At 42.9% G+C, this 71,090-nt stretch overlaps 1 protein-coding gene and 1 long non-coding RNA gene across 3 annotated transcripts; one reads left to right on the forward strand and one right to left on the reverse strand.

The window, feature by feature from the left end:
* Window positions 1–6,826: 6,826 nt before the first annotated feature.
* ZNF366 (zinc finger protein 366) lies at window positions 6,827–39,742 on the reverse strand. 2 transcript variants are annotated; one of them, XM_079995483.1, is made up of 6 exons: window positions 39,584–39,742; window positions 21,012–21,080; window positions 18,881–20,202; window positions 17,732–17,923; window positions 9,211–9,385; window positions 6,827–7,738 (listed from the first exon to the last, which is right to left on the reverse strand). In XM_079995483.1, the coding sequence occupies exons 3-6, from the start codon at window positions 20,189–20,191 to the stop codon at window positions 7,221–7,223; spliced, it is 2,196 nt and encodes a 731-aa protein (XP_079851609.1). In that variant the 5' UTR covers window positions 20,192–20,202; window positions 21,012–21,080; window positions 39,584–39,742; the 3' UTR covers window positions 6,827–7,220. The 2 variants fall into 2 exon arrangements, with proteins under 2 accessions (XP_079851609.1, XP_079851610.1); XM_079995484.1 differs by lacking the exon at window positions 39,584–39,742 and adding an exon at window positions 31,416–31,434.
* Window positions 31,672–34,206, forward strand: LOC307226897. Its single transcript, XR_013843669.1, has 2 exons — window positions 31,672–31,971; window positions 33,690–34,206. It is a non-coding gene; the product is annotated as an uncharacterized lncRNA (long non-coding RNA).
* Window positions 39,743–71,090: the final 31,348 nt, after the last annotated feature.

Raw genomic sequence — 71,090 nt, forward strand, 5'->3', positions numbered from 1 at the left:
CGGCTTAGGCATGCTGGCCACATGACCAGGAAGCTGTACACCAGCTCTCTCGGCCAATAAAGCAAGATGAGCACCGCAACCCCAGAGTCGGTCACGACTGGACCTAATGGTCAGGGATCCCTTTACCTTTACCTTTACCCATGTGCTATCTGAAACCCAAGGGGCGCATTGGTTGCCAGAGGAGACATAAATTGGCATTATTTTCAGCTCTCATACCGCACTAATAACCCTTAAGCCCTTGGTCCGCTGACCAACAAATGAGGCCAGAACCTGCTTCCCTTCGTCTCTCCAGTCCCCCATACTACTTGGATTGAGAACCAAGGGCTCTCTTTGGCAGGGTATTTCTTGACAAATCTGAAGAGGCGCCTTAAAAATAATTCTTACAGGGAAATCTATTGCCTTTCAATAAATATTTAGGAACAAGAATCAGAGCAGGCTGCATTCAAGTTGCTTAAGCTTCAGGCATCAACAGTTAGACCCTGGCTTGGGTATGATCGTGCACAACCCTATATGTTTCTACTCAGAAGTAATTCTCACTGTGCTCAGTGGGGCTTACTTCCAGCTAAGTGAGCATAGGGTTGCTTCCCTCCCAGTTAGTGCCCGCATTTACTTTACATAGCAATACATCTGCCTAGGAATGTGGATGGAGCCTGGGTGGAGTTATTTTTCAAAACAGAACCCAAGATGTACGTGAGCACTAAGACTGTTGATGTTGGCAGCTGGATACTTGTATGTTTGCAACGCGCAGCTGGAGATCTCTGCTGGTCCATTTCCAGCTATGAGAAGGTGTTTGATCATGGTCTCAAAGAATAACCATACAGATAAATTATAAACTGAAAAGAAAAACTCTTCCTTGGGACTGAGTGTTTTCATCCCATCATTGTTACAAGCTAGAAGTCTAAGGCGTGAAAAATGTTTGCACCCATTATTTTGTTCAGGCAAAGATCCAACAAGCTCCTGAGGCTCTGCACATAAGTAATAAGCTAGCTACAGCAGAGGGTAGTATCCTCCTCCACTGCCTTATGTAGCAGTACTGGAGAAGCATCTGTGTCAGTACTTCCCACCCTACCCCAGATGGATCTCACTAGCCCTCACTATGCTGGCTAGCTGGGTCTGATAAGAGTCCAGCAGTAATTGGAAGTCCACAAGCTGGTCACCCTTGATATACGTGTTTGCAGTGGAGAACAATTGCTACTCTTCAAACCCACACTGAGACCATGCATACATGCGCACAGCACAGCTGTGTGGAAGCTACGGAGACCTGGCTCTAGTCAGTGAGGGACAGGCTGTGATCTCCTGTGTATGCCACCTTGAATTCCATGAGAAAATGTAGCATTTAAAACTGGTGTTATTTAATTAATTAACCAGCGGGATTTACCGTTATATGCCGCTTAATCATCAATTAATTTGTAATTAATATTTTTCATCCATGGAGCAAAGGCAGGTAGTGCTGGTTGCATATCACACTAGGAGTAACCCATTTGTCCCATACGGGGGATTGAACATGCAGCCTTGGCATCATCAACACCATGCTCTATCCAACTGAACTAGCCAGAGGGGACACATTTCCCAAAAGTGTGGATGAAAGAAGAAGACACTGATTTACATTGCATTTGCATTTGTTGATCTATATGGCCATCTGCTATAAACAGCAATGCATCATGGAAAAAGACTGGCCAGGTGATCTGAACAACTGTCCTGCCTGATGTCTCCCTCTATCATTCTGTAAAATAAATCTCCCAGTGTTAAATAATGTTTCTGTGAAAAGTAGTTGAGAAAGAGGGGCTGTGCTTCTCTATCCTTTTCTCTACACTCATTATCCTAGAGATCTCACACAGCCCAGTTCTGTACATGTGGTGTGTTCATGAGGATCTTTCTATAGCAGGGGGTTAGATTTCAGGCCATTTCTATCAGTCCTTTATGGGACTAACTTAGGTCTGTTAATTTCAGCGTGTCTACTCTGTGTAGAACTTAGCTGGACACAACCCTATGATTCAAGGTGGACCCAGTTCAAGTGTCCACAAAAATGACATTAGTGAATCATGAGAAAAGGGGATCAAGTGCCTTTTCCCCTCAAAATTTGTTGTTGCCTTTAACAAAGAGGAAACACCGAGAGCCACTGATACTGAGCCACATGGGACTGCGCTGGTCACTCCCAGCTATCAAAGACACAGAGCTTCCTCCACATGCTGAATGAGTTTACAGTGTTCACAAAACATACAATCAAAGCCTTCCCCCATTCATGTTGTTCCCTGAAATGAACTATGCGCAGAGCTACAATGGCTAACCTTTGCCTCACAAATGTGGAGAGGCTGAGTGTGTTTCGTCACGTGTGTTCAGATCATTGTTTAGATCAGAACCGTTTTCTTTTCACGGCGGATTTTTCAGAGCCCCAGCCAGGCTTTGTTGCTCTGAAGAGATATAAGCAAGTACTTTAACTTTGACACTGTAAATTATCTCTGGACAGAACTTGGAGGGCAGGTTCCAATAAAAAGCCAGGGCTGCATCCTGGGAACATACATAATAACATAAGGAGAGCCTGCTGGATCAGGCCAGTTCATGGGTGGCACCAGAGTGGGGGGCATGTGGCCAGCCAAACAACTATTTTTCTGGTGCCAGTGACCATCTAGTCCAAATTCCTGTTCCCACAGTGGCCAGCAAGATATCTACGAGAAGTTTGCACAACATAAGCACAAAGCACTGTCCAATCCTGAGGTTTCTAGCCAATGCTATTCAGAAACATACTCCCTCCAACATTAGATGATCAACATCAACATCAGTGTTAGTAGCTACTGATAGCTGTATCCTCCAAGAACTTGTCTAATTCTCTTTTAAAGCCAACGATGTCGGTAGCCATCACTGCCTCTTCATACCCTCCAACATAATGTGGCCCAAATTCGGGACACCATCTTCCAGATCTGAAATCCTGAGTGGGTCATGCGACCTGCTGAGATTGTGGACCTGGGAAAAGTGCTTTTTGGGGGGCATAGCACCCAAACATGCATGTTTGGGGGCCCAGTGCAAGATTGCAGACTCAGGGCAATATCTCAGGCTGAAATCACATGAGAGCAAGGCATCCAAAATGGCTGCCATGTGCTCACAAGGGGAGGGAAATGGGATTTCCTGTTTTTTTCTGGGGCAGTTGATAGGTATTCCTCTTTTGCAGGTGAGGCCTGGTGAACAGGCACTTCTCATGCCCATTAAGCTATTTGGCCCCATGGAAGTCAATGGACAGATACAGCCCTCTGGCATCTCTATTTGGTGCACCTTCTGCCTTTGCAGGTTTCAGTAGACAAGCAGAGCTGCCAGAGCCCCACATTAGCTACTTGGCTTTGGATCAATGGGGCCTCGTAGTCACCAGCTTCTTAGTCAGTGTTGAAGGATGGCTTTCTCCTAGGACAGAGATAGTGAATGTAGTGCCCTCCAAACGTTGTGGACTCCAACTCACACCATCCCTGACCATTGGCTATGCTGACTAGAGCTAATAGGACTAGTATTTCAGAACATCTGAGGGGCACAATGTTAGCTACCCCTGCCATAGGTTAAGACCTGGAAACAGATGATGAAGCTTATGTCCCCTAATCAGGCCTCCACTTCCTGTTTCTTCTGAGGAAACAGTGAGTACTTTCTGAGGAAAGTGAGTACCTCTTTAATGAGAGACTCATTATACCCCCCTCACACCAAGTGTTCCTTGGGATGTTTGGCCAGAGCATTAACTACAAGTAAATCTACTCACAGGGGAAAAGAGCTGAGTATGCTATGGGAAGTAGCTTGCAGCCAGTGGTTCCAGCTTGGCATCTCACAAAAGGGCTGCCAACTTATTTGGCCGGCCTATGCTCCTGTGTGTTCCTGTGTTCGCTAATATAGTGCACTATGTACGTTACTTTCTTTAATATTTTCATTTTTTGTGAACACTTTCCTCTCATATAACCATTTTTGTAACCACCACTGCATCACATTATTCAGATAAGTGCGAATTTTGAAGGTTGGCTGTGTTTTGATTCACATATTGTTTGGGAAAGTACGAATTTGATAGATTCCGCTTTTAATGTGTGCTGAATGGAATTTCTCCGACACCCCTAAAGGCAATTAATGCAGAAATAATCCCTGCTCTTGTAAGGAGCAACACAAACATTTAGCAGAGCAAGGAGAGCCAAACTTGAGTTTCCCCTTCTTTCACTCAGGATAAGGTACACAGGGAGATATCCGCAAAGCTTGTGTTATTCTCACTCACCCTTTCCCTTCCAAAACTATATCGTTGGCATATATCGAGAGCCAGTGTGGTGTAGTGGTTAAGAGCGGTAGACTCGTAATCTGGTGAACCGGGTTCGCGTCTCCGCTCCTCCACATGCAGCTGCTGGGTGACCTTGGGCTAGTCACACTTCTTTGAAGTCTCTCAGCCCCACTCACCTCACAGAGTGTTTGTTGTGGGGAGGAAGGGAAAGGAGAATGTTAGCCGCTTTGAGACTCCTTAAAGGGAGTGAAAGGCGGGATATCAAATCAAAACTCTTCTTCTTCTTCTTCTTATTTGACATTTCCTAAATAGGAATAGAATTGTACAATCCATCACATTTACCTTATGAAGTTGAAGTGCACCATCGTTTTGATAGGTTCCTTCTCTTCCTCAGGCCTCACACTGGTTCCCCCATTGCGAGGTGTAAGCACTCTTACAGCTACAGGCCTATATAATTCTGTTCTTTGCAACTGCACACTGTCATGGAAGCTTTTTGCAAATCTATTTACTGATTTTGGGTGCTAGGTGTGTCAACCTGCTTCTTGGCTAGAGAGTATATACCCATAGGCTTAATTCCTGGTACCTGTACCAGTCTTCCCCTCAAAGCAGGGGGCCTATTTGCAACTGCATTTACTTGTGAACTTTGGAGAAGGGTTGTAGTTCAGTATTACAGCTTCTGCCTTGTTTGCAGAAGATGCCAGGTTCAGTCCCTGCCCCCTCCAGGTAGGGTTGGGAGAGACTCTGCCAGTCAGTGTAGATAGCATTGAAGAAGATGGAACAATGGTCTGACTGAATTTAAGGCAGATTCCTATGTTCATAATGTTCTTTGTTGACAAGGTTCTGACTTTTTGTGTGACAAAAACAGGGCCCTTACTGCAACCAAGTAACTATAACAGTTATGGTGTAGGCAGTTGATTTGCTGATTGTCCACCTATGCCCATCCTATATATTTGTAAATAAATTCAGATATTTTAAAAAAAATATCTGCCAAAAGAACACATAACCAGGTAAGTGCTGCTCCTGGAACATCTCCCAGTTGGGAAAGTAGCGAGCAGCATGTAACAGCATAACCATGAGAAACATGGACCAGTTGTTTTATCAGGACAGAGACAATTGAAATTTCTGGGAGGGCTTGATGCAAACTACCGCAGCACCTTTGATATATATTTATTTATTTGTTTGTTTTAAATTAACAAAATATATTTGACATGTAACATTTCAGATGAGCTACTGGCTATCAAGAAATATACTGGAATTTGGGTTGGATCCCACTTGTCAGGTGTTGTTTAAAACACACACACACAAAAATCAATGCACAGATACAAAAATACATACTGTTAATGCTGCTATTTCCTATTCAGCTAAGCAGATGCAATGTGTTATTGTACACCTGGCAAGACTTTATTAAATACTCTCCTTGGCATAATAAATACTATATTTTAAATTGCACTTTTCAGATTTGCATCGTCTACAGCAGGGATGAGGGACCGGTGGCTCTCCAGATGTTTGGAACTCCCACCTTATCTGAACTCAACTGGCCATCGGACATGAAGGCTGGGGCTGAGGGGACCTGGCTGCAGGTAACCCCCCCCCCCCCCCATGATCAGCAGCCAAATGGAGCAACACTATGGAAACAGGAAGATACAAAAAAAACTGGAACCAGCACAAAGGTCTCGAGAAGAGAAGAGAAGAGAAGAGGAGGGAAGGGAAGGGAAGGGAAGGGAAGGAAAGGGAAGGGAAGGGAAGGGAAGGGAAGGGAAGGGAAGGGAAGGGAAGAGAAGAGAAGAGGCGAGGCTGCAACAGACTGAGACAAATAACTTAGAAATAACATGTTGAGGAGAGCAGGGGAGCAAGGGACAAAATTATAACCAGAGTAAATTCATAATGAAATTAATTGGGACCTGCCTGATCTTTTATCCCATAATGGGATATCCTAAAAAATGTTGATATACTTCAAATAATCAGAAGTCTGCCTTTGTATTGCATAGCGGTTTACAGTGGACCCAGGTGATCTTTATTTTTTACCAGTCTCCAAGTGCATCTGAGCTCTCCTGAGTCAGCTGTTCTAAGGCCAAACCCATTTGTTAATTGATCATCATGTTACTGATACCCTTTGTTGTCCTAGCCACATCCTTTCATCATGAGCTATGATCAATATTTCCTTTGAGTTTTCCACTTGTCTGCTCTATTCTGCTGTACCTTGCAGAATCCTACTTAGCTTCCCAGAATCTCTGTGTTATGTACTGCCTGCTCTTAGGTAAAGCATTCTGAGTTTGCTGAGCACTTCAGATATTTCTCTAAGGCCATATCTACATTACTGACTTCTGCTGGTTTCACACCACCATGGCTTCCCATGAAGAATGCTAAACAGTACAGTAGTTCTGTAGCAGTGCTGCTGTGAGGGAATGCAAAGCCACTCACAGGTCTGCAAGCTGAAATGTCCATTGACCATAAAAACTTAAGAAGAATCTAGTCCAGCATCCTGTTTTCACAGTGGCCAACCAGATGCCCAAGGGACTTCCTCAAGCAGGAATTGAGTCCTGTAAGGTACACCTGACAGTTAAAACACCAGGAAGTTAGAGCAAAAATATAGAATAGCCAATATCTTTAAGTAAATAAAACAACAACAACAAAAGGTTACAGCACATCCAGGAGAACATTCAAATCATATGATGCCTCATATGCAGTCTATTCCACTATTCCAGGACTCGTTTATTTCACTCTGCGGCATGCATGGACCAGGTCAGAATGTTAGGGGAAATTATTGGAAAGAAGCTTATAGACTAGACTGCTATATATGACATCATTGTATCTATGACATTATTGTATAAAAATAGAGACAAGTGAATGACGGATGAAAATTGCCTTAAATTATTTATGCTTATTCTCTTTTTCATCATTTGCCAGTCTTGTTAGGTTACAGCTCATGGTAATGAAAACTATGAAGGAACTTCTCTTTCCCAGCGCTAGGTTTACATGTGTCCTTTTAGATACCCAGAAAAACAGTTTGCTTTTCCATTTTCCTTTCCAGCAGCTCCTTCAAACTCTTGTTTCTATGTTGAAAATACAAGTAGTCAGAGAGAGACTGAGTGAGTCTATTATTCTCAAAGTGGCTAAAGCCCATATGCCTCCCATCATTATTTGCAAAGTCTCTTTCTCCTCGGCTCTGGTTCCCGTTGTTTTCTTTCCTCTCCTCACATTTTGAATCCAGCATTTTCTCTTTCTCATCACAGTACGACTCTCTAAAGTCTTTCATCTTGAGTCCTGATTGGCTGGAAAGATCATGCTTGCTTTTGCTGTGGTACATGGCAGGGCTCTGCGGCTCCACACCATAGCAGTTGTCTTCATCTTCCTCATGACACGAGCTTCCTTTGGCACTTTCCCCATCAGAGTGAAATGAAAGTCCTTTCCCTTGGCTTTTTTGGGAAAGGTCAAAGGGTTCTTCCTGTTCCAGGCTCCTTGAGGCATCTGTTTGTGATGTTCTTATTCGTTCCCTTCCATGTCCTATAAGAGGGTTTTTTTAATTAAAAAAAAAGATTATTGTGTTAGCAAATATATCTGCAGCCCTACACCCACTTTATAATCAAAATAACTCAGAGCTGTGATTCTAGGATGAATATTTCAGCTTGTGTCCCTTTGTTTCTATCTGTTTATCTTGTAAATAATGGAAGGGGGGAGGTAAGGGGGCTTCCTGCTGATCTGCTTGGAGGAAACAGCATCTGTCCCAGCAGTACTCAGTACCAGCTTAGACCGCCATGGAAAAGGCCCAGTTTCATGACAAATGAAAGCACAGCAATGGTGTCATGGTTGCATTGGTTGTGGAACACCTTTACTTTTCTGTTCAACAAGCAATTCCCAAATGTGTTCTTTAAATTTGCAATGTGTACATCATACCAATGTGAAAAGGGAAAGTGGGATTTAGGGCTCCTGCCCATTAAAAAAAAATTAAGTCTTAATATTATGGATTATTAAGTCTGAAATCCCTGAAGCAGCCTAATTGTATGATTTGGGGGGAGGGGAAAATCAGTAATGTGATATTTGTAACCTGTTCTGCCATAGTTCTGCATGTTTAGGGAAGCTTTTAATGTTTAACAGACCATTGTATTTTAATACTTTGTTGGAAGCCACCCAGGGTGGCTGGGGAGACCCAGCCAGATGGGCGGGGTATAAATAAATTATTATTATTATTATTATTATTATTATTATTATTATGCTGGATTGGCTCCACTGCTGTGACTACACAGTCTCTGCCTTGTTGCCATGCTACCCCATCCAGATAAGCAGCAGCATATTGGGAGGGTGGCTCCAAGCACCATGCTGGCCACTCCTGAGTCCAACTCCTAAAGTTATTGGACAGCCTTAATCAGAATGTCCATTTAGACATCCACCTTGATTACACAGGTAGGCAAATCTACAAAGCAGACTGAGCTCTAACATTTGGGAGCCAATTTAGACCATTCAGTTTTATCAGTCAAATCCAGCTACCTCAGCCAAGCATTGCGGTGTGATGTCAATAATACTAGCAGCTTGATTTTATAGCTGCAGCAATTCACGGAGCCACAGCATAAATACAGTAGCATTCTTTGCATGGTGAGTGGGTGAAAATCCATGTTGCTTTCCTTCACATAAAATGCAAGATACATTTTTAAAAGTTTACAACGCAGTATTGGCATCAAGCCTGCTGTGGTCCTGAACCGAAGATATGACAATGCAGAGCCTGACTTGCAATAATATACTACAACACCAGACAACCCTTTAAGTGTCATCTCAACACCTGAAAAACCGGAGCAGGTTATTTGATAAACTCTGACCCTTAATTGCTTCCAGGTTGTGCAGTCTTCTTTTATCTGTGCAACAACAGGACACAATTGGGTCTGTTACACAGACACGCAAACTGCCTTTTAGATGCTACTGTATAAGTAGTCTGGAATTATTAAATCTAATTCAAAAATCAGCCCAGTTTGCTGGTCATTTACCTTGAGACCGAAATCCTCTTTCCATCACTCCGTGTTTGACTTTCATGTGTCTGGTGAGGTTCCCCTTCAAGGTGAATTTGCTGGGACAGTAGAGACATTTGAACGGCTTGCTGTCTGAATGCAAGTGCATGTGCCCCATTAAATTATGCATTCGATTAAATTCCTTTCCGCACAGCTGTCAAAAGACCAATGACAATCAATGTGATTTATTCTGCAGATATACAGGGATCATTTTATTTTCTTGAGATAGAGCTTCTTGCAGCTGAGACAGCTTCTTGAGAGTTCCACAGCTTATCATAGACTGTGCTTACAGGGGAAATCCGAATAGTTTCTTCTTCCTAAAAACCACTGGGAGAACAATCCCATCCCTCCCTTAAAGCTGGGTTTATGGATGAATAGGCTCCACATCAATGTAAGGCTATGTACATTTAAAACACTTTCAAAGCACATTTTCTCCCCTCAAAGAACTCTGAGTGCCGTAGTTTGTTAAGGGTTGCTGGCAGTTGTAAGTGTGAGGGATAGACTACAGGGCCCACAGTTCTCTGAGGGAAGGAATGTGTTTCAATTGTGCTTTAAATGTATAGTGTGTACACAGCCCAAGTCTAACACAAGGAACTGAGGTGGGGTGGGGTAGCATATAGATTTGATAAATGAATGTATAAAACTTGATTTAACCAGGCACCCAGTTTGTGGAAGTAATTCTATAACAGGCCAAAATTCAGCTATAGCTGCTGGATAGCTCCAGCCATAGCTTCTGGAAAGCAGGGCTGACCCTAACATGAGGCAGACTGAGTCAGCTGCCTCAGGTGCCAGGTGTCATGGGGTGAGGAGTGGTGGCAAGATGTTAGAGGGTCGAGCCCCTATTCATGTTAGCACTGTGAAATTAAGATTCGACTGCTGACCCAGTCATCTTCGGAATATGGAATGGGGCGCCATCTTGTCCTCTGTGTCCGGCAGCAAAATGCCTTGGGACATCCCTGAAGGAACTAAAGGCTTTCCATGCTCACTCGCTGAGGATGAGGCTGAAAGTTGCACAGGAGCTACTGGAAGTGCACCTAAGTACCTAAGATTTTAAAACCGCATCACAAAAAATGCAAAATATGAATATAACAAGCAAGTGTTTTAAAGCGAATGCTGCTAATCTAGCTATGGCTACTTGAGGGAAGACCTAGGTTTGTTGCAGTGCAGTCTTTTAAATGGCCTCTGGGGCTGTGGGGAATTTTGTAGATTCAATCAGATATACAGGCAGGGCTTAATCCTAAGAGCAGAGCTGCCTCTTTCCAGGAGATGGCATATGAAACTGAGATGAGTGTGGCCAGAATCAGGACCCCTATTGTCAGGGGAAAGAATGTCTGGAATGCTGCAGGGAAATAAAACAGATGAAGAGGAAGGTTATTTATTTCCTCTTCAGGCATCACGACGCCTCCATTTCTTCATTAATCCTAGATGTGGTCATGCTTCTGTATGTGGTGGTGACCCAGAGAAGCCCCACCCAAAGCCATTCTTTTGCCATCTATCAAGCATTTTTCTAGGAGTCCTTAACACTGTCTTTGCTCTCTTGGGTGTGCAGTTATTTGCCCTTGCTGTGAAGCAAAACTTTTGAATGTCATGGGAAGGAAGGGAGACGAAAAGATTATTGGCATGTTATTGCTTATACATTTATTACCCACTCTTCACCTTAGGTTCCAACATTATGGCAGAAAATCTCTCTGTGGATTGTTGGGCATAGGAAACTGAAATTTTTCATGTTCGTTTTAGTTAAATTGTTTTTGTTTTTTGGAGGAGGAAGCTAGTTTTTGTAAGGACTGGCAACAACTCCCACCAAGTCTTGCTGGAGAGAAAATGTGTTTGACAACATGCAGATGGCCGCCTCCTCTTCCTTGTTGGCAGGAGGGTTGGGTGGGGTTAAAAATGCACAGGAGCAATATAAGATTTTCATCAATTCAGATTATGTAGGTGATCCATGTGGTGAATGAGAAAAAAGGGTCACTTCTGCTTAAAGTTACACACATACACACACAGAGAGTGCACATTGACGCTGTAACATATACATACATGTATATCATATGTCTGTAGTCAGATAACTAAAATTACATGAACCAAAATGTAGCATCGGTTACGTGGCCAGAATTCATGTTACGAAACAAACATTGAAAATTTAAAAAACAGTTATGAAATCCTATGCAGGTGAAGCATGCAGAGATGAAAGGGCATAAAAACTAGGAAAGAGAAAGAGTTATGAAGCCTGATGGGCACCCATCATTTGCAAAAACGAAAAAAAAAATTGACAAAAGTGAGACAAAGCCACTTCTGCCCTTCAGAGGAGGTGGAGTTGCGGGCTTCACGGCCCCACCATGCGCACGACAGCTAGAACCTAGGCCCCGCACAACTGGGGGGATTCCTGGCTGCGTCACCTCCTGGCCAGCCAATCGGCTGGCTCTGGGGATGTGGCTTGCCTTATTTAAAACAACACTGTCATTTCATTGCTGTCTTTGATTTTCTTTACTACCACAAGATGTGAATGCACCACTGTGTGTGTAATTCATTGCCAGACACTGGATTGGGTGGCTTTAAATTTGTGGAGGACAGGTCTATCACAAACGAGTAATTATCATAGTTGCCATGTTCTAGTTTTTTTTGTTTAGGATTAGACAGCCAAATATGATGTATGTCCACACTGCGTAACTCAAGACACATTTACGGCTACGTTATTTGTGTCTGCCACCAGTGCTGATTGGTTATTTACCAGGAACTGAGGTTGAGCAGTACTATGTCAAATACGATTATGTAGTTAGGAATTAGGGGGTAGAAGTAGCTTTTATACCCAAGGGTGAGAGCCTGCTCTGCTATAGATCTGGGCTTTTCTCAGTTCAGAGATGGAGGTGAAGTATCAGATGATCCAATGGGTGTAAGGGCATGACTCAATTAGTGGGGAGAGTATCTTACATGTGTTTGCTTGGTTGCAATCATTTGTATGTGGATTGTAATATTCTTGGCATAGAAGTGGCTCATCTAAGGCTGGTTGGTTGGCAGACATAATGCATGAGGTAGCGAATGACTGAAGTGGTTCCATGGAATGGACAGCAAGTAAGATGGATGGAGTGGTTGTATGAACAATGTGTATTTTGTTGGTTGAAAGTTTACATTAAACTGCCTCGGAATGCTTTCTGACTTATATAGAGAAAGTTTGTTTCAATTTCCCCCCAGATAAATAATTTGACATGGGGTTTGTTGCACTTCTTATGCATATGTGTGTGTGTGTGTATTTTTATCTATTGTAAACCACATTGAAATAATCAGCTAGTAAGCATCTCTAAATGGAAATAATAATAATAATAATAATAATAATAATAATAATAATGGCTAAAACCCATAGAATACTTGCTGCATAATTCCATGCATAGCTAGGAAGTGCATACAATATTACAACCTTAATGTAAGATAGCTGCAGACTTGCTCAATGGATTTTTGGAACTTTTAGGAAACTGTAACAAAGGACTGCGGCTTTGCAAAATATAGAAGCACCTAACTTAGCACCAGGTTACAGTGATTGAATGTAATTCATTTTCAAGGTGCAAAGATCAAGTCTTTGGCAGCATTGACAGAAGGCGTGAGTCAATGGCAAAGGATTTTATAATATTATCATATGATTCAGAGCTGCTTCAGTGGCAGCCTTGTATTAGCAAAACAACAAGTAGGGATGAGCAAATTGGTCAATTTCAATTTCTTTCAGTTTCTCATCTTTCCAATCTTAATTTCCACATCAGTTTGTGCAACTTTTATATTAAAATACCTCCTCCTGAAAATTCATAAGCATATTGGCACAAATTTCTCCTAAGGTTAACATTTTCTACGTAATTTTGCCAAACGTGCACCTTTTCAAAAGCAATTTTCCCTAATAAAATGCATTTTGTGTTATTTTTTGGTACTATTTGTATTCAGCATGTGCAAATGAGCACACATTGCTTGGCCGGAAAACTGCACAGCAAAATCTGGGGAAGTGCAAATTTCAAAAAGTGACTGGGTTTCAGTTTGCACCTTGTTTTGTAAGGTGTGAATTGGGAAAGTTTGCCTTTTTAAGCATGAACTGGATCCAATTTCTTCCCCATCCTTTAGTAAAGGTAAAGGTAAAGGGACCCCTGACAGTTAAGTCCATTCGCGAATGACTCTGGGGTTGCAGCGCTCATCTCGCTTTACTGGCTGACGGAGCAGGCGTTTGTCTGCAGACAGTTTTTCCAGGTCATGTGGCCACCATGACTGAGCCACTTCTGGTGAAACCAGAGCAGCACATGGAAACACCGTTTACCTTCCCGCCGGTGTGGTACCTATTTATCTACTTGCACTTTGATGTGCTTTCGAACTGCTAGGTTGGCAGGAGCAGGGACCAAGCAATGGGAGCTCACCCCGTTGCGGGGATTCGAACTGCTGACCTTTAGATCGGCAAGCCCAAGGCTCAGTGGTTTAGACCACAGCACCATCTTTACTTGGAAGCAAAAGCTGTAAGGAGATTGTTTTAAAAAATAAAGAAATGAGACATCTAGATTGACTTGCCCCAAAAGACAGTGGGCAGCAGTGCTTCTGAGAGAGAAACAGCTCTGTGGCTGAGGAAACATGAGTGGCAAAGACTTTATTCTCCCCTCAAGCCACGTATGGCTTCTGTGTGGCCATGATTAGCTCTGTAGGAAAGACGGGTGTTTTCTTTTTCCCTGAGAAACAAGGCCAAGAAAATGCAGCCTGCCATGAGGCAGAAAGGCCACTGCTGTGTTGTCCTTCCTTTGTAGCCTTTTTTCTTTCTTTCCTTCTTTTTTTTTTTTCAAGAAGGTTTAATAAGAAGGGTGTTCCTTTCCTGAAAGTAAGAGAGAGAGAGAGCAGGAGAAAGACTGTAAACTGTCCAAAAGGGCCGTGAGAAAACAGGAAGCTCTGAAAAGTACAAGAGAAAGCAAGATGAAATCTATTTGCAGGCCATTCCCTGGGGACATGCAGGCCATTGTTAAGCAAGCGGTTCGTACAGCTATATCCTTCCTTCTGCTGAGGAGGAGCCTGTTGCCAAAAGAGCGGCTATCTGGTCATTGCCTTAACTCACTGAATGCCAGCCAAAGAGGCTTAATGGAGCCCAAACTCCTTAGGAGGTTCTTAAAGTGCAGGAGAGGAAGAGCCTCGAAAAGCTGATCAGTCTGATTCTCCACTCCCTTGTTTTCCTTCTGATTTATTTGTTTAGCCATTCCTTTATTTTATCACATTATAAGCTGCTTGTCTGGAACAGGACGCTCAGGATTTAACATGAACCCAGTGCTGGGAATACAAGTGACGTATTCATTTAGGCCCTGAGAAATGGGCGTGTTTTAGAGAAAAGGTGACATGATAGACATTCATAAAAAATATGCGCAAAAGATTTTCTCCTCTCAAAACGCTAGAACTCGTGGACATCCAATGAAGATGAATGCTTGAAGATTCAGGACAGATAAAAGAAAGTATTTCTTCCCAGGGCGCATGGTTAAACTGTGGAACTCACGCCTGCAGGAAGCAGAGACGACCTCCACTTTGGATGACTTAAGAGAAGGATTAGACAGATTCATGAGGAGAAGGCTATTGATTATTACTAGCCACGAAGACTATGTTTTTCCTCCATAGCTAAAGGTAAAGGGACCCCTGACCATTAGGTCCAGTCGTGGCCGACTCTGGGGTTGCGGAGCTCATCTCGCTTTATTGGCCGAGGGAGCCGGCGTACAGCTTCCAGGTCATGTGGCCAGCATGACTAAGCCGCTTCTGGCAAACCAGAACAGCGCACAGAAACGCCGTTTACCTTCCCACCAGAGCGGTACCTATTTATCTACTTGCACTTTGACGTGCTTTCGAACTGCTAGGCTGGCAGAAGCAGGGACCGAGCAATGGGAGCTCACTCCATCGCGGGGATTTGAACTGCCGACCTTCTGATCAGCAAGTCCTAGGCTCTGTGGTTTAACCCACAGCGCCACCCGCGTCCCTTTTTCCTCCATAGATCAAGGCATTAATGCTTCTGAATACCAGTTCCTGGAAACAACAGGAGGGGAGAGTGCTCTTATCCTAGGGTTCTGCTTCCAGGTTTCCCACAGGCATCTGGTTGTCCATTGTGAGAAGAAGGTGCTGGTCTAGAAGGGCCTGATCTGACAGGCTCTTCTCACATTCTTACGGTGCAGGGAAGGGGTGTTTGGGACACTTCAGATGTTGTTGGATTACAACTCTAATCCTTATTCATCACTGGCCATGCTGGCTGGGTCTAGGAATGTACAGATCTATTCAAATTCCAGTTTCTTTCAGTTTCTCAGTCTAAAATTCAGCTTGGCAGTTTCCTGCATAGGGTTGCATTTATTTATTTTAAGTCCTCAAAAAAATTCACCACCATTTAAGTGTGCATTTCCCTTAATATACGCATTTTCCCGTGCAATTTTGCCCAGCAAGTTTACATCATATAATGCATTTCTGTATGTTGTTTTCACAAGTATATGCATTTTTACACTTGCTTTCTCTTAATATATACTTTCCCTGCATAGACACTGCATTACTTCCCAAATGGCTCCAAACTGTGGATCATGCAGAAGTTGTGAGTGCCTCTTCCATCACATAACAGAAAGAACACATTCCAGCTGATCCCTGGAGCAATATACTCTATGCATATACACTGGTCTGGGTGGGACTGATGGGAGTTATAATCCAAAATATCTAGAAGGCACCTGGTTGGCAAAGGCTGCCGTAGCAAATAATATGGGCTGAAGCTGCCGTGTACCTTGATGGAACTGCCAACTAAGGGGGCAGCTGAGCAATGGAGATAAGGTGCAGGATTGCACCAGTGTGTTCTTCTCCTGCAGCAAAGCTTTGGCTAGTCTCATGAAGCAGCAGATACCCAATTCTGGGAGTTTAATTTTTATGACCCTGCAGTGCAGATTAAGTGGGAGTTTAACTAATTTCCTTTATCCTGTTTGAAATATGATAACACCCTATCCAATCTTGTTAATATACACCCAGCCTTAAGGTCTGAGCATCATTTGTATTGGGTTCTGATAAACAAAAACAAAAAAACCTTCCACACGCATGGATTGATTCATGTGTTTAGCCAGTATATCAAATTGTTAAGCATCCTTGACCTCCCTTTGGGATGAAATGTGCTATGCAAATGTCAGATATATTTATCATCAGCAGACGAGCAATTATACTAAGTGCTGTGAAAGTGCAATCTCGAGATGAGGAATAAAACTGAAAGGAAATAAAAAAAGGATCAAGTCCAACAGTTGAGCTTCAAAGCTTCCTCGTTTGAACGAAGGGCATGAGAAGCAAACAAGAACAAAACTAAGCCAGCGTTCCAAAAGTGGCAAAACATTACAAAGCAGCATGAAGATATTCTGTTGTTTGGTATACCCCATTCACATGCTCTTTGCCTAAATGTGGCATAATCTGACCATTGGGGAACGCTCCTAGTCCTGCCCCTGGCATCAAACATGCTTCCAGGCTCTGGTTCTAGATGTCCACATGTTAGCAGACTCTTCTGCACAAAAATAAAAAAAGAGCTTCCATGCAAACATCAGCAGTATTTGGGACATTATAACCTATCACATTGTCTGGGGAAAGTAAAAGTCTTCACCTGCCATCAAAAAGACAGTATGTACACCAGAACACACATTCAGCTGAAAACTGGCTGTCTTTTTGCTTTCTGTCTCTCTTAAACAGCATTCACACCAGCGACGTGGAACAAATTCTAAGGTTCTTTTAGTATTTATTGTCTGAAAACTCTATTAAGATTTAGGAATGGCCCATTTATGGTGATGAATAATACCATAGGTTATCTTAATTCTTAAGAGCTGTCAAGAATTAGTCTCTTCTCAAATATGCAAATGTCCCTCTTTTTAAGGGACTAAGTGTTCAATTAGGTTTAATAAAGCAGACTTGGGCATCACAAAAGGGTGGCAAAGCTATTGAATTTATTATTATGCCTTTACACACAGAGAAGCATCTTGGGCTCAGTAGTGGAAGGAAGGAAGGACATAGATATAATGAAATGAAAACAAAACACAATGTAGATTTCATATGGTTATTTGATAAGTTGTTTGGCTTTATGTGTTCCACTTTGTGAGTATATTTTCCTGAAAAGTGTGATAAGATACATAATCAATTCATTAATTAAACCCATATTTTCTGCTGAGGAGCCAAAATGGAGTCTCAGGTTATATTACTACTATTGTTTTTGTTATGTATTTTATGTTTTTATCTTGTGTTTTTGTGTTGTGAACCGCCTGAGATCTTTGGATGAAGGGCGGCGTACAAATAAATAAAAACAATACAATCGCTTGCCAGTTTTCACCTGGTTGAATTACTATGGAAGCTACGGAGATTCAGTCAAGATTTCTATCTGCAGACATTATATTATTTTACAACTTTGCTATTTACTGCACAAGGCGTTCCTATTTTTATTCGCCATGCCTTTTACTGGACTGCCTTCTACTTGGGTGCCATTCCGTTCAACTGGGTTGTCTGTCTTTGAAGGACTCACCTTACATTTGAAGGGCTTGACATCTGAGTGGACAATCATATGGGCTTTGAGCGTCTGTTTCTGCACGAAGCTCTTGAAGCACAAATGGCACTGGTAGGCTCTGATGTTGGTGTGAATTAATACGTGCCTCTTCATATTAGCGAGTAGCGTGAACTCTCGGCCACAGATCCCACACTTGTGCTCCTTCACACCCTTGAAAAACAGAACAGCAAGGAAACTGAAACTTATAGCTATTTTAAGACCTGCACAGCAATTCCCGATTTCTCACTTTAGTGGGAATAACCATCTGCCACATCCTTTCCTTGTCTTTTCATTAAATGTGTTGTTGCACTTCAACTCCCATCAGCCCCAGCTAGCATAGCCAATGGTCAGGATGGTAGGAGTTGTAGTTTGCCATCGCTGGTTCAAATGCAGGTACATTTAGCAGCTCACCCACCAGTTGGGAATTGTTAAGTATAATTGTTTAACTGACACTGAAATGGAGAATGCCTATGTGTGTGGCTGAAAGGGTTTAAGTGGAAAATTCCATCGAAGCTAAAGAAAAGCAAGAAGAGCCCTATGAGCTGCTTCACGAGTTGACAATTGCTCTCTGGTAGCTATGATGAGGTGCTTAAATTTAGATCACATGGGAGGCTATTGAATTGCAAATCCGCCATCTTGGAAGGGTGGTGGCTAGAATCTTTGTTCCCAGGCTCCGTGGAGTAAGGATGTGTAAATGGCTCTCCAGGAGCACACAGCCTCAGGCTGGAATGGAGGCTGGAATGGAGGAGAGGCAAAGTTTTGATCTCAATCCTGTTTAAAGCTATTTTTAAGAAGAGACTGAACCTATGCTTGAATAAGCATATATTTTATGGAACTGTTTGGATGTATCTTTGATGTTTTTATTCTGTTTTGAAGAAAGTTCTGCAAGTAAAGTTTTGAATAATATTGAATGGCTCTGGACGATGTTTCGCTCCAAAAAGAACCAGTTGTAGGGCGGTGGGTTTTTCTTGCTGTTTTATTTTCATGGTACAGAAGATAAATGTTGATAAAACAATTGTTACAACAGTAAACAACAAGTAACTTGTCCTGAGCCATCTTTTAGGCATCTGGCCGCTTCAAGCTGCACAATATTAATATCTGTGACAGGAATCACCGACACTGACTTACCTTATGCGTCAAGGAGTGCTGCTTGAGGTGATGGGGCTGAACAAACTCCATGCCACATTCGGTGCAGATGTACGGGCGGATGTCCTTGTGCTTCATCATGTGATTCTGCAGCTGACTTGGATACTGGAAGGTCTTATCACACTCTGTGCAGCTGTACTGTATAGGGCCTCGATGGGTGGTCAGGTGCCTCTTCAGCTGAGCCAAGGTTGGGAAGTCAAGGCCGCACTCAATGCAAATATTCTCCCGGCCGCTCTCATGCTTGGACTCGTGGGCTTTCAGCTCGCTGGGGTAGGCAAAACCTCTCCCGCAGATCCTGCAGCTGTAAGGCTTGACGTCGCTGTGCTGCATCATGTGTCTCTTCAGGTGGCTGGTTTGGGTGAAGGCCTTGTGGCACACTTGGCATTTGTGAGGCCGGGTGCCCTGGTGGGTGAGCATGTGGGTATGCAAGTGGCTCAGCTGCTTGAAAAGCTTGCCGCAGCGAGAGCAAGCGTGCGGCTTGATGCCACTATGCCCCAGAATGTGGGTGACCAGGTTGTATTTGGACGTGTAGGACTTGTCGCACATGGGGCACTGCCAGCGCTTTTGTTCCCCTCCCACATCAACGTAATAGCTGTCATCGATCTGAATGTTGACATCCACCCTCTCCACCTTTTGTTTACTTTCAGCTTGTTCCCCTAACTCCGTCCTCCGGGAGAAGGGAGGCTCCGGAGGCCTTTTCAGCGGGAAAGGGCTCCTGAAATGAAAATCTGGGGGCATAAGAAATGGAAACATCATAGAAGGGTGAACTTTAGGATAGTATGGATAGGGCACCTGCAGAAACGGGGCAGACCCGGGCCAGAGCACATTAGGCTTGATGGGTTCTTCCTTGATAGGCTGTGCTCCAAAATGTTCGAGAGTTCTGTAGAACTGAAAGCCAATGTTGCACAGGTCAATCATGTGGGCATTGTAGTTTGGCTGTGTGTGGTGGTGCTGGAATATTAAAGGGAGGTCAGGAGAACCTGCAGTGGGGATGTCTTCAGACCTGTGCGACGGGGAGGTGGGCTCTCCTGGTGAGAAAGCAGAGGGCATTTTCGTGGGCATGCTTTTACGCTTGCGAGATCCCCCTTCTAAGGAGCCCTGGAAGTTCTGCAGTTCTGCAGGGGAAGGGCCATATCCAAACTGGGCAAGCTGTGCTCTGAATTCTTCATTGAGGGGTGAAGCTACGTCTGACTTCACAACAGGGTCCAAGCAGTGGGGAAAGGGAAGGGTTTGTATGCCATCCATATTGCAGGGAGCTTCCTCTTTCTTCATCGCATTTAATTCCTCTTGCATACTCTAGCTTCCTTTAAATAAAAAGTAAACGTTTTTAAATTCACTCTTGTTCTTGTTCATTACACCATATTTAACTTTAATGACTGGGCCTTTTGGTGTTCAAGTAGAAGCCCCAGAGTTCCAATTTGAATGGTGGGAGCTCGCTCTAGAGTGCCCTGAACATGCACATATGTATTTCTTTCAAGCATTGAGCAGCACCCATATCCAGTCCAGTACACATCTGCACTAAGGGGGGGGGAGTTTTTCTGACCTTTTTCTTCCTGTTCTGCCCATGAGCCAAGAAGATGACAGTCCAGCCAGACCTTAAAATTCTAACTGGCTGGAATCCCAGGAAAATAGGCAATTTGGTTGGCCATGCTAGCAGAAGGAGAAATAAAGCACCCTGGAAGACTTCTACACTCATTGTTAGTTTGCAACTCTGTGGTAGAGCTCACACTTTGTATGCGGAAGGTCCTGGGTTCAATCCCTAGCATTGTCAGGTAGGGCTAGGAAAGAGCCCTCTCTAGGATTCTGGAGAGCTGCTGACACTCATTATATACAATACTTAGCCTGATGGACTCGGTATAAGGCAGCTTTCTATATGTCTGTGACCTGATTCTGCCTGGTCCCAGGAGGCAGTCTTGCTGGTGCTGAATCAACACCCGCAGTGCCCTGATTTGAAGCCATCTAATATGTCCTTCAATGTCTGGGTTCTGCTGTTCTCTGTCCAGCAATTTAAATCAAGCCTGGAGTGTGCATTAGCTTTTTGCCCTAATGTACAATGTCCATTGAAGAAATGTGCATTTAGCATAAGAATCAATACTGCAGGATTTGTACTTACATTAATTCATCTCCTTTGTGCCAAATCTGCTTTAAATGCATCTGCACAGGCTCCAGGAGACATTTGTGTCTAAGGAATAGATAGAGAACAATCATTCTTTAAACTGTGTTATAGTTGTGACAGTCGCTTTATGCTCGACGTTCTGTTACAGTTTTATGGTGCAAAGACGGAAGCAATAATAAAATTGTCTCAGGACACAGTGTGCTCTCTTGTTTCTCTCCCCCCCCCACCCAATACTTGTAAAAAGGTTTTGAAGAAAGACATAAGGCACAATGCTACAGTGGCTGTATGTTTTTCGTTGGACTGTGAAATGCAAATGAGTGCTACACATTCCCTTCTCAGACGTTCCACCCTATATATCAGGGTGGGGGTGGGGGGTGCCAGCCTTTTTCTTCCTCGGGTCCACATGCAAGGTTGTGGCCAACCATCCAAGAGCTACATCCCAGCAGTGGTGGTGGTGGCTAAAATTGCCATGTATGCACTGCGCTCATCACAGGCCACACATGCACACTCACAACAACACTCTGGTAAGGGCAGAAAGGTGAAACTCTCCCTCCCAAAACTCTGTCATCACAAAGCTTCTCAGCTTTACGCCTGCTATTTACATTTTTCAAAGCGCGTGTTATCTGCATTCACACAATTAATGCCATGTCTAGTTTGGCTCGGAGATCTTTGATAGAGACCTTGCTTCACAGACCCTGGAGAGCAAGGCTTTCTTAGTCATGGGCACCAAATTATTTTGATCATTCTGTGGTTTCATGATTATTATATACTGTATGTGTTTTAGACTGCAGATCCCATAATCCCCGAAGACTGGTTCTAGCAGTACAGTGGTACCTCGGGTTAAGTACTTAATTCGTTCCGGAGGTCCGTTCTTAACCTGACACTGTTCTTAACCTAAAGCACCACTTTAGCTAATGGGGCCTCCTGCTGCTGCCGTGCTGCTGGAACATGATTTCTGTTCTCATCCTCAAGCAAAGTTCTTAACCCGAGGTAATATTCATGAGTTAGCGGAGTCTGTAACCTGAAGCATATGTAACCCAAGGTACCACTGTATAGAGTGGAAATGTTGTCTCTCGACTTCATTGATACCATTTATAACATGAGCTTTTATCATGCCTTCCACCCCCTTCTTGGCCTTCATCCTCTTTTTTCCAAACTAAAGTCTCTGATGCTTTAGTTTTAAGGAAGCTGTTCTATCTGCTCAGTTATTTGGCTTGTAGTACAGTGGTACCTCGGGTTAAGTACTTAATTCGTTCTGGCCCACTTTTTTTCTTTATGGTATTAATCCTGGCTATATTGGGTACCCTTTAATTCTCTGGGAATGAGGTTGATTCCCTTTTTGTTTGGCTTATCAACCACTTATGTTTACTGTATTTTTCTCATTTGGGAAAGAAATTCACTTTTAAAAGCAAAAATTATTCCCTTTAATGACTCTTTTCACACTGTTACTTAACCACACCAGCACCCTCTTAAACATATTCATACTTTTCTGATCTATGACATATGTTTTGTCTGGGTCATGATTATAATGGTTTTAAACAACCTCCAAGATTCCTGAAACAATTTGACACTCCTCTAATGCTTTCCAACTTCTTTTTGAGAAATCCTCTCACTGTTATGAAATTTCCTCTTCTTGGTAAAATAGGGCTGCCATATGTCCAGATTTTCCTGGACATTACCGGGATTTCAAAGGTGGATTCTACGTCCAAAGGCTCAATAAATTTGGGGTTTGTCTAAAAGAAGCTCAATCACTTTCCGGTTTTCCTAAAAACAGCTCAACAATATTAGTGGTTTCCTTAAAAAAGCTCCTGGTTTTTTACTTTTTGAAATATGGCAACCCTAGGTAAAAAAGGAAAAGATAGTGTTGAATTTTCTAGACAATTTCCCACTCATTCATATATATTGAAACTGAAAGTGTTGGGGTCACTTTCCCAAAGTGGTTTGCTAACACTGACACCTTTAACCAAATTCTGGACACGGCTAAATATTAAAACAAGTATAACATCTTCCTAAGTGTGAGTGACATTCAGACCTAAAGTGGTTATTCAGAAGTAGATCTCTTATATTCAATGCAGTTTACTACTACAAAGTACTAGAGTTTTCCCCTTTGTATCTTCGTCTTCATCTGGCTATACATTTATCTAATCAACATTAGGATGACTGAAGTCATTCATTTTCAGTTTTCAGTCCCCCCACAGTACTTTTTTTCCATCTCTGCATCAGCTTTTTTTGGTTTGCTCTTTCTGCGCACAAAAAGTTCTGTGATGTGCAGCACAATCCAAAGTACCCTTACTATACTAGTATAAGCCCTAATTAGCACATTTTAATACTCTATTTCTCTAATAAGATTTATATACCACTTAATAATAATAATAACTTCTAAGCAATTTACATAAAATGATATTTTAAAAAAGAATAGCAATATAAACATACTTTAAATAATAAAATTATCAAAATATAGATAAAAATCAACATATTTGAAAAACAACTTGGACACAATAAAACTGCATGTCTGTGTAGCCTTGTCTAAACAAAATAGTTTTTAGCTGTACTGAAAAGAGGGCAATGAAGGTGCCTATCTAATATCATTAGTTCAGTGGAAGTTATGTGCTTAGAACTACACTGTTAATTTTTGGCCTACTGAGCAGCAGTATTGCCAGGGCAAGCTCCTTTCTGTAAGTTTATATCTAGGAACAACTGTATCCCATTGATTCTCACAATCTGACTATGTTTCTGAGATGCTCACTATATCCATGCTAACAATTTCTAGGGGAGATAGCTGTACAGTGGTACCTCAGGTTACAGACGCTTCAGGTTACAGACTCCACTAACCCAGAAATAGTACCTTGGGTTAAGAACTTTGCTTCAGGATGAGAACATAAATTGTGCTCCGGCAGCAGCTGAAGTGGTACCTCAGGTTAAGAACATTTTCAGGTTAAGAATGGATCTCCAGAACAAATTAAGTTCTTAACCCAAGGTACCACTGTATTAGTCTCTGTGACACACGCAGATGCCAACTTTGTCTCCATTTCTACTTGAGGAGCAATATTGCAGGACCGAAAAAAGCCATTCACATCAGGGGGTTCTTTCACCTGCTTAATTGCCAATGCCATCATTTGCCAACAATGCCCTTCTATATTTACACAGGACAAACCTGTCAGCTCAAAATGAGCACCTATATGATATCAGCGGCACGCCCAATACATTGTTTCTATAAAAAGCATCTGAACTCTTATTTTTATTCATTCCTATTGCTTTAGTCTTCCAAAGCCACCATGCTATCTCAAGGTTCTAACTTCCCCAGAGCTGCAGAATGGTTAGAACCCGGCTGCCCTAGAGAGACCGGAACGTCACTGTGAGGTTATATTTGGCAACATGCCAATATCATAAGGTCACTGAGCAGAATCCTGGGAACCACACAGAAATATACTCTTTCAGATTAAAATAAACTTGGAAGTGGAGACCAAGCAAAATGTAAAATGAACAAATTTCACCTGCGGAAATTAGACTTTCACCTGATTAAATCAGCATCTCTGAAAGGCCAATGAATGAAGGACCTTGGTATAGACTTCTGCTCCTACATGAAAACCTCTAGGTTCCAATTAGGGACAGATTAATAGGTCAGTTTTGGTTTCTCTCTGGTTGTTTTTCCACATTTAAGTTCAGTTCTCCACATTTCCACATAAATTTGCAGCATTTTAGTGCACTTTTCTCCCAAGGCTCACATCTTTGTATGCAATTTTACCCAAAACAGACATTTTGGCAAGCCATTTCTTTGTAGTCTTCCCCTGCTGCCCCCTCCCCAGATATGCATTTTTGTACAGAAGTAGCCAGCAACGAGGGCAGCAGCGCTTTCCTGACCTCCCAGTACCGGCGTTGCTGTGTCTTACTCCCAGGGCAAGGTAGGGAGGTTCACCACACTGCAGATGCTTTGGTGGGAGCACCAGGCTGGTTCCACAGATTCATTCACACCATGAAAACTTCCCCATTGCTTCACCCCCCTCTCTCTCTCTCTCTTACATCAGTGCCCGGGGTTGGGGGGCAGCAGAGCACCACCCCTCGTCTCTACCAGCTACTCCTCTTTTTATGACCCTCTGTTGGAGGGCTTGCAACACAAAATTCAGAGGAGTACAAGCTTTGAAGGATAGCAGCAGTACTTTGGTTCGGGTGTTGTTCCGGGGAGAGCGGAGAAGGTAAGTTTGCGTCATTTACTTATTAAAATATTGATAAAGTGTGCTTTCATACCAAATATCCCAAGGCGGTATGCAGACGAAAAGCACAGTGTTGCAACAAAGATAATAAAAACATAAAATTCATCTGTAGGAACTGCTTGTCAAAGAATCACAGGGGGTTTTTTTTTGGGGGGGGGACTTATCTGAACAATACAGTTTTAAGAAGATGTCAGACCTCTGTTAGCAAGGACCTCCATTTTGACAACCCCAGCCTCAGCCCTGGTCAAGGCTTGCAGACCCTGCATTGCAATGTGAACTGAATTTCTCCCCATCTCTAGCCCAGTGCATCCAGGTTGTGCACATAACCCCTTGGTAATAAATAATTATTATTATTTATACCCCACCCTCGCACCCTCGCTGGCCAGAGTCAGGCTCAGGGCGGCTAACACCAATAAAATCACAGTAAAAACATAATAGGAGAAAAAGAGAGGGGGGAAACCAATTTAAAATACAGGTTAAAATGCAGTTTAAAATGCAACCTTATAAATCAAGACCATAAGGGGAGGGAAACATAAGGGTCAGACCGAGTCCAAACCAAAGGCCAGGTGGAACAGCTCTGTCTTGCAGGCCCTGCGGAAAGATGTCAAGTCCCGCAGGGCCCTAGTCTCTTGTGACAGAGTGTTCCATCACATCGGGGCCAGTGCTGAAAAGGCCCTGGCTCTAATTGAAACAAATCTAACCTCCTTGAGGCTCAGGACCTCCAAAGTGTTGCTATTTGTCCTCCGCGGGGCATACCAGGAGAGGTGGTCCCATAGGTACGTGGGTCCTAGGCTGCATAGGGCTTTAAAGGTCAACACCAGCACCTTAAATCTGACCCTGTACTCCACCGGGAGCCAGTACCTGCAGCGATTGCCACCAGCTTGGGTGGCTTTAAAAGAGAATTGGACCAATTCATAGAGGACAAGGCTATCGGTGGCTTCTTCTAGCCAGGATTTCTCTGTTCCTTGTCCACTGTCAGTGGCATTATGGCTCTGAATACCAGTTGCCATTAACCACAGGAGAGGAGCATGCTCTTGCGATAATGTCCTGTTTGCAGACTTCCCAACAGCAGCTGGTTGGCCACTGTGAGAACAGGATGCTGGACTAGATGGGCCATCGGGCTGATCCAGCAGATTTGTCTTAGGTTTCGTGTTATCTTATCAAATGGCCATCACCATTTGGAGTGGTATTGTGCATGGATGGGAATTTGCCTTCACTTTGCTGTTCATGAGCAACTTTAAACCAGCACCAACATCTCTTTTATAACTGAACAAAGTTAGAGAGTTGGCTCTACTTTCATTGTACAGATGATTAGATGAAAAAGTAGCTGAACTCGCTGTGTGTGGGAGGTGTGCAGATAACCCAGGATCTTTAAATTATAGGCTCTTATTTCCCACAGAGGGAAGTGCCAGGCTTGCGGGAGGAGAAACAATCCTTTCCTACAGAGATATAAAATTACAAGAAAAGACGATTTGCTTCTGATGGCATCCACAAATGAGGCTGCCTTTTACAGAAGGGGGTCATCATTTTGCCCAATCCTGTCTCTGGTGACAGCAACTCCCCTGAGTCCTTCTCAGCGCTCCTTCCTTTAACTGGAAAGGCCAAAGAATGAACGTGGTATTCTCTGCATGCCAAGCATGTGCTCCACCACTAAGCTCTGGCCTATTCTCAAGATAGCAACACTCCCACAGTGCACTGAAAAAAGATGTCACAGGCAAAGGAAGTCTCTGACAAAGTGAAATGGCTACTGAGGGCCAAACTCGAAAGGAAAGAGGAGTTCTGAGATTTGTTGCAGAAGGGCGAAGTGATGGGGGTCAATGGTAGAGTGCAAAAAGAGAGGGGTTTTGCCTTTAGCCCCACATCAGTTCCTTGGTGTAAATGGCCCCCATGAAACAGCCATTAATTTCAGAGGTTAAAAGACACAGACTCCCATATTAATATCTGTATGTTTTCTCTTTCATCATAAGAGCAGTTTGGGGGATGTGTAATCTGTAGCAGAAAATGAGCAGGGGAGGCAAAGGTATAATCAGTCCAAATCAGGGACATATAGAATTTTTGGGGGAGGGGGGAAGCCCTCCGAAAAGACAAAGAAGTCTTTGACAATACCTAATTTGGTCCTGGGGACGTGGGTGGCGCTGCGGGTTAAACCACAGAGCCTAGGGCTTGCCGATCAGAAGGTCGGCAGTTTAAATCCCCGCGACAGGGTGAGCTCCTGTTGCTCGGTCCCTGCTCCTGCCAACCTAGCAGTTCGAAAGCACGTCAAAGTGCAAGTAGATAAATAGGTACCACTCCGACGGAAAGGTAAATGGCGTTTCCGTGTGCTGCTCTGGTTCGCCAGAAGGGGCTTAGTCATGCTGGCCACATGACCCGGAAGCTGTACGTCGGCTCCCTCAGCCAATAAAGTGAGATGAGCTCCGCAACCCCAGAGTCGGCCACGACTGGACCTAATGGTCAGGGGTCCCTTTACCTTTAGCTATGGAGGAAAAACATAGTCATCGTGGCTAGTAATAATCAATAGCCTTCTCCTCATGAATCTGTCTAATCCTTCTCTTAAGTCATCCAAAGTGGAGGTCGTCTAATGGTCAGGGGTCCCTTTACCTTTACCTTAATTTGACCCTAAGTGTCTTTTGTATAGCCACAGATCAGCAGTCCAATTAATCTAGGGGTGGTTAATCTGCAGCCTGCCAGACATTACTGGACTACAACCCCCATCACCCCAGATCATTGGTGTTTCTGGCTGTGGCTGATGGGAGTTGGAGTCTAACAACTTATTTATTTATTTTATCTTTATCCCACCTTTTCCCCAGTGCAGGACCCAAAATGGCTCAAAGCATAAATTATAACACGTACAACTAAAAGCACACAATAGATATAGTTACAGATAGGTAGCCGTGTTGGTCTGCCATAGTCAAAACAAAATAAAAAAATTCCTTCCAGTAGCACCTTAAAGACCAACTAAGTTAGTTCTTGGTATGAGCTTTCGTGTGCATGCACACTTCTTCAGATACACTGCTTCCAGTGTATCTGAAGAAGTGTATCTGAAGAAGTGTGCATGCACACGAAAGCTCATACCAAGAACTAACTTAGTTGGTCTTTAAGGTGCTACTGGAAGGAATTTTTTAATTTTGTTTTGACAATAGATATAAACATTTTTTAAAATAAAATAAGTAACCCTTATGGAGGGCTGTAGGTCTCCCACTCCTGAAGTCATCTGCGTATTTGATTGGAACTGATTGGTGTTATCTGTTTATTTATTGCTATTTACATACTGCTTTTAATTCAAAATCACAACATGGCGGGGGGAGAGCAGTGAAATAAATGCAAGGGATGTTGTAAATCTGTGTTGCATTGTTATTATTATTATTAGTAGTAATATTTAAAGCAAGTTTGCATGACTACTTATCAAGTTCTGCAAATAAATTGAAATGCACTGCTGGGTCATGAACTAGGTAATGAGTGCTTTAGGGTCAGCCAAAATGCATAGTGCTTGAACACTGGAAGCAGAAGTCATTGCCTCCCATACAACAACCGATTAATGCTTTGCACCCCCTGTCCTTCCTTGAGCTGGCAAAGTATCAGCGCGACCACAAAGAAGAGAAATGCGAGAACATCTGGCCAGCTTTCCTTGAGACTTTTGTGTTGTGGTTAGCAGTCTGGTATATATTTGAATTAACAATTTATACGGTCACATTAGCTCCTGTTCCCCTTTCCTATTTTGACTCACCACATTTTCACACCAGTGGGTGGTTTTTGTTGTTGTTAAGTCCTCGTGAAAGTTAATCAGCATTTTAGTGTGAATTTCTAAAATACATTTTTGTGCGCAATTTTGCCTAATATACACATTTCGGTATGCAATTTTGTGTATGTATATATGGAAAAGCAATTTCCCTTACTGTGTGTGTTTCCTTAATCATGCCATTTTCCACTATGCATTTCTGTGCACAATCATGTCTGTTTGTGCACATTGCTTGGCTGGAAAAAGGCATTGCAAAATTCAGAGAAGTGTGAATTTTGAACTGTAAGAACATCATCAGAAGAGCCCTGCTGGATGAGGCCGGTGGCCCATCTAGTCTGACATTCTTTTCTTCCAGTGGCCAGCCAGGCATCTGGGGGAAATCTACAAGTGGGGCCTGAGCACAAAGCACGCTCTTCTCTTATGGTTTCCAGCAACCCTTTTTAAAAGCCATCCAAGTTGGTGGCCATCATTGCCTCCTGTGGGAGCAATAGTTTAACTATACAGTGGTACCTCAGTTTAAGTACTTAATTCGTTCCGGAGGTCCATTCTTAACCTGAAACTGTTCTTAACCTGAAGCACCACTTTAGCTAATGGGGCCTCCTGCTGCTGCTGCGCTGCCGGAGTCCGATTTCTGTTCTTATCCTGAAGCAAAGTTCTTAACCTGAAGCACTATTTCTGAGTTAGCGGAGTCTGTAACCAGAAGCGTATGTAACCTGAAGTGTATGTAACCTGAAGCGTATGTAACCTGAGGTACCACTGTACACTGCATAAAGAAGTACTTTCTTTCATCTGTCCCGAATCTGACCCAAAATTCAGCTTCATCGGAAGTTCATGAGGTCTAGTGTTGTGAGAGATACATTTTCTGTGTCCATGTTCCCTATGCCATGCACAATTTTATAATCTTACTCGCCTTCCCTCTAAAGTAAAAAGTCCCAAACACTGTGTTTCAGTTTGCATATTGTTTTGGGAAATGAAATTTAGGAAAGTTTGAGTTTAATGCAACCTGAATTGAATTTCTCCTCCACCCCTCTTCTGCCCCAGTGCCATTTAAAGCACAGGGGTTCCTGTTCATTTGTTTCTTAGTCTTTGCCACACAGGTTGAGAATCTCTCCTCTGTTTGTTGCCATTCTGGTCATATGTAAAATGCCACTTGGAGTATAACACATCTGCCATTCACATATTCAGCCTACAGGGAATTAATTCTGAAGCCATGACTCAACCCCCTCCTGCCTCTGTTCTCTCTATCCTCCTTCTAATGCTGACATTTCCATGGAGATTTTAAGCCCCCCTGAACCAAGTGCAGAGGCGACGGCAACTTTAGCATATCTTTCCCATGAAGCAAAGGGAAGCACAGCCTAATCAGAATAATTTTATAGCTCAACTCAAGTATTTTCACAAAATGCCTTAGGCGTTGTTATCACATTAGGAAAAGCTATCTGAGTGACACAAGATCAAGCACATCCAGAAATAAAGTCTGCATACAGGAACATTACAGAAATCAATTTTTAAATATAGGTGTCAAGGATATCCGCACATCACATCTGGGATAGCCTTCATAAAAGATGCTGACTGTGTATTTAGGGATGCATATTCTGTCCCAAAGAATTCTAATTCACAAAGCACTTAAGTGGATGGACTTGGCTTTAAGCCTGCAATTATAGTCAATTGGGGTATTTCACCTTTTAAAATCATGAGTATTCCCAGTTTAAAAGTTTGGAGATTAGGCACTTTTTAATTTCAATTTCATAATTTCTTATTTAAGGTATTTGCAGCCCACTTTTCAGTTTAAAACAAAGCTCTCAGTTAATATCAAACTAATAATTTCAACCTTAAAATAACAATTAGCTAGCAATTTAGTTATCAATGGTCTTACAGTCTGATGTTCACATGATGTCCGCAAAACAGGTCAAATATAATAAGAACTGGTCTATTCGGGTCTATAGCAGAGCTGGACTGAAAGGTTTTGTATTTCATAAGTTGCTGAGTGTCCAAATGTTGGTGTAAAAATGCAGCAACCATCTGAAGTTTGAAACCAGCATTTGACATTCAAATGTTGTCTTTTCTATTAGTGAAATCAATGATATCAATATAAAATTTGCTAAGGCTGCAAATCCTATGACCCTTGAAAGGGTATCCCAGGGGCCTTTGGGTGTTTCATTTCTTTTCTTTTTTATAATTTGTTTTATTCGTTTTACATAATTTTATACATTTTAACTTTAACCATTTCAAAACATTAAAATAAAAGGTTATTTCAAACCTTCGGACCTCCCTCTCCCCCTCCATGGGTTATATGTATATATTCTGCATCTTTTACCATTATCTATTTGTTATATTTTCATAGTTACCATAGTTCATTTCACATTACAAGTGTCATTGTATCCCTGCCAATGATTTTAACTGTTTACAGTGGGATTTTAAATATGTTAAAAATTTATTCCAGTCTTTTAGAAATACTTGATCTTCCTGGTTTCTGATCTTTCCCGTCTGTCTCGCCATCTCTGCATACTCCATCAGTTTAATCTGCCACTCTTCTCTGGTCAGCACTTCTCCCTCCTTCCATCCATTGGGTGTTTCAGGTCTCCCTCTCTGAGGATGGTCTGACATCAGAAAGGGATATCCAAGACTACTTCCTACCACCATGGAAACCTCTGCAGCCTTGACCTTACTGATGTCAGAGTTCCAACACTGCTAAAGACAAAGGGGCAGAATGTGTCATGACCCCAGAATCAAGCAGTGACCAGGATACTGAGACAGAGTCTACAGGGTCACCCACTAAGGAGGCAGACCACGTTTCTGGCCCCAAGCCTAAAACTTATGGGACCACTGAACCAGATACTGGCAGGAAGGAGCCCCCTGAGCCACATCCCAAAGCACCAGGGCCTTCAGAATTAGAGCTAGGATCTTCAGGGGTGCCGTCGCCTGTGCCTCTTACAGTACCTCACCAGTCCAACAGCACAAAGAGCACACTGGGCTGCAGGCCATGGAGCTTAGGAGAACTGCTTACCTTCTGGTCAGAAGCCTGGCTCTTTAAAAAATTCTAGACTTCTAAAAAGGGACAGAGGTGGATTGGAGGCAGACACTCAAAAGACTTAAATTCACTTGTTGGAACAAGTTTCTCACTAGGAGCTTTCCTTAGTGCTGAAACAACTAAATTGCCTTGCCCTGTGGGCTCCTTTGAGAGACCAGCACATGACGTGTTGAGGGTGGATCAGGAATGTATTGGAGTGGATTTAAAGGAGGCATAAATCACTTGATCTTAGCCAAAAGGCCGAGAAGCGATTTGCCACAACAGCAGCAAGAATACTTATTGCAAAGTACTGGAAGACACAAGATTTACCCACCCGGGAAGAATGGTAGATGAAGGTGATGGACTATATGGAACTGGCGGAAATGACTGGCAGAATCCGAGACCAAGGAGAAGAGTTGGTGGAAGAAGATTGGAAGAAATTTAAAGTTTATCTACAGAAACATTGTAAAATTAAGGAATGTTAGAAGGATGTTGAAGTAATGTGATTTTAGCAGAAATGATATAAAGGATTAAGTAAAAATGGATTGTTAATTGGTGAAAGAACAGAATTTAAAATTATAGTATATTAAGATAAATCATTAGGATAGAAATAAAGATGGAAAGGATTTGCTGAAATATCTAATTGAATTAGAATACAAAAAAGAGGTGTGAGGAGGTCAAGGAAATAAGCAAAGGAAAGAAAGTTATGTAAAGGATTGATTTGGTTTTTGTTTTTTAATTATCTGCATCTTTTTCTGTTTTTTTTCCTTTGTTCTTGTATTGTTCTGTATTTTTTTCTGTTTAAATATGTTCTTTATTTTTTCTTTTTGTAACCTTTAAAATCTCAATAAAAATCTATTGGGGGAAAAAAGGAGGCATAAATCTACAGGGTCCACAACTTTCTCAGTCACTCAATGCCCCCTCCCAAAAATCTATATGGGAGTACATAATATTGAACACAATACTGAATCATACCGAACGCAATCAGTACAATTTTTTTTTTTATGTTGTTCAGAAGTAAGCCCTTCTGTGTTTAGCAAGGCTTACTCTCAGGTAAATGAGTTTAGGATATCCAGAGGGTGGGACTTAAAGGTGGTGACCTCCAGATGTTGAATGACAACTCTCATTATGCCCAGCCAACACAGCCAAGGGTTAATGGGAGTTGGAATTCAACAACATCTGAAGGATACCACACAAGTTATGCCATTGTCTAGTTCAGTGTTCTTCAACTTTGAGTCCAAATGCTGTTGTACTACAATTCCCACCATCCCTTCCCTATATGTTCCTATATCCTTGCTTGGGCTTTGGGCTTGTCCCTCAGTCCTGCCTCCTGGCTTTGTTCTCAACTTGTTCTTTGGGCTTTTGGTTCCCAGTTGGTGACTCATCCCAGTCCGGACAGTGGAACAGCAGCAAAAGAAGCAGTGCTGTGGTGAGCTGCTCACATAGCAGTTTTTATGTTTGTTTGTTTGTTTGTTTGTTACATTTCTAACCCCTCTGTTCTACCCAAACGAGCTCAGGGTGGCACCAAAGGAGCACTGCTTTAAAGTTTGCATTTCCTTAACTGTTTTGATTAATGGTGTTGGAACTGGAAGCCAGTAGAAAGCTGCTCAAGTTGCCCATGACCTTGAATGAGTTGGAAATAGCAGTAAAGTACACAGAGAGAGATATGCACAAGGAAAGGCTGGCTGACATCTCACTTCTCTATTGGAAATTACCTCCAGGTGCTGATTTGAACTACAGAATGAGGCATTTTCCCAACAAGAACCACTTCCTATCTTCATTCAGTTCCCATCCACATTACTACTAAAGTGGAACTGAAGACGTGACAATCCTTTTAAGGGTTGTTGAAGAACACAAGTAAGAAAGGCTCAGGATGACTTCAGCAAGGCAGCAATCACGTCCATCCGAAACAATCACATAGAGCATTACAATTTAGGAAGTGTTTACCATTCCAGACCAAGTGTGCATGGGCCAGGGCTTTTGGGCTGCTTCTAACAACAATTTAGTCACACAAAGGTGTTTGTGGTTCATCTCGAAGGGCAAGGTGGAACGTAAAGGATGCTGACGCAATATTCACACAAACGCTATGCTATAGAACGAAAGAACATTATCCTCTCATCTCTGTCCCTCCTTCTCTCCCCCCAAACTGAATGCAATCTAGAATGATAGTGTCTCATATAAAATGTAAACCAACTGTGAAAAAGACTTTATAAATAAAAAATGAAGGTGCTATATGTACTTTTCCCTGTTTGTTTGTTTTGTGACACAGGAAAATCTCTAAACTAATTTTTTAAAAAATGGACCCACAATATTGAATGCACAGCTCCTGGTGGATATGAGCATCGGAGCCTAAAGGTAAAGGTAAAGGGACCCCTAACAGTTAGGTCCATTGCGGACGACTCTGGGGTTGCGGCGCTCATCTCGCTTGATTGGCCAAGGGAGCCGGCGTACAGCTTCCGGGTCATGTGGCCAGCATGACTAAGCCACTTCTGGCGAACCAGAACAGCGCACGGAAATGTCGTTTATCTTCCCACCGGAGCAGTACCTATTTATCTACTTGCACTTTGACGTGCTTTCGAACTGCTAGGTTGGCAGGAGCTGGGACCGAGCAACGGGAGCTCACCCCGTCGCAGGGATTCGAACCGCCACCTTCTGATTGGCAAGTCCTAGGCTCTGTGGTTTAGACCACAGCGCCACCCGCATCACTAACAGGGACTCCCCGCAAGACCTGAGTGATCAAGCAAGTATATAAAACATTAGGCGGTCCCTGAAACTTTCAGACACTAAATCCATTTGAAAACTGTTATGAATCAAGCAACAATTTGAGACAACAGATCTTTAGAAAGCCTTCCAGGCTCATTGTGCAACGTTTCTGTCCCTTTTTGCTATTCAGCATCATTTTAGGTTTTCTACTTTTATTGCTTGCTACTCGTTCTTTACTGCTTATCATTTTATTGTGGATTTCTTTTTATTTTAATTCCTTGTTTTATATTGTTGGGTCCTTACAGGTGCATTGCTGGGGTGTAAATGTTTTAAATCAGGAAATCTGCCTAGAAATTGTCCATATTCTGCACGCACATCTACATGGCTATTTCCCCTAAAAGAACAGCTACTCTGATTTTATTTGGCACTAAATCTTCCACTCCAGTTTCAGAAGGTTTTTTTTAAAAAATGAAATAGTCACATTCTCTGCAAGAATCTACAAGCTAACATGAAATATTTAATAAATCATTTAATATAAAAATTGTTTTTAAAATATTAAACATTTTGAATATTAAATGCAATATAACAATACCAGCAAGAACACATTGTCTCATAAAAAACAACACCAGTATAATCTCTAAAGTAACTGGGGCTACACATTTTGGAAAACTCTTTATATACTTAAATATATATATATATCTTCCAGTATCCATACCTAAGCAATGATATGCAATATGTTGTTGTTGTTTTTCTCCCTCTCACTTTTCCTTCTTTTTTACTAGAAGGAACAAATAAGCCCATTAACCAACCGAGTAGTCTTATGAACCTTTGAAATGAATTCACGGGGGGCGGGGGGACCCTGTTAAATGCCAGCAGATTACTCAGAAGGTAAACCAAAGATCTAGCATGAAATCTGCATTTTTTTGACACTAGTTCTGTGACTCTCAGGGTGTTTCCAGATGGGGCTTTCATACTGTAAACAGGTCACTAGCAACAGAGTATTTCATTTCATTTTGTTTTGTTTTTTTAAATTATCAGGATTTCCCCAGAAAGGGTATGTCTGAATTTTGAAATTTTTCATTAGGTCAACCTGTTCTTAACTTCCAGCTTTTTATCAATAGTTTTAATGTATATTTTATATTTTATGTAAATCACTTGCATTATTTATGATTAAGTGGTGTACAGCTTCTGTTAAATAAATAAATAAATAAAAATTAAATGGGTACTGGCATTTCCCCCCCCCCCCTGACAATTTCATGTGACACTACAAAAACACTTGTACTCATGTGGATCACTGATCCCTCCCCCCCATAAAAAAATACCCAATCTGCAAGCACACACCCACCCCAATCCTGTCTGCTTGGCTGCCGTGAGAAACAGACTATATGGACCTTTGATCTGATCCAGCATGGAATCATTTATACCAGAAATGGGGAACCTGTGGCCCTTCAAATGTAGGTCCCATCCCTTGCCACAGCTCCTCCCAATCTCTCTTACCTTACAGGCCATTCAGGCTGGGGCTGATGGGAATTGGAGTCCATCAACATCTCAAGGGGATTGTTCTAGAATCTAGATAATACTTGGTGTCCTTTCCAACTCTGCAATTCTACGATTCTATGATTTGTTTCCCTTTCCTGGTTTATATCATAAACCTTAACTACAATTACTTGCTCTACTTCAGCGCAACACTGATCCACGTCTTCACGAGGAAAGGCACTGACATGGAAATTCTTAGCCAGAAAACTATTATGCCATTATGTGATATGCTTCTAAATATCAGTCACAAACATGAGAGTGCTATTGTGTTCAGGTCTTGCTTGTGGGATTCCCATAAGCATCTGGTTGGCCACAAAATGCTGGACTAGACAGGCCTTTGATCTGGACATTATTATGTTCTTAAGCTGTTTGCTTTGAGCCCCGGTGTTCGCTGTGAGGAAAACAAATTCACTGAATTCTCTGCAAGGGGATAGGATGGGCCTCTGCTCCCTTACCACCACTGCCCTGTGCTTGACAGACCACACTAACCATGTCCTTTTGTGGCACTGCCATGTCACGTCAGGCCAGCAAACAGCTGCTCCCTTTGGGAAATGGCTTCCACTTTGGGGATGAAGGGCTGTAGCTCAGTGGTAGACAATCTACTTTCCATGCAGAAGGTTCTAGGGGTTCCGCCTCTGACAACTCCAGGTAGGGCTGAGAAAGGCCGTCTTCTGAAACTCTGAAGGGCTACTACCAGTGAGTGTAGACATCACTGAAGTTAGGCAGACCAAGGGTTTGACCCATTATACGGAAGCTTTCTATAGTATCCCAATGTTATTGACGCAAAAGCAGTGATGGGCTTGTGAGTCACAGCATTGGAGCTAAGCCCCGGAGAGATTGCCCCACTTTTTAAAGCATTCAAGGAGGTTTACAATTTCATGACCCAACTGCCTCAAAAAATGGAGACGCAAAAGAGCCCCAAGTCAAATAAGAAGGCATTGATCTAAGACTGCAAAATGGCGGAGCTTTAAGGGCTTTTGAACTTCCCATACAATCAGTGCAGAGGGGTGAGTCTCCCTTTAGCAGTATAGCTATTTTGGTAATATCTAATGCTGTTGCTATCTAATATATCAGGTAATGTGTTTTGGACCACAACTCCCATCAGTCCCAGGTAGCACGACTGTGCTAGCTGAATCTGGTGGAAGGCATAGCTGGAAACATCTGGAAAACACTGGGTCGAGGATGGCTGGTTAGCTTTGAACAACATCACATTCTTCCCTTAAGAAAAGACTCAGTGCTAGATCTCTGGGGCAAATCTTCACCAAACATATAGCACCACCATATGCATGTTTATTTGTAAGTGTCCTTCTGAGTTCAGTGGGGTGTGCTCCACAGTGAGTGTATATCGGATTACAGCCGTAATGAAAACACAGCTCTACCCTACAACAGGCCCCTTACCAGGAGTTTGTGTATCATATGAACAATTCATACTCATATTTTAAACACCTTCATTGCATCATCTCCCATAAATTCAGCCTTTTCTATTAAGTTACGTTTTTACTGCACCTCAGCTTCTTAACATGCAATCGGTAGCTGAAAAATACCTTTAACAAGATCCTGGTATGGCACAATTAATGACTGAGCCTACAAAATCATGACTTGAAGCCTTTATAATGCAATCCTATACATCATAGGATTGAGTCCTGTTGAGTTTAATAGGGTATACTGCTAGGCTAATGGAATGCAGCCTTAAAACTCAAATTTCCTTGAGAGAAATATTACCATTGATCAAAGGTATTGCCTTTTTTAAAAGACAAACACAACCGTTTGCAATTGTTTTTGTACATAACAGAGTTCCAAAAATCCCTGCTTACGATGCAGTTCAGCAGGTTCACTGGTATGGTACACTCTCAAGAATGAAGACACATGAGAGGTGAAGAATTAACTAGTGAGATGTGAAATAGTGTTCCCATATTATATCCTCTGCTTTATCACAGAAGTAGTAGGGATCAAAAGACCATTCAGTTCTTCACACGTCAGCCACAAGAAAAGAGCAGATGCGCTCCCATCAGATGTCAAAGAAATAAACAACTATCTGACTTTTAGAAGGCATCTGAAGGCAGCCCTGTTTAGGGAAGTTTTTAATGTTTGAAGTTTTATTCTGTTTTTAATGCTCCATTGAAAGCCACCCAGAGTGACTGGGGAAACCCAGCCAGATGGGTGGGGTATAAATAATAAATTTTTTTTTTTTAATTATTATTATTATTATTATTATTATTATTATTATTATTATTATTTCCCAGGTGTTGTGAGCAGGTGAATCAAGGCATACTACAATTCTAGGCCAGGCAACCCTACCCCTGCTCATTCCAGATATATTCACAATGCACACATATACACACTTGACCCATGGTTAGGTTTCTACTATAACCAAAATATAACAAGCCAGTTCCTGAGCCTGTGTAACAGCTACCTACTACTAGACTCCCAAAAGGAACTAGGGAATTAAATTCCATGCCTCCAAAACTTTTCTACTTTCCCACTATTTGGGGCACAACAAAGCAAGAACAACAACTTGTGGTTTCAGAGCAGTGAAACAGTTATATGATTTAGATTTTTCTAGAACAGATGTTTGTAGTACTAAAGGACACTGGTGCTGCTATGGGGGCAAGCAATCCCTTATAAAGAATGCAGATGTAATTAGTGATAGAGGAGAAATTCAATTAAGTTTCCATTTAAAGCCAAATGTATCAAATTCACACTTTAAAAAAAAAAGTGAACCAAAGCACAGCTATCCTTCAAAATTCGCACTTATCCGAACGTTGTGATGTGATGAAGTTCTCCAACTAGCCGGTGTTTACAAAAATGTACGTATTAGGAGAGAGTGTGCACAAAAATGAAGCTCTTAGTGAAAATAGCATGTAAAAATGCATTATATTAGAAAAAAGTATGCAATAGTAAAAACTGCATATAAAAATATGTCTATTAGGAGAAATTCACACTAAAATGCAGATGAATTTTCATGAGAATTCTTTTTTTATTAAAAAAAAATCACAACTTGCTGCAAATGTAGAAAACTGAATTTAAGACAGGGAAACTGAGAAACTGAGAGAAGAACTGAAATTGACAGATCCTTTCATCTCTGGTCATAACATTTTGTAATTAAGATGCTCATTCTGTTTTATGTGGCTGGGGGATAGGAATAATCCTTTAAAATAAGAGAATCTGGCAATGTTAAAGTACACCGAGAAACTTTTAACAGTTCCCTTTCTGCTGAAATTATCCATTTTCCTGTCTCTTAGATCTCTGATGGTTTGCTTCAGTAAATGGAAAACTGGAGCATAGTCCAGCCCAAAGCAGCATTTTCCTGTGATATCTCCTGAATTTATTAAAGTTTCACATTGTTACCTTCAGTACATTGGGAAGTTTAACTTACCAGCTGCTGACACTGCTCTGGTGGCCCAAGTTCTGTACCTGCTTCCTAATTGGCAGCTTCTGTCGCTTCTTGAGTAGGGAACTGTGGTTGATTTAGAAAATAAGGAGGGACAGTGTTTCAAATGACTTAAGAAAGAGAACAGGAACAATCACTTCGTTCTGGGGTTGTTGGTTTTTTTTTCCATTTTCTTCTCTCAGATGAGTTCTGTACCTTCAGAAAGAAGGAAGGAAGGGAGGGGAGAGGAAGTCAACAGCCCTTTAGCTTTCCTGCAAAAAAAATAAGGAAACGGCAGATAGCCATCTCATTTTCTCTCAAACAAAATGGTTGGAAAAATAAATATCACTAAACCAAAAGAAATTCCTCAAGTATTATATCTTTATGATGGATTTCGTAGGGTGTAATTTATAACTCGATGGGTGGAATGCGATCAAAACAAACACAATGTTCCAAAACGTAGAGCCTTGCCTTTGGGGAGTAAGATGCCCATATCTAGAAGCATTTTAACAGCCCTAGCCAGAAGAATATACAGGCAGGGAAAATATACAAGGCAATTCAAAGACGGGGGAAAGATCTCGGTGTACACAAATAAAACTAATAGCCTCAATAGTACATTTATTAAAGAATAAATGTACATAAAGAAAGAAAATGGGTTCAGGCTTTTTGTGTGCTTTTGATGAGGTGATAATATAAATCTGAAGTGCAACCATAAGCATGTTTATTCAGAAGAAAGTCATATATATATATATATATATATATATATATATGAGAGAAAATTGCTGTGGCGATCATTGTGCTCTTGCCAGGAGGGGCAGATCTTTTGCCCCTGTGTAAAAGGGATGGTTACTACAGGAGTTCTTCTGACACATGAACATGGCTTGAGCAAAGATAGGAATTATTTGTGACACCTCTCATAGCATGTATGGCTGATCATTCCTTTCTGTTTTGAGCCTGAATCAGTTGCTGCCACAGGAGTAGCCAAACTAAGCCTCCTGGTGTATATTTTGCTCTAGGACAGGGGTAGGCAACCTAAGGGCCGGGGGCCCAATCGCCTTCTCAATCCAGCCCATGGACGGTCCAGGAATCAGCGTGTTTTTACATGAGTAGAATGTGTCCTTTTATTTAAAATGCATCTCTGGGTTATTTGTGGGGCATAGGAATTTGTACATATTTTTTTTCAAAATACAGTCTGGCCCACCACATGGTCTGAGGGATGGTGGACCGGCCCACAGCTGAAAAACGTTGCTGACCCCTGCTCTAGGATGCTTAGTTTGGTGAGAATCAGAGTATACAATTCCACAGTTAATGCTAAATCCATTACTTCTGGTCAGTGCTTTTGGGGGGGGGGTACACATACCCCTAAACATTTTGTGAATCTTTGTACTTTTGTCCATTTACTGTATTTATTTTTCCTGATTTGAACTATAAAATGGTGATTTTTCTTGACTCAAAATGAGAGTACCCCTAAACATTTTTGTTTTAGGGAAAAAAGTGCTGCTTCTGGTAAATGAGCCATCATAGCCACTAGAAGGCCATGAAAATTCGTGTGCTGGGCTTTGTAGACTCATCTACCCATGTACTCTCTGAAACCAAATGGGTGTACTGGTTGCCAGATGTGACTTTTTTCCAGCTCTCCTACCCCACTATTCCCCTCCTCCGCAGATCTGTCTCTCCCTATCCCAACCATTAGTCAGCATTTTGTGGCTACTGAACATGCTCGATCCCATTGGGCTGTTTGGGGGATTCACCCACCAAGGGGGATTCACATACATACTTCTGGAGTTCCCCTAGGCCTGCTGACATCTCTCCTCTGTGGGTGAATGACATAAGCAATGACACTCAAGCTTAAGCATTAGAAATAGCATGAATTTTGCTTCTTCTGGTTTTGTTTTCTAATGGAGGAATCACACAATCGCCAATCACTTCAGCATGGAGTGACTCAGCCCAGGATCAGTTCTACTATGTGATGATAAGGCCTATGCTTCTCCATTAGAAAACATATCTGAAGGTGGTCAGGAGGACCACTGGTATCTACAAGAAAATGAAACCATGAGAATCTTCCCCCTTCTCCAGTCATTTTCATGGATGAAAATGTGTTGCATTCCCACTGCTCTAAAGAAAGGCTCTTTTATATGCATGTGGCGTAGCAAATGAACACATGCCAAGCTTCAAAGTAGTTATCAGCATCAAGAGTTGAAAAGGGACATCAGCCAGAATAATTACGTAGGTGAAAACAAGAGCAGAGTCCTTCAGTCTGTAGCATTTCCTCAAAACACACAAAAGAAAAGAAGTTAAAAGAGGATCGTTTTGAAGCATAGTTTGCTTAGACTAGCTTTGTTTAATGGAAGAGCATTTTGTTGAAGCTCACAGTAAGGGTGAGTGTGTGTAGAATTCGTTCCCGTAAACAGATCTGATGGGTTTGGGAAGTATTAGCAATGGCTGTATTTCTTGCCATTCGTAACTATGAATACAGTGGACAAATATAAAGAGCATTTCAGATAGGTCTAATATTAATACATAGTAGGGAAAATTAATGCACACTGATTTATCCTTCCATCACCTGTTCAACTGACAGTGCACCTCCATGTCCCTTGTAAAAATAGGGTGTAGAAATATGTATTGGTTGGGATAACCAGTTTAATAGTATTACCATGCCAGAGAAACATCTATGTCTGTGAGAGCTTGCAAAAGCACAGGGCTTTCAGAAAACTAGCATATCAGGGAGGATATCAGTATTCCTCCCCTCCCCCATGTTTTCTATAGGCAGACAAGGATTGTGGCTGTATCACAATATCACAGGCATCTTCTCAGATCAGCCAAAAGGGGGAGCTTCTCGTGGAAATTTAAAACAGAAGCAGGAAGTGTCCTTTTTGTGATTTGTAGAATCATACTGAAGGGGGCAATCTGCCCTTGAAGTTGATTTGGAGTTATGACCATCTGTGATCTGACTGGCTGGAATCCTCCATGTGGGCAGTCTAGGAAACAGCCCTCAGCCAGTTGCCAGTCTCCCCTTCTTGAGTAAAGCCTTAAACTGCTCAGGACCACAATACCTCAAGGGCCGTCTCTCCCCAAACAACCTGACTGGGACCCTGCGATCGTCATCTGAGGCTCTCCTTCGTGTGCCTCCTCCACAAGTGATCTGGAGAGTGGCAACACAAAAACAGAGCTTTTCTGTGGTGGTTCTTCACTTGTGGAATGCTCTCCTCAGTGAGGCTCATCTGACAACTTTGTTACTTATCTTTTGGCACCAGGCAAAAACATTTCTCTTCTCTCAGGCCTTTGGCAAATTAAACAATCTGTGGCCTTTTAAACTATGTGTGGAATATTGTTTTTGTTTGCTTTTATGGTATTTATTTATTTATTTATTGTTTTGTAGACCACACTGTGATCCTCTGATAAAGGGTGGTATAGAAATAATAATAATAATAATAATAATAATAATAATAATAATATCAATAGACTTCAGTGACATCATTATATAGTTGTGACTGATTGGCTACATAGTATCATGGATGATGGGGATGCAGGTGGCGCTGTGGGTTAAAGCACAGAGTCTAGGACTTGCCGATCAGAAGGTCGGCGGTTCGAATCCCAGAGAGGGTGTGAGCTCCTGTTGCTCTGTCCCAGCTCCTGCCAACCTAGCAGTTCAAAAGCACTTCAAAGTGCAAGTAGATAAATAGGTACCACTCCGGCAGGAAGGTAAACGGCGTTTCCGTGTGCTGCTCTGCTTTGCCAGAAGTGGCTTAGTCATGCTGGCCACATGACCCGGAAACTGTACACCGGCTCCCTCGGCTTGTAAAGCGAGATGAGCGTCGCAACCCCAGAGTCGGTCACAACTGGACCTAATGGTCAGGGGTCCCTTTACCTTTACTTTATCATGGATGATGAGATCATCAGACAAGGCATGATTAGCGTAGCCCTTGCAGAAAATGATTGATCACACAGATCAGCTGTTTGGCAAGGAGAGGAAGCAGAAGAGAGCAAATTGTCAATGTTCTGAAAGCTTAAGCGAGTAGATTGGGAAGCAAAACACACATTTCAACCGTCATTTACCTCATCCAGGTAGGGAACAGATGCTCAGGAGGCTGCTTCCGTATCCCTTTCCCCACACATTGCTTCTTAGCTAAAACAAGTTATCTTGCTCATTTCCATGAACGCAGGGCACTGAATAAACACACTAGCTCTTTTTCAAAATTCTGTTGCAAAAAAAGCCAGCATTCTGATTCCTACGGTGAGTCATAAATCATAATGTGCAATAAATTATTTTAATTCTACTGGGATGCAAACACTAACAATGAGGCATTGTGGGCTGTGTGCAAGAACTGCGCACAAAGCTCTGGCTCCAAAAACCAGTGTACTGGGAAGTGCTCAATATTTAATTACCCTTCACAAGAAGGGAAGCGCAGAGGAAGGTGAGGCAGAAAATATGCTGAGGAATAAGAAAGGAAGGAGGGGGTCATATATCATGTAACCTGAAGAGCAGTGGGCAAATCTGTCAGATAGATCAGGCTCGCAGCAGTTCCGCTAGGTCAGCTTGCAATTTTGAGCATGTGGGAGGGCAAATAGGAAGCAAGACCTAATCAGGGCTCTTGAGCCTTGAGTCTAAATTTAATTGGCCCTGCTACGGAGTGAGAAAACACCCCCAACAAAACAAAACAAAAACCGGACTAATTACAGGATAGTAGATCAATCAATGGGGACGCAGGTGGCGCTGTGGGTTAAAGCCTCAGCGCCTAGGGCTTGCCGATCGAAAGGTCGCGGTTCGAATCCCTGCGGCGGGGTGCGCTCCCGCTGCTCGGTCCCAGCGCCTGCCAACCTAGCAGTTCGAAAGCACCTCCGGCTGCAAGTAGATAAATAGGGACCGCTTACCAGCGGGAAGGTAAACGGCGTTTCCGTGTGCGGCTCTGGCTCGCCAGAGCAGCAATGTCACGCTGGCCACGTGACCCGGAAGTGTCTCCGGACAGCGCTGGCCCCTGGCCTCTTAAGTGAGATGGGCGCACAACCCCAGAGTCTGTCAAGACTGGCCCGTACGGGCAGGGGTACCTTTACCTTTACTTAGATCAATCAATTATAGTGCATTTTATTATAAGCACTTTATTAAACAGTAGTGATACAAATGTACTTTAAAATGTAACATGTTGCAATAATAATAATAATAATAATAATAATAATAATAATAATTTATTATTTATACCCTGCTCATCTGGCTGGGTTGCCTCAGTCATTCTGGATGGCTTCCAACACATATAAAAGCATAATAAAACATCAAACATTAAAAACTTTGCAATACAGAGCTGCTTTCAGGTGTCTTCTAAAAGTCGGATAGATGTTTATTTCCTTGACATCTGACGGGAGGGCGTTCCACAAGGTGGGTGCCACTGCCAAGAAGGCCCTCTGCCTGGTTCCCCATAATTTCGCCTCTAGCAGTGACGGAACTGCCAAAAGGCCCTTGGAGCTGGTTCTCAGTGTCTGGGCTGAATGATTACACCATAGCTGTAATGCAAAATATGTCAAAATCATAAATATATTAGGAAGGTGACATTGGCTTCTAGTGATGTCCTAGTTGATGACGAGCAATGCTCTTTAGAACAGAGAATTGGGATAGGCGGTCATAACATACATGCAGCTGTCATTTACCTGTGAAGTTCCTCATCCAGGTAGGGATGCTCACCCCAAAGCCTGCCTCCATATGCCCATTAGGCCTATTATGAGTCAGAGATACTTATCCCAACAGGATAGATAAGTCATCAGAGGGATCAAAGCTTTGACAGGTCTCCTTGGATATTCCACAATGAGATACTGCTATGCCTACCACAAGAGACATTTCAATAGAACCAAAACAGTGCATAAACTCCTTTTTTAAAAGTCCTAATGAAAATCCATCAGCATTTTAGTGAGAAGTACTCCTACTAGACAGGGACGCGGGTGGCGCTGTGGGTTAAACCACAGAGCCTAGGACTTGCCGATTGGAAGGTTGGCGGTTCGAATCCCCGCGATGGGGTGAGTTCCCGTTGCTCGGTCCCTGCTCCTGTCAACCTAGCAGTTCGAAAGCACGTCAAAGTGCAAGTAGATAAATAGGTACCACTCCGGCGGGAAGGTATGTGCTGCTCTGGTTCCCCAGAAGCGGCTTAGTCATGCTGGCCACATGATCCGGAAGCTGTATGCCAGCTCCCTCGTCCAATAAAGTGAGATGAGCGTCGCAACCCCAGAGTCGGTCACAACTGGACCTAATGGCCAGGGGTCCCTTTACCTTTACCTTTTACTCCTGCTAGACACATTGAAAAATTTGGAAAACTGCAAAATTCGAAGAATGGCTGTGTTTCAGTTTGCATATTGTTTCAGAAAGTGTGAATTAAGTACGTGTACCTTTAAATATGAACCGAATCAAAACCCATACTCAAGAATCTTCTCCTGAATCTTCTTCTTCAGAGAGAATGACTATCAAACCAGCTTAAGGCTGTGGTGTAAGTAGGGCTATAACGGGACCATAATTTTGCTGTTAGGCTGACCTATCACAGTCACTACCAATGAGAACACCACACTGGCACATGCTCTGGGAAATGCAAATGGCACTTGAGCTATTTGCACTTTCCGAGAGGCTCAGCATGGTGTCTTGCATCCTAATGGACTTATGCCAGACATCCATTTACTTACACCTAGACTCTGGAGGTATGTGGAGGGTTGGGGCTAAGCTTGTTATGGATGCATCTTACAAAAACCCTTCACACTTTCAAGGAGAGGAGGCAGACAGCCGATGAAGACGTATATTTATGGTTCCTTTCATGCAGAATCTTCAGACTATGATTTGATTTGATTTTTTTTACAGGGAGGAGGCAGACAGTTCATTGCAGTCTGCACCGAAGGATTCTCATCTCGGGGGCCTAAGGAATAGAATTATGCATTAGCAACACTTCACAACGCTGTACTGGGGAGGCAGAAGTGAAAAGTTAACATTCATTCTGAAAGTGCAGGAGAAAATATAGGTCAGCCCAGCAGAGCGTAAATAACCAGGCTGGAATCTGATTAAGACTTAGCCACATATACTTTCCCAAAAGCACCACTGGATCGCTGACTCCTGCATCCTTTCCCATGTAGGTTTTGGTATTCCCCATATTTGTAATTTTCATTCAGATTTATAGCCTACACTGGCTGGGTGTGTTTGATTTTAAAGTAGAGCTCTTCTGCTTTGTATTCCATATTAGTAACAGAGAGAAGTGAGTCGTCCAAGAATAAGAAGTGCCCTTAGCATTATTTGCAGAAATGACGGTAGCATCTCATATAAGAAGAAAGCGCTTCCCAAGGTTGATCATATGAGGTCACCATGTGTTAATTCAAGGACAGAGTGCCATCTATTGACTTTAAGCTTAGCCAACACCTGGAAGAATCCTACAAAGAGCATCATCCTAATAAAATCTCAGTTTGCGATAATAAAGAAGTCCTAAAGGTTGATCATGATTGTTGCTCATGGAGCAATCCAAACTATAAGGAGCAAGAGCATTTCATGCTGGTGTTAATTATGATGGTGTAATTTACTCCATTCCAAAGCCCTTTCAGGAACGAACCCAAGCTCAAGTCTAGCAGAGGGAAAACAGGTCTTGAAAACAGGGCTCGATTTACACCACCTATTTTGCTGGTTTACTAGGTCATGTGATAAATAGAGCTGAATAGAATTTGGAACAGTGGTAAGTCTCTCCTGCCTCACTTGAGCCCCTCCCCTCCCCCAGAACATCCCCTTTTCATGATTTACCCTGACCTTAGCTCTGCCAGGGCTCAACTGGCTGAGTTCCAACGTGACCTGACATTGTTGTTGTTGTTTAGTCGTTTAGTCATGTCCAACTCTTCGTGACCCCATGGACCAGAGCACGCCAGGCATATTCATCCCAAATAATGAAGCACATTGCCTCTGTCCATCTAGTGTAATCCTTCTAGTGCAGCGCACCGATGTAACATGACGTCATGATGTTATGTCGTGAGTGCCATTGGGCACCCATAATCTGGAGCCCAAGTCGGCACCCCTGATACCACCCAAATAAAGGGTGGCATCTGACGGCCCTCTAGTATTAGCTGACGTTAGGCCAGAAGGACAATGGGCTGTGTTGAGAATGTCTCACTTGGAACTGCCTTCATTCTGACCAATGTCCAACAGCTGTCTGGGCTAAAGGAGCTGCATGATTCCTATGCAAACCCCCAAAGATGAAGGCTGGGAATGCCCATGAACCAGGCAGAGGGCCTTCTCAGTAGTGGCACCCACCCTGTGGTATGCCCACCCATCAGATGCTAAGGAGAAGAGTAACTGTATAACATTTAGGAAACATCTGAAGGCAGCCCTGTATAGAGAAGCTTTTAACAGTTAATGTTTTACTATGTTTTTATATGTGCTGGAAGCCGCCCAGAGTGGCTGGAGCAACACAGTCAGATGAGCAGGCTACAAATAAATCATCACCATCATCATCATCCATTGGATCATGGGGAAAGGTAGGAGTAAGGCAGTCTCAGGGCTGCTGGTGGTTGCATGTGTGCACCTAAGGGGAACTGGCTTCCTGGGAAATGTACCATTTTTCTAGCCAAGGCACCATAACTTGTTTCAGGGGTCTAACATAGACTACACAGATCTCCCAGCTAAGTTAGCCACTTTGAGCTTTTTATGAGGAAAGGTGGGGGTACAAATGTTTTAAAGAAATAAAACGTTGAGCATGAAGTTAGTTGCAGACATCCGTGAATGTTGCAGCTTCAAAGCTAGGAATTCCTCAGCTGTGAAACAGCCTTTAAACTGTTGAGTTTGGGCATAGTTTGCCTTTTCTTTCAACGGAGTTCTACGTGCTAATTGAAACAAGAGCGACAGCCCTGTTTATCGCACTTATCAAGCATTCTTTCTTCCTGCTCCCCAGTGAGTTCATGATGTCAGTGGTTATCTAAACGTGACACCTAGTGTTCAGCTGTGGTGGCAGTAATTAAAAAGAAATCCTTGGGAAAGTTCAATGCACTGCACTTCAAATCATTTCCAAAACGTGGTATCGTGATAAGGTAATCTTGACTACAATGCAAGTTTAATTTTCTGTTCTCCCACGGATGGGATGTCATGAAATGACTTCTTTCTTAAAGTAGGAAACAAAATGAAGGAAACAAATGTGACAAGGCAGAAGACCATTGCAGATTTTTAAAGTTTGCAACCAACGAAATCCTCAATAAAATAATAATAATGATAATAGAGTGGTACCTCGGGTTACATACGCTTCAGGTTACATACACTTCAGGTTACAGACTCCGCTAACCCAGAAATATTACCTCGGGTTAAGAACTTTGCTTCAGGATGAGAACAGAAATTGCGGCATGGCGGCAGCGGGAGGCCCCATTAGCTAAAGTGGTGGTTCAGGTTAAGAACAGTTTCAGGTTAAGAACGGACCTCCGGAACGAATTAAGTACTTAACCCGAGGTATCACTGTAATTACGAATTGAGAGGGGCAGGGGATCTTCTCAAGTGCCAAGGAGGTATGAGGCATCTACCCATTCCAGGCTTTCTCACCTCTTCCAAAATTCCCTCTGAGGCTGCTAAGCCATTAGGAGGAGCCTGCAAGGCTGCAGCATCTCACCAGCGCTTCCTTCGCCCAGCTGCATCCCCCTTCCCTCTAAATGCCAGTCAGGCTACTGGTGCATAAGTGGCTGGTGTGGCAACTTCTTCCTCCATATCTGTCCTCCCAGAGAGGTGCTTAAGCATGTCTTTGGACAGCTGTCTAGCAGCCCTGGGTGAGCAGAGGATTCATTGAGCTCTGTGTTTGCTAAGATAATTTAAATATTAACAGTTGCACTTTCAGTAGCCTAGAGCTGCTTCCCAAATGCCTCCTGTGCCTTTGCTGGAGGAATGAGATTAAAAAATCTAAATAAATAATAGAGCTTTCTATATTTACACACCAGTGAGCTGGTGGCCCTATCGGTGTTCCCACCCCGTGCTGAGCAGTGGCAGAGGCTCAAGAAGGAGCAGTGACTGTGCTAATGCCCTGGAATGGGAAGAGGATCGCTTGTGGACTTCTTTGACTCCTCTGTCCAGGAATGAATCCCGGCCACATAGCCAAATAATCTCAGGCATACAGAATTAAGGCTTAACTCTGGGGACCCCTAGTTTACATAAGTGATTGCTTTAGGGAAACAAAGATTTTAAATCGGAAAGCCAGCTGCATAGCAAGGACAACTGCTTCTTCATTAGAGAAGCCTCTTTCATCGGGGCTATTAATATACACAGCTTCAAATGTGCCACACAGGAACCTGGGTTCGTTCAAGTGCTCCTGTAACTGCATTACACTGTATGCAAAGGAGAGACTGTGATCTCATTCGGCGTCAGCATTGGCCTGGGTTGGTATGTGCATATTAGCCACTTAAAACGCAGTGAGGTAGTTTTCCCCAACTGCATTTAAAGTTGCTTTTCCACGTCACTGTATACACCAGAGAGTGGGCAGGGTTGCCCTATTACCTGATTTATTTTCACCACACCAAATTCCTGTTCAAGGAAACAGTCGACTGAGTGTGTACAACAGCTTTCCCAAAAGAACACGCCTCATCAGATGGAAGCTGGAAAACACACCAAACAACAGTATTTCTTGAAAAACTATAAAATAGCAGTGCATCACAAAACCAGGATACATGTGTTACAGGCCATACTCCCATGCAAATCCCATGCAAGAGCACAGAACCCAAAAGATGTACTTTTTTTGGAGCTGTGCTCTCACAGCACCCAAAAATGCACGTTTTGGGGAGCAGCATGAGATTGTGATGCAAGGTCTTGGCGCAAAACCATGCAAGATCATGGCACTCAAAATGGCCACTGAACTCTTTCAGGAAAAAGCAGGCTGTACCGTTTTTCCAGGTCACTTGCAGGGTATGTTATTATGGGTAATGTTGTATGCCCTCTGCTTCAAACACCAGCAGCGGGAGCACAGAAGAAGAAGAAGAGGAGGAGGAGGAGGAGGAGGAGGAGGAGGAGGAGGAGGAGTTTGGATTTGATATCCCGCTTTATCACTACCCGAAGGAGTCTCAAAGCAGCTAACATTCTCCTTTCCCTTCCTCCCCCACAACAAACACTCTGTGAGGTGAGTGAGGCTGAGAGACTTCAGAAAAGTGTGACTGGCTCAAGGTCACCCAGCAGCTGCATGTGGAGGAGCGGAGACGCGAACCCGGTTCACCAGATTACGAGCCTACCACTCTTAACCACTACACCACACTGGCCAGAGTAAAACGTCTAAGTGCAGCCCAGCCTTCCCACCACACCTGCTTTCTGTTACACTGGGGGAAACTTGCTGCAGACCTGCCAGGGGACTCTATATAAGCCTGTTATATAAACCTTTGAGGGTGCTACCAGATTACCTGTTTAGTGTGCATTCCTCCTGATTTGTTTGCAAAGAGGCTAAATGATGCTGCATCAAGCAAGTGTTACCCCACACTTCCCAGTGCATTTTTCCATCACTTTCCTTATTGCAAGAAAGCAATAGTTCAGTGGGAGAAGCAGAGCTGTCGTGCAAGGCCTCTCACTGAACTATTATAGCACAACCCAAATTTGCCAGTACTGTATGAGATTGAATCCCACCTCAGAATAGCTGTGGCCTAGAGGTGCCCTTAGTTACCAGTACCTTTGCAGAGCCTGAATCCTGTGTAGTCGAAGTTCTACAGACAACATGGCAGGGTGCCAGGATACATGCAGGAATCCCAGATACTATCCCCTGCTCAGAGCTCGGGTGCATGCAACAATATATTCAGGCACATGTAGCTCCATTTATTCAGGCCTTGATGCATATCCCAGAGAAGGGAATTACACAGTTGTACAGGGGGAAACATATGGGCACAACCCTTATTGTTAAATAAACAACCTGACTGCCGGGGCAAGGCTGTAGTGATGAGCTTGCACTATGAGAAGATTGCCATGCACGGGGTTATGTAAACTTCTGAGTAGTGATTAAAGGTCACCAGACATCATTCTGAGATGGAAGTATTAGACATGGAGTTTCTCAATCGCAGCACCTGAAAGGAGCCCGGCCAGTCCTGGTGATTCTTCAGGTCTACAACAGGATGACACAACCAGTACAAAAAGTTCATCACATATACGCCAATTGTCCTCTGCTTATTTGCATGCCACATTCTCACAAAGGTGAAGAAGAAGAAGAGTTTGGATTTGATATCCCGCCTTTCACTCCCTTTAAGGAGTCTCAAAGCGGCTAACATTCTCCTTTCCCTTCCTTCCCCACAACAAACACTCTGTGAGGTGAGTGGGGCTGAGAGACTTCCGAGAAGTGTGACTAGCCCAAGGTCACCCAGCAGCTGCATGTGGAGGAGCGGAGACGCGAACCCAGTTCCCCAGATTACGAGACTACCGCTCTTAACCACTACACCACACTGGTGTGCTCAAATTGTCTCACAGCATATCAAACGAACAATATCAATCCAAAAAATGTATTGGAAATGATCTTAGGTCACATCCACGCCTCACATTTAAAAGCACATTAACAGCCATGGCTTCCCTCAAACAATCATGGGGACTGTAGTCTATCCCTCACAGAGCCACAATTCCTAGCACCCTTTACAAACATTGATTTATATTGTCTATAGAAGATTCTCACTCCCAGCTTCTTGAAATCCCAATGACTTCCATTTCCACAGAAAGTCTGGAAACCCCATTCACTGTTGTTATACAGAGATATATCAGAGGTAGCTTCCATGTCTGTTTGCTGGGTTTTTCCGTTACCTACTCCTAAGTGCTGAGACTGAATCCAAGAGAGAATGCAGAGGACAGAGGGCTTCATAGGGTCACTGTTAGACTCTGTGGGTATTGATGAACCTTCCAGGTACCTTTGAAAATATTAAGGAGAAATGGAGGTGATAAAAACACTGAAAGGCAATGTCCCCTACTGACAGCCTTCCCATTGCCATGCTGCACCTATCTGTAACTCCCATTTTGCAGCTTAGGTTGGAGTGATGAAAGATTTCATCTATGCAAACAGTATTATACAGTACATAGTGGACTGAGGAGACCTGTGGGTTCAAATTCCGACATAAGCCATGAAGCTAACTCGTTACTCAAAGGACAGCGATCTCAGCCTAACCTTCCTCACAGGGTTGTTGTGAGGATAAAAATAGAGTGTGTGTGTGAAACCAGGCACACTGCCTTGATCTCCTTGTAGGAAGTGTGGGGTATAAATTCAGTCATTAACTATTATTGGTAATATATAATTTTAGATCAGCACCAGACCCATTCACTGGGGCCCAGAAGAAACTTAGTGAGTCATCCCGCATGTTGAATATTAACAGAGGCAGAGCTAGGTGCTCTGGCACCTGGGGGCGGGACTAGCTGCCTGTGGGGCAGGGCTAGCCACCCGTGGGGGTGGGGCTAGATGCCCACGGAGTGGTGGCTAGCTGCCCGCAGGGGTGTGGCGAGCGTCACAGGGGGGTGGCGCCCTGATGTCACCCCCCCACGGATGACACCCGGGGCAGACTGCATCTACCGCCCCCCCTTCCTCCACCAGCGAGTATTAATAGTCTCACCAGACACCTAGAAATAAAGAAAGGAAAGTTTAAAAATCTGTAAGTCATCACTGACATCTCATAAGAATAAAAAGCTATGGAAAAAGAATTGGTAGAAATTTAGTTTGCATTTTGGGGGCTGCTGCTCATATATTCTGGACAACTTTCTTGGGTATCTTATTCTGCTCTGCATGTATTCACTCATCTTTAAATTATGTATGGCAGAATATTCATGGTCCATTAAAGTGTCATTCTTATCTCTCTCTCTTTAAAGGAAGAGTTTCTTCATCAGTGCTTTAGGATGCAAGGATGACTTCTTCTATTTTAAACATGTCACAAAATGACTGCGTGGCAAATGGTGCGATCAAACTTTGAGCTGTGAAGCCATCACTACGGCTGATGCATTCAAACCTCTGCATAGGAACAGTTGTTCATCACAGCTATATGCAAAACATGCATTATTTTCATTACCACTAGGGAAAACAAATCTTAATCATTTGGAGGTACCTTGTATAATGCAAGTGGATTCCATCAAGAAACAACCTTAATAAATTAATGAAACTGGTAGGCAGCTGTACCACCTTCTGAATAATAATGTGTATAGTTCATTTCATTTATCGTTATGTGCCTTGGTGAAATGCTTTTCATTACTGTTTGCATGAGTCATCTAGTTGAGTAGAACATTTGGTTCCTTAAAATCATCTCCCCTGCCTCCACATTTTTAAGGCTGAGACATAAAATTATATGGAAACAGCGCAATAAAGTGAGGCTGGTATGACTGGGGGGAAACACACAGAGGAACTTGATGGAAGTCCAAACTTGGTTTTGTGCTCCAGGGCTTTCCTCCTTCAAGGGCCAATGTGCCTAAGAAGGCTAAAGCATTTCACAATTTAGTTCCCAAGACACAGAGGACCAGAGCCTTATGGTAGCTTAGCAACCATCTGCTTATTCATGAGCAGATATTATAGCGACACAGAAGTATCCACTAAGGAAGCTGATGCTTGATTCACAGCAACACTGTTCCAGGTGGTTGTTTGCTTTACCTCGAAACCTCTTATTCACTGCCAACTCCCAGCTGCTGCATTCTTCCCTTGCCTCTCCGCAGCTCAAACCAGGCAAGCCATTTACAGGCTCTCTCAGGTGGATGTGACTTTAGACCCAACAGTCCAAGGGACTGTTTTAGATGGAGAAATCTCTTCAACCCAAGGCCTGCTTTCCCTTCCCAGCAACCTTCTGAGGATCATGTGCTGGGGCTGGGCAAGGCCGGTGAAAACACTGGGTGGAGCAATTCGTATGAAGAAGAAGAAGAAGAAGAAGAAGAAGAAGAAGAAGAAGAAGAAGAAGAAGAGTTTGTATTTGATATCCCACCTTTCACTCCCTTTAAGGAGTCTCAAAGCGGCTAACATTCTCCTTTCCCTTCCTCCCCCACAACAAACACTCTGTGAGGTGAGTGGGGCTGAGAGACTTCAAAGAAGTGTGACTAGCCCAAGGTCACCCAGCAGCTGCATGTGGAGGAGCGGAGACGCGAACCTGGTTCCCCAGATTATGAGACTACCGCTCTTAACCACTACACCACACTGGCTCTCTACCTTTGTTCAGGAAGCTAGTTTCTACATCCACACAGCTCTCTGTCCTCCATTCAGGCAAATGACAAGTATCAGAATTCAAGGACACACAGACCACACACAAACTTCTGTTGTTGGAATCCATCAGTCTCGAGAGACATTGGAGTGTGCCTCCAGGAGTGAAGTGAAACTGCTGCATTAGCAGCACTGAAGTGACCTCTCCGGGGTACAAGCCTGGGCAGTGTGTATGGAGCTCCTGGGCTGCTGCCCAGGCGACAAGGTATGGTCCAAAGAAAAGCAGAGCAATACGTTTGGCACCAGCTTGGCTACAGGAGTTGCTGGAAGGAGATATAAAAGGCGCCATCCAAACTCCAGATTTGACTTGTGTAAGGCGTACTCCTTAGCCTTTTCTTCTCCCAAAGATATCCCTCAAGGCAGCAGAGGTTTAGGGTCATTTTCCTTCTCCTAGATGGGCTACCTTTCCAAGTTGATGAGCCCCATCTGCCTCTCACTTCCCTCTACAGTGCTACCTCGGGTTACAGACGCTTCATGTTACAGACTCCACTAACCCAGAAATAGTACCTCGGGTTAAGAACTTTGCTTCAGGATGAGAACAGAAATTGCACGGCGGTGGCGCAGTGGCAGTGGGAGGCCCCATTAGCTAAAATGGTGTCTCAGGTTAAGAACAGTTTCAGGTTAAGAATGGACCTCCGGAACGAATTAAATTCTTAACCCGAGGTACCACTGTATAGCATGTGCAGAAACCACCTTCTTGACCGTTTGACCCACTATTGGTCTCACCCACTCAATCTGCCAGAGCCTGTCTTCACATACGAGGAAGTCCCAAACTTATAGAGGGTTTGAGACCCATTGGTATAGCCAGCCAGTCAAAGCCATTTCCAGGAATGTGGCTCACCTGCTGACAGCTTCTAGAAGCCACAAGTAAGAGCTGAGTGCAAGGTGGGACAAAATGGACAAACTACCCCATGAAGTGTGTCCATCCCCCCACACCAGAGGTACTACTCCTCCCCTAACACCCCAACACAGAGACATTAAAAACCCTCAAAGGGGACGAAAAGCAGGGCCAGCGAGAAATGTGGTCTGGGGGAAGTGGGTGTGGCTGGGGAGAGTCTTAAGAGCCAGTTGAAAAGGACTTGAGGGCCATATTTGGCCCTTGGTTCTGAGGCTTCCCCTCCTTGGCTTGGATAAAAAGAAGCCTCCTGGCACATTATACCCTTTCAATAATCAAGCCAAACCAAACGAAAAGGAAAAACAGCGAAAATCATCAAAATTGTCTTGAAAGCCTTAAAAGATGAAATCCCACATGGATCGCTGACAGCATGCAAGAGTGCTGTAGCGGAATTTCTATAGTGATAAGGAGATTTCCCCCTCCTACTCATGCATTTACTTCTGAAAAAGGGACAATTACATAGAGGCAAATTTGAAATGAAAGAACACCTACACAAAACGAAGTACATTTTGTCGGCTAAGTTCCCCGAAGTGAGAATAAAGCCTTGGTGAAATCTGGACTCCTTCACAACAGTGTGAAAAGCAGTTCTCTCAGGCAACCCCTGTGTCTGTTGGGCTCCGAGCGCAATCAGGTTTAGTAAAAAGGGGAAAGCCAACCTCTGCGAAAGAAAGAGTGTTCCCTTTCATAATTCATCTTCTCCTTGCAAATTAACAGGTAGCATTAGGACTACAGGAGATCTAGCACCAAGCAAACTGGGCGTTAATGTCATCCTTAAGTAATGATGCTGAAAGGGTAAGTTCAGAGATTGTATGACCCAGCAGCACTTCAACGGACTTGCATAAAACACAAGAGTCCTGATCTTCTGAATGAACTCTAATTCTACACCCTTTTTTCCTTGGCTCTATTATTATTATTAGTAGTAGTAGTAGTAGTAGTAGTAGTAGTATTAACGGCTTCCAACACAATATAAAAAAACAGTGAAACATCAAACATTTAAAACTTCCTGATATAGGGCTGTCTTCAGATGTCTTCTAAAAGTCACATAGTTATTTGACATCTGGCAGGAGGACGTTCCACAGGCAAGGAGCCACTGCTAAGAAGGCCCTCTGCCTGGTTCCCTGTACAGTGGTACCTCAGGTTACATACGCTTCAGGTTACATACGCTTCAGGTTACAGACTCCGCTAACCCAGAAATAGTGCTTCAGGTTAAGAACTTTGCTTCAGGATGAGAACAGAAATCATGCTCTGGCGGCGCGGCGGCAGCAGGAGGCCCCATTAGCTAAAGTGGTGCTTCAGGTTAAGAACAGTTTCAGGTTAACTACGGACCTCCGGAACGAATTAAGTACTTAACCTGAAGTACCACTGTAATGTCATTTTCTGAGGGAACCTCCTGAAGACCCTTGCAGCTAGACCTCAACATCTGGGCTGAACAATGGGGGTTACATTACTGCCTACTAACATCATCATCATCATTAAAAAAGGTACTCACCATTCAGCATCAGCCTAGGACAGCTTAAAACAATTGAAAATTGAAAACAGTTTTAACAGATTGTGCTGTTAGAGCAGGAGTTTGGGGCAGAAGTCCAAGGTCCTCCTAGCAGAATTATCGGGAAGACACACACAATTTTACGTGTCCTCAGCCCTCTTGCAGACTGACAAAGGACCCCTAAGGAAGGGTAGGGTTAGGGTGTGTGATTTATTTTATAGCAGTGATTTCTGCATTGCAGGGGCCTGGACTAGATGACTCTGTAATTCTACAATTCTATGATAGTCCTATTTATTTATTCAACTCTACAATTCTATGATAATCCTAGCTAGCTAGCTATCATCTATATCATCTATCTATCTATCATCTATATCTATATCTATCTATCTATCTATCTATCTATCAATCATCTATCATCTATCATCTATCATCTATCATCTATCATCTATCTATCATCTATCATCTATCATCTATCTATCTATCTATCTATCTATTTATCATCTATCTATCTATCTATCTATCATCTATCTATCTATCTATTTATCTATCTATCATCTATCATCTATCATCTATCTATCTATCATCTATCTATCATCTATCTATCTATCATCTATCTATCTATCTATCTATCTATCATCTATCTATCTATCTATCTATCTATCTATCTATCATCTATCATCTATCTATCATCTATCTATCTATCTATCTATCTATCATCTATCATCTATCTATCTATCTATCTATCTATCTATCATCTATCATCTATCTATCATCTATCATCTATCATCTATCTATCTATCTATCATCTATCTATCTATCTATCTATCATCTATCATCTATCATCTATCTATCTATCATCTATCTATCATCTATCTATCATCTATCTATCTATCATCTATCTATTTATCTATCTATCTATCTATCATCTATCTATCTATCTATCTATCATCTATCTATCTATCTATCATCTATCATCTATCATCTATCTATCTATCTATCTATCTATCATCTATCTATCTATCTATCTATCTAATCTATCATCTATCATCTATCTATCTATCTATCTATCTATCTATCTATCTAATCTATCTATCATCTATCTATCCTATATAAGTGGCCTTATTGTCAGTCAATTTAATTTAGGATACAAAAAACCTCATGCACTTACAATATTTTCTGGTTGCATTTTTAGCAGCAACCAGTGACCCTAGAGGTAAACATTTTGCAGAAATAATTCCCCTACTTGGAAATGCCTCTTTCCCATGTTTATACAACAATCAGCACTGTTCAGTTCCATGATCAAAATGTGGACTTTGGGAGCTACCATAATATAAATATTTACTGAGGTCTCCATTCTACATCAGTTAGGCAGGCTGTCATCCCATTAAGTTTGGACTTTTCTAAAATTCAAAGGAAGTGAACCTTTTATGCAAGGTCACGTTTTGGTGCTCTGGTATTGAAACTCCCTTGGCCTTCATTGGTCCAGTGAGATCATTGCTTGAGCAACTTTTATTTAATGTGCATAGGAGAAGCTGCTGTTTGGTTTTTGAATCCAACATATTTACAGGTCATCTTACTCCCCCCCCCCCTTACTGCTAGGTCCAAAGTTTTTCTAGCAAGCACTGAACTACCTTTGCCGCATTCCACTTGCATGAGTTTTGCATTTGCTCTACAATCTATACGGTGCTTTCTAACAATTCCATGTGCAGCAATTTATATCTGCCACTAGGCGCAAACCTTCTTCTCTGTTCATGAATTGTAGCATTCCAGACAAAATTTTAGATCCAGCAAGAGGGATGTTACATAACCATCTGGGGAATAGTGAACTCATTGTAGAGTGCCATTTCCACTGAGTGCTCAATTCATTCAATAGTACAGCATACATCGAGGTTGCAACTTGATGCATTTTGAAATGATGTGTTGGAATTTTGCCACATTGGAGCATCTTTCCATACCAAATTTACCAACAAGGAAAATCTTGTAGGAATAGGGGTGATGTTTAGCCCTATCTTGTTCCATTTGGTACACATATAAAACTTTTGTGATTATACAGTAGTGAGTGTCAGATTGCAATGGGAGTTTGTCAAAATTCTGTTATGAGATTGCTGTGTTATTATGGTGTGTGGTGTTACCACCAGGGCTGAATCACAGTGTGACAAATGAAATTTAGGAGTGTAGGATCAGTGGTTCATGTTTCCTCAATGGTTGGGAGACACCAGAGATTCTCGAGTGACTGAAATACTACGGAAAGGCAACTCATCACACACACACACACACACACACACCCAGAGAGAGAGAGAGAGACAGAGACAGAGACAGAGACAGAGACGGAGAGTCTTTTTGGTGGTGGCAGCCTCATATATATGGAACTTCCCCCCAAGGGACATAACATCTGATTCTTTCAGCGCTGGCTTTTAAACAGGCCTTAAAAGCAGTTCAGACAAAACAGGATTTTAATTAGGGATTTGCCTGTTAAAAATGTTGTCCGGGAGGAATTTCCGAAAAGCAGCTTAACAACTTTGTCAAAAAAGCTCCGGATTTTCACTTTTTGAAATATGGCAACCCTAGTGACAATGCTGAAGTGTAGTCCACTATTTGTTTTCCTGGCGTGTCGTGAACTTCATTGTCATGCCAATATTTACAAACCAACAATGCTGAAAGACATCACTCATTCAAAGGTAAGCTGGAACACACTAGTGTTGCAATTAATTAAATGCTGGAGAAGGTCATGGGAGCCTAGGAAAGAACTCAGGAGTATCAGTGACGGGTGGAAGGACAGCAGATCCACTCTTTGAGAACAAAGTAAGTTTAGGAATGAAATACAAGTTTCCTAGGTGCCAAGTCTACTTAGGCCTCGCCACTGACAGCCCCAGATCTGCCTAGAATGATAGATCTGTTCTCTTGGTTATACTTATATTTGTCTGTTTTTTTGGAGTATGTATTTGGAGTTTGCCCCCCTCCCCTAAAAAAATCCTGCCAACACTCAGGATCAGCAATTTAAACTAGTCTCAGAAATAGTGAAATTGATAAAAAAAAATTGTGTAATGCAGTTCCAGTGATCTCTTATTGTTCATCAGCCCTAAATATTCCTCCGTGACAGAAATTCTTCCTACTAATTCCATGTTTAATTAATTGACACAGCGGCTAATTTTAGAAGCCACACGCATGTCAGCTGTTTGATCATGGATAAAGAATACAATCAGTGTAAGGGATATCAGTAATGAGTGCCCCATGAATCCCTCAGACATTTCGAATGAAACAGCAAAAAGAAAAAAAGTCTGAACTTTCATAAACGAAGTTTACACTTTTAGTGATCCCTAAGAACTTTTGAAGGCCATACAGATTAACTGTGGTTTGTTTTTTTTAAAAAAAGCAAGCAGTAGACTTGACTTCAAACGTGAAATAAAACATTGAAATTACTCTGGAATATTATTTCTGGAAACAAATGAAAATTTAATTTCACTTCTCTGCACTTTTGGCTCCAGTGATCAATGGCCCTTACAGCAGCTTAGCCAGGGTAGTGATCTGGAATGGTTCCAATGTTGGGAATTATATACTAATGGAGCTGCATCAGGTTTCAAAGTTACATTTAGCTTTCATGGACTGAGATTGGATGTCCTGGCTCCTTACTGAATCTCATTTCAATGAGCTGTGACAGTTATTAAAGCCTTGGGCATGTCTGCTTTGGCTCCTGCCTGAAGCATGTCCAGTGTACATGCTATCCAGAATAGGTGCACCTGTCAAAAGTAGTCAAAATCCACTCTAGTGTATAACACTTTGGTAATACCAGGCAGAAAAATGAGTTTCAAATGCCAGGCTGATTGTGTTAGTTATTTTGCATTCGTGTTTAAACCTTTATTTCCCCCCAACTTGGTTGCTTTTAAGGTTACACGAGGTTGTGCAAAAGTGATTGAGTTCGCCCTACGTACATTGCACATCTTACACCGTCACAGGGACAGATGATACTTGTTGTGCAAGCCCACGGTGGGGAAATTGTACCCAGGAGAAATAAGGAATGCCGTAATGCTGCTGTGTCAATGCAACACCTGACAACAACAGATAGAGGGTTACAAGATCAGCAAATACTGAGTCGTCCTCAGTGAAATACAACCCCTGTGGGATTCTCGTATACACTGCTTCTCATATGACCCATTTGGACTGAATCCAGGCCAGATTCCATTGGATCCCATTGTTCGATTTCCAGAGCTTTTGCTGACCTTCCAATACCAACCTTGACCTGCAGCTACTAAAATAAAGTACAGCTGGAAAGGCAACTCCCGGGAAGATGATTCTAAAAGGGAGAAACTGCACTTTCCTATTGTGAGGGAGGGAAGACAGCTCCAAGTCAGGCAATAGCCTTGCCTCAAATCTCCTATCTTCCTTAGCTAAGCCACTCTCTGTCAACCTCTCCACTAAGCATGTTGGAGAACCCTGACAGAAATGGGAACTGAAATTGCTGGCATTTGCTTTTTCATCCCCTGTCTGGGATGGAAATCAATCTAATGAAAACTGCCGGTATCCACTGCTGTTGTTTTCAGCCCACAAGCAATGTGTAGCCGATTACCTTTTTCTTATTCTTATGTTGCATTGAAATGAATGGAGCTGAATTCATAGAACTAAACTTGACATGAGCCAACAGTGTGACGCGGCAGCTAAAAAAGCCAATGCAATTCTGGGCTGCATCAATAGGAGTATAGCATCTAGATCAAGGGAAGTAATAGTGCCACTGTATTCTGCTCTGGTCAGACCTCACCTGGAGTACTGTGTCCAGTTCTGGGCACCACAGTTCAAGAAGGACACTGACAAACTGGAACGTGTCCAGAGGAGGGCAACCAAAATGGTCAAAGGCCTGGAAACGATGCCTTATGAGGAACGGCTAAGGGAGCTGGGCATGTTTAGCCTGGAGAAGAGGAGGTTAAGGGGTGATATGATAGCCATGTTCAAATATATAAAAGGATGTCACATAGAGGAGGGAGAAAGGTTGTTTTCTGCTGCTCCAGAGAAGCGGACACGGAGCAATGGTTCCAAACTACAAGAAAAAAGATTCCACCTAAACATTAGGAAGAACTTCCTGACAGTAAGAGCTGTTCGACAGTGGAATTTGCTGCCAAGGAGTGTGGTGGAGTCCCCTTCTTTGGAGGTCTTTAAGCAGAGGCTTGACAACCATATGTCAGGAGTGCTCTGATGGTGTTTCCTGCTTGGCAGGGGGTTGGACTCGATGGCCCTTGTGGTCTCTTCCAACTCTATGATTCTATGATTCTAAGTTTAACTCATAGCAGACCCGCTGATACCAGAAGGAAGGTGCAGTAGCTCTTTGCACTGCACACCTCCAGAGCAGCTAGCAAGAGGAGGGAACGGCAGTCACTTGTCTCGAGAAACTAGCAGATAATCTGCTGTGTCATAAGTCAGGTGATGCGCAGGCTCCAACAGCATGCCGTTCACTTTTGGGAACTTCTCCAGTATGAACAGTGTGTGGAAGCTTTAGCTGCCCAAGATTCCATAATCTCCTCCTACATAATTAGGGAAGCTGTAGCCCTCTAAATGCTGTTGGACTCCAACTCTCATCAGCCCCAGCTAGCATGGCTAATTGCAAGGGATGATGGGAGTTGGAGTCCAATGACATCTGGAGGACCACAGATTTCACATCTCTTTGCTACATCTTCCCTAGGGCTGCCAATTTTTTATTGACTCTTTCCTGCACCTTCAACCCTTGCTTGCCTAGAATGCATTGCTTTAAACAGATGAGGTTTTCCTTGTTGCTATATATCTCAATGCCAAGTAAAGCTTTACCTGCTAGTTTTTGTATGTCTGACCGCAAGGTCAGTTAGAAAGCTGTTGTCATGTGCCAAGATGTGCTGGGATCTAAAGTCTTACCCCATATGTACCCACTCAACTGCTTTGATCTGTGAAATTGGCACTATTATAGTTGCCACATAATACTCATTCCACACTTAAAAGAAATTGATATTTTTGCATGGCAGCACTAAACTTTGGAACTCCCTATTGATATCAGGCAGGCAACTTCACTGAACTCTTTTCAGCACCTGCTTAAAACATTTCTATTTGGGCAAGGCTATCCAGACATGCTGCAGCAGCATGTGTTTTGTTTCTTTTTAGCAAGTGTTGATTTTGATCATGTTCTTAGTATTTTAATATCTCTTTTAACCGTTCTCACTGGCAATATTAATATTTCATTTTTTGTTGTTGTTGTAAACTCAATTGGGGGTTGTTGCTGTTTTTACAATCAAGTGGTATATAAATATTGTTAAATCAATCAATCAAAAAAGTTTCCCCCAACAAATAGAAAAACAGATAGTGATGTCAATAATAAACCAGATCTTAAAAGACATATATAGTATGTGCATATATCACAACGTCAAACTATTTTCTTGCACTTACCCGTTGTTAATAAGTCTGAACTGTAAAAAGGATGTGTATTAAAGGACATGTGTTTCCTGTTTACAGATTATTTGTGATTGCAATGTCCTTTGGGGTCCATCTGGATGAAAAGTATGTACGTGCTTCAGTTTAGCAAACAAAAGCAGTTCGCAAGAAGGAAAGAGCGACAAGTACTAGAGAATTTTAGGTTAAGGGGAAGGTGATCAATCGTTCAGAAGTACAGGAAGTGGTGGCCCAGGTGACAGCATTCTTTGAAGTAGCCCCTAAGTTGTGGAACTCCTTCCCCACAGAATGGTGTCTGGCACCTTCGTTATACAGCTTCCAGCAAATGCTGTAGAAGATGAACCACTGCACTCTGCCTTTTGACACTTGAGGTGAACATGCGCACCGCCTCATTCATACAAGGTTTTATGGCACATTAGGGTTCTGATGTTTCGTGCAATTGCTTCAGGGAGTTGATGTAGGTTGTTTTGCTTATTTTATTAGTCTTTTGTTATACCACTTAATTATTGTTAGCTGCTTTGGGGGATTCTCCCCCCCCCCTTTCACTCTGTCCGAAAAAGGAGAGCATATAAATGTTTAAAGAAGTTCTGTCTCTTTTTGTTATTCTAAATGCATTCAGTCTTGTTCTGTTCCAAGCTCTTTCTTAGTTCACAGGATAGTAAAGCTTCACAAAAGGAATATGTGACTCATTTTTCTCCTTAGCAATATAATTCATTGTCAGCTCCTGTGGAGTCTTTAGACCTTCTAGCGCTTAGAATGCTTTCAGAGACACAAAAGCAATTTACAGGGCACAATAAGTGGGAGAGCTTCTAAATGCTTTAATTGTCTTTGTCTGGATGTGATCTTTTGTTTCTCATAGCGGCCTGCCTGGAATCCTACCAGTTGATCTTCCTGTAATTTGTAGGGTCATTGAGGCCAATGCCAAAAATCTGTTAAGGGTCTGTAAGTGCTCAGGTTAGGTCCTGGGGCTGGACTTTCACTGAGCAAGTATAAACTAGAGAAGAGTATGGTGCACTCCTTCTCATGCCACAGGATACAAGTCTGCTTTTTAAAAATGTGTTTGCAAAATAATGGCAATCTGGAGGTGAACTAATTTAAAATTTAAAAGGTCAACTACTTTAATAATCTAAAAATTCTCTTTCAAGTGGTGGTTTCATACCAGTCACTATAGAGCTTAGGGTAGCAGAATTTATTAAGAGGAGCATTATGAAGAACTGTTGCCAGCCATTTTGTAGCACTTCATCCTATAATCAAGGCTTCTTCTCAGCAGGAACTCACCAGAACTCAGTTCTGGCGCCTCTCAGGTAAGCGACATTGCCATTAGAAGAGAACAAGGGAGGCGTTCACGGTGAGTTCCAGCACCTCTTTTTCTAGAAAAATAGCACTGCCTGTAATGCTTTATTTTTTCTAATCAAGAAGGCATGAGAGAAAGAAGAGAGAAGGTAAAAGGGAAAGAAGTTTCTGTGGCAGACTTTATGTATGGTCAAAATGTATACAAATAAGTTGGGTTCCAGCCAAGCCATTGCTTTTCTCATTCTGGCCTTCCTTGAATCAATAACTCTTGATCTTCCTATAATTTGTAAGGTCATTGAGGCTTAGGTTGGGTTCTGGGGCTGGGCTTTCAATGAAACATACTTGTCTAATGCTGGCCTAAGCCACCACCATATCTTGTAGCAACGAACACCATAACTTTTGGAGTGGGTCTCCAAACTTAAGGGGACTGCAGATGTATTTTTGAGCCAGAGGAACTGTCATGGGCACCACACCACATTGCAATCTAGTCTACTATCTACAGTAGAATGCTCGTTTCAAGCCTAATTTTGTCAGGGAGGGGACCCTACAGTCTGTACAGACCCTACAGGGATGGCTGTGTGGGCACCAAGTTGGCAACACCAGTAATTGTAGTCAACACTGTGCTAGATGAACCAATAATCTGACTTCATACACAATGGCTTCCTATGTTCCTCATTTTTAATGTATATATATGTGGGGGGGGTACTAATTTACTGATTAGTAAATCAAAACTAATTCACCAGAGCTTATTGTGCTATTTAGGTTGTAATTTAATGTTACTGTTAATAGGAGGGAAAACAGTGTGCCCTAGATACTGACTTCAATTAAGGCTGTATGATTTAGTTTCAGCACCACATATGCCTTTGATAAGATACTGGTATGCATTTTTTTTCTTCCTGTTTTTTAGATAATTTTACTGTGTGGGTGTTGAAAAGTCTAAAAGCTAAAACACTTATGTTTAGTATAATGCATTCTGCCAAAAGCTTTTGAAAGTGCAAGGCTTCGGCTTCTGGTAGAAATAGTCTCCTACGAAAACAGATGTATGTATGTAATGTTTTGCAAGGTGTTTTAATAAACAACATTTGATTATTTTTTGATAAACAGCAATAGTTTCTCCTGATTATCATCAGAACTAAGATGAGATACAGAAGTAGCGCAAAGATACTATGTTCTACTGGGGAATCTCCATAATGTTGTAGGTCACTTTCAACATACATAACACTTAGATATTATAGCAATTAAACCATATATAGATTATTGAAATAAATAAAAGGCTGCAGCTGCATAAAGTAATTGTCATAATGGAGGCTGGAATATAGACATCTGCTTTACACTGAGTCTGATTAGTGGTCAGTTTAGCTCAGTATTGTCCATAATGACTAGCTGTAGCTCTCTCCCGAGCTACAGAGAGGAGTCTTTTTCCAGCCCTTCCTGAAGGTGCTGAGAACTGAACCTGGGTCCTTCTGCATGCAAGGAAGGGAGATGCTCCACCACTGAGCCATGACCCTGCCCCATTGTATCTGTATGGCCCATTGTATCAGCAAGATGAAATCACTGCTCTTCCCTGAATTGAACAGCATGCTAATCCAGTACAACAATATCTGGATGCTTTTGGGGAGGGATATTAGCTCAGTGCTGGAGCAATGACCTTGCGTGCAGAAGCCCCCAGGTTCAGCAGCCCCTGGCATCTCCAGCTTAAAGGATTAAGGAGCAAGGAAGTTGAAGGTGCACTTGCAGGAAGGGGATTAGAAAACCTGCCCTCCTTGTGGCATATGGTGCAGATCAGTCCCACTAGCCCACTGCTGCTGCAGCCTCCCTCCGTCAAGCAGGTGAGTGAGATGCTGGACAGTTGCTGTCAGTTGGTGTAGTAGACAATATTAGGCTAGATCAACTTTCACCAAGCCAATGCCTTCAAGGTGTTTTGGATTCTGACTCCCACCAGCCCCCACCAGCACAGCCAATGATCAGGGATGGTGGGAGCTGTAGCCCAAAACATTTGGAGGACACCAGCTTGGGGGAAAGCTGATCAGGATGGTCAATAGTCTATATGGCAGCTTTTTATGTTCCTGAACTGCTTAGGAGAAGGCCTGTGAAGCGCTACTCCAGATTCATGTCATACATATTTTTAACTGCCTTATAAGAGGTCAGAACTGAAAGAAGACACTCTTGGGGGTGAAAATATGATCAACCAAAGGCAAGCCGTTCTGCAATTCCATGCAAGTAATGCGGCCCACAAGTCTTTGATATTTTAATTTGATGTTAAAAGCAGACTAATTGCTCTTCTAATTAAAAAGTAGTCTTAAGCTCCAGTGGCCGGAAGTGTGCAGAGGCAGATTTAAGGGGGTGCGACTGGTTTGGGTGCACTGGGTGTGGAGCCTCAGGGGCAGTGGCGTAGCGTGGGTTATCAGCACCCGGGGCAAGGCAAGTAATTTGCGCCCCCTAACCCATGGATTTGCGCCCCCTAACCCGTGGATTTCCCTAACCCCCAGATGTTGCGCCCGGTGCGGCCGGCCCCCCCTGCACCCCCCACGCTACGCCACTGCTCAGGGGTGCTACCAGGGGTGCCACAACCATGATTTAGAATGGAGTGTGAGAGTCAGAGGGGCGCTGAAGTTTGGCATCACACAAGGCGCCTCTGAAATCTGAGAGCCCAAGATCTGCCATTGGAGTGTGCTTTCTGTGTGTAACCTGGCCTCTCTCCCAGGATGAATCAGAAGCAGGATAATTTGTGCAAAAATAAACAAGGAGATATACTTTTACTTACCATGCACCACTTAAACTTGTACTGGGTTGTTGTTTTTAAATGGTGTGCCGGGAGAGTACAAAGTTCTGGTTTATGCAGTTGCAAGTACACACAGCCCTGATAAAAGCCCCTGCCCAGTGGGTCTGGTGCACACAGGACTAGAGGGCACAGAGTTCAGTGCAGTGATTTTACTTCAGGTTTGAGGATGGGGAGAAGTTTGCTGCTTGCATTATCTGTATACTGGACAGAGAGCTTTATCCAGCACTGAAACGTATAGGGCAGCTGCAGCTGTGTCTCCATACACAACAGAGCTCCATGGAGTTTTGGATTTCTGCAGGGGTGGGCAATCTTAGACCCCTCATGTCTCTCTGTTGGGCCTTCAGGACTCTCCCCGATCATACCCCTGCCTCCCTCAGCCTCACCCCTCACCAGCTCTGCTTTCAGCCTTCTTAAGAGATTTTGCCTGGCCTCGAACTCTGACAATGATTCCTGTTTGCCTGCATGGCGGAGGGAGATTTGTGTGAGAGTGGGGGGAGAAGGTGACATTTATGGTGGTTGTTCTGCCCACTTGGCCATTGGTTCTACTCACTAGCTCATGGAAGTTTTCTGGAAACTGGAGGCTGAGAAAAGTTTTCTGTCCCTGGGTTTTAGTGCAAAGCACTATAGTACAATAACAAAATAGTAAAAGGTAAAGGTACCCCTGCCCGTACGGGCCAGTCTTGACAGACTCTGGGGTTGTGCGCCCATCTCACTTAAGAGGCCAGGGGCCAGCGCTGTCCGGAGACACTTCCGGGTCACGTGGCCAGCGTGACATCGCTGCTCTGGCGAGCCAGAGCCGCACACGGAAACACAGTTTACCATCCCGCTGGTAAGCGGTCCCTATTTATCTACTTGCACCCGGAGGTGCTTTCGAACTGCTAGGTTGGCAGGCGCTGGGACCAAGCAGCGGGAGCGCACCCCGCCGCAGGGATTCGAACCGCCGACCTTTCGATCGGCAAGTCCTAGGCGCTGAGGCTTTAACCCACAGCGCCACCTGCGTCCTACACAATAACAAAATAGCAGGTTCTATTTTGGGAGATTCTCTTCCCACCCCCCCGTTTCTCCCAAGTGTACTTGTTTGTCTAGTATACTTCTTGAAGGACATTGCCTGTCTGCACAGAAATTCCTCTTGCAACGGTATTATTACTCTAATTTGCATGATCCATGCAGCAGAAAGAAGCTACACTTGTCATGAGAAGAATCGTTATACCATCTCACTCAGCCTATTATTAATAGACAACAGAGCAGATAAATAACAGAGTTTCAAGAGTCTAACTTAAAAAAACACACACACAACTTAAACTGGGGTTTTCAAGAAATAAAATCAATGGATAAGTTTTAAAATTTCTGAAGAAATTGTCATTGCATCCATTTTGGCTTTCTGTCCTATTTGGATAAGGGCCAACAAAGTGAAGCTGAATCCGCAAAAGATGGAGGTCCTGTTAATTGGTGGTTACCATGCATTTGGTAAGCCGCTTGTTTTGGCTGAGACTGCATACTCTGGATTCCACCTTGTTGCTGGAAATGCAAGTGATTTCATTGGTTCCTTTCCCTCCCAACCATGGCTTGTTCGCCATCTATTGCTGTTCCTGCATAGGAATCTTCTCGTACCATATTTTAAGTGGGAAATTCCTGGCCGTCCCATCCTCTAAGACTGGGCACTCCATTTCCCCTCTCTTAGCTTGGAGGCTTTTAGCATTAGCGTATAAACACTTGTACACTGTCTCTCTCTTTTTGAGTGTCTCTGGCTCCAAGGAAGAATACCGTATTTTTTGCTCTATAAGACTCACTTTTTCCCTCCTAAAAAGTAAGGGGAAATGTGTGTGCGTCTTATGGAGCGAATGCAGGCTGCGCAGCTATCACAGAAGCCAGAACAGCAAGAGGGATTGCTGCTTTCACTGCGCAGCGATCCCTCTTGCTGTTCTGGCTTCTGAAATTCAGAATATTTTTTTCCTTGTTTTCCTCCTCCAAAAACTAGGTGCGTCTTGTGGTCTGGCGCATCTTATAGAGCGAAAAATACGGTAATACATTTAGACCAGAAGCATGGAACTTCCGACTGGAAGCTCAGAAGTGACTCTCCACATCTCTCTGTTACTTTCAGACTCTTTTCAGGTCTCACCTCCTCCCTAGGCCACACCCTCTCTTCGCAGGCCACGCCCACAAGCCCACTCCATGCCCTCTTCAATGGCTTTTCCCTGGGTAGATTGTGTTCCTGAAATGTGATAATGTCTCTTGCTTGCTAGAATTGAGAGGACTCTGTATGTATGTGTAGTAAACCCTGATTTTGCATAGCTGGGATATAACCTGCTCTAAGAAGGTAAAAGGGACACGGGTGGCGCTGTGGGTTAAACCACAGAGCCTAGGACTTGCTGATCAGAAGGTTGGCGGTTCGAATCCCTGCGACAGGGTGAGCTCCTGTTGCTCGGTCCCAGCTCCTGCCAACCTAGCACTTCAAAAGCACATCAAGCACAAGTAGATAAATAGGTACCACTCCGGCGGGAAGGTAAACGGCATTTCCGTGCACTGCTCTGGTTCACCAGAAGCAGCTTAGTCATGCTGGCCACATGACCCGGAAGCTGTACGCTGGCTCCCTCGGCCAGTAAAGCGAGATGAGCGCTGCAACCCCAGAGTCAGCCATTACTGGGCCTAATGGTCAGGGGTCCCTTTACCTTTACCTTAAGAAGGTAAAAGCCACTTCCCTTCTCATCCACCTTTTGCTTGTGGCCCCAACCATCATCAGCATGAGGCCTCCAGAAGCTTGTCCAGAAGGGAATGTGACCATCTAGCTAGAAAATGTTCCCCCCACCTCTACCCTAAACCAACAAACCACTTGTACGCCAATAAGATTGACAAGAATTGAGCCAACTCAATTTCATTCAAACCAGCACACACACACATACACACTATCCTTCAGGGGCCATGCTTGAATTGATCAATGTCCTGCCATCTGCAGCATACAGGCAGAACATTGGTATCCTCTACCTCGTGGGTAGATGTGATCCGCATGCCAGGCTTTAGAATATCAATTGCCCATTAGCGCAAATTAAGCAAGCTGTCAAGCTACCAAAAAAAGCATGGAGAGATGACGATCTTCTCATTTTGCACAGCCCTCATGAAATTATAACTGATAATTAGATGGTGAGCCAGATTCATCTAACATCCACAGTATCAACAAATGACTGCTATGCACGGGCATCATGCCTGAATCTGCTTGTACCATCTTCCAAGTGGGAAATTCCTTCTGCTTGAAATGAATGTCACATTGCTACACCACATCTCTGAATGTTGCTGTGAATATTCTGGCAAGCCATAATTATGGGAGCTAATTTTCAAAAGGCTGTTATTCAGACAATCTCTTGCATGGACATAAGTGATACTTCAAGGATAACAAAACTAGCGAGCCTAAGCTCAAAGGTGGCAGCAATTGTGGGCAGAATTTTCAGGGCCTCATACCTGAAACACTGTCTGCCTCTCCAGTCCAGGTGTAGCAAAATAGGTTTTCAAAAAAG

This window comes from Podarcis cretensis (genome assembly GCF_951804945.1).
Source record: "Podarcis cretensis genome assembly, chromosome: 11".
Lineage (NCBI taxonomy): Eukaryota > Metazoa > Chordata > Lepidosauria > Squamata > Lacertidae > Podarcis > Podarcis cretensis.

Bases quoted from the DNA above. Each gene is read 5' to 3' on its own strand.
- ZNF366 (XM_079995483.1), bottom strand. From the start codon at position 20,191: ATGCAAGAGGAATTAAATGCGATGAAGAAAGAGGAAGCTCCCTGCAAT. The intron at 17,924-18,880 runs GTAAGTCAGTGT...CTGTTTTTCAAG, and splicing joins AGCACTCCTTGACGCATAAG to GGTGTGAAGGAGCACAAGTG. The intron at 9,386-17,731 runs GTGAGTCCTTCA...GTCTTTTGACAG, and splicing joins TCAAGCCCTTCAAATGTAAG to CTGTGCGGAAAGGAATTTAA.